This window comes from Rattus norvegicus, chromosome 9 (genome assembly GCF_036323735.1).
Source record: "Rattus norvegicus strain BN/NHsdMcwi chromosome 9, GRCr8, whole genome shotgun sequence".
NCBI classification, from domain to species: Eukaryota; Metazoa; Chordata; class Mammalia; order Rodentia; family Muridae; genus Rattus; species Rattus norvegicus.
In genome coordinates this window covers 2,591,277-2,663,365 of record NC_086027.1, presented here as the reverse complement: position 1 = coordinate 2,663,365, position 72,089 = coordinate 2,591,277, and the positions used below count along the sequence as shown (strand labels likewise).

The 72,089-nt window shown below is 38.3% G+C and overlaps 1 protein-coding gene across 2 annotated transcripts; it reads right to left on the bottom strand.

The window, feature by feature from the left end:
- Positions 1–22,990: 22,990 nt before the first annotated feature.
- Positions 22,991–70,512, bottom strand: Vom2r79 (vomeronasal 2 receptor, 79). Of its 2 annotated transcripts, none has more exons than NM_001099504.1 (6): positions 70,304–70,512; positions 61,321–61,612; positions 59,786–60,592; positions 58,577–58,804; positions 43,877–44,027; positions 22,991–23,898 (listed from the first exon to the last, which is right to left on the bottom strand). In NM_001099504.1, the coding sequence occupies exons 1-6, from the start codon at positions 70,510–70,512 to the stop codon at positions 22,991–22,993; spliced, it is 2,595 nt and encodes an 864-aa protein (NP_001092974.1). The 2 variants fall into 2 exon arrangements, with proteins under 2 accessions (NP_001092974.1, XP_063122901.1); XM_063266831.1 differs by having other exon boundaries at positions 43,898–44,027; positions 70,304–70,503.
- Positions 70,513–72,089: the final 1,577 nt, after the last annotated feature.

Here is a 72,089-nt window from a genome sequence, read left to right as displayed (position 1 = left end):
TGTGTGACCAGCACCTGAAAATCTTGGGTCTGCTGGAATTAGGGGTTGGAGTCTGGCAATAGGCCATGTGGTGGGGGTAAGGATGCGATAGATTCCAACCGTCTTCTTACAGGACCCTTGATGCTCTCTGAAATCTTCTGAGATTAACTTTCCAATGTTTCCATTGGTTTTGGCATTCTAATATGCTAAAGTCTACCCAAATTGAGAGTTAATTTCCTCTGATTTCATTTCAACTATTTCCTTGAAGTACTCACAAACATTCTTCCCAGAAACCAATCCAAATGCCTAACAGACACTTGTCCAGGTTTATCACTATGAAGTACTTCCTACCAACAGCCAATGTTTTGTATGAATTACTACTCTAATTGTCATTAATAAATACTTGACAAAAGCAAATTTAAGAATTTAACTGGGTATTTAATAACCAAGTGATGTGCTCCTTTCTGAAGACTATTTCTCCTACTCCTACATTCATATGTTGTCTGTAGTTAATTAAGTAGAGATGAACCCTCTTAGACTTTATCTAGTCTTCTTTTGCATGTCTATTATTGTTGCCCTTGTACAGCTCTTACTTAGACTGTCACACTGGGGGCGCTTGGATGTTCTAGTTCAGATTTTACTACAAGACATAATTAGAGCTCTCTGCTCCCAAACCCCGTGGGAGAGAGACCTCACCGCCTGGTCAGGTGGGCAGTCGTGAGGCTGCAGAGCAGAGGAGACCACCAAGACTGCCCACCCCTGCCCACATCCCTGGCCCAAGAGGAAACTGTATAAGGCCTCTGGGTTCCCGTAGGGGAGGGCCCAGGAGCGGCAGGACCCCTGCGCCTGAGACACCGCCGGAACCTGAAGGAAACAGACCGGATAAACAGTTCTCTGCACCCAAATCCCGTGGGAGGGAGAGCTAAACCTACAGAGAGGCAGACACGCCTGGGAAACCAGAGAGACTGCACTCTGCGCACAACCAGACGCCAGAGGAAAGCACCAAACGCCATATGGAACCCTGGTGCACGGAGGCTCCCGGAAAGAGCGGCTCAGATCTCCTCAGTTGCTGCCGCCGCGGAGAGGACTTAGGCAGTACCCCACGAGCACACTTGAGCCTCGGAACCTCAGGTAGGACCAACTTTTCCCCTGCAAGTGACCTGCCTGGTGAACTCAAGACACAAGCCCACAGGAACAGCTAAAGACCTGTAGAGAGGAAAAACTACAAGCCCGAAAGCAGAACACTCTGTCCCCATAACTGGCTGAAAGAAAACAGGAAAGCAGGTCTACAGCACTCCTGACACACAGGCTTATAGGACATTCTAGCTACTGTCAGAAATAGCAGAACAAAGTAACACTAGAGATAATCTGATGGCAGGAGGCAAGCGCAGGAACCCAAGCAACAGAAACCAAGACTACATGGCATCATCGGAGCCCAATTCTCCCACGAAAATAAACATGGAATATCCAAACACACCAGAAAATCAAGATCTAGTTTCAAAATCATATTTGATCATGATGCTGGAGGAATTCAAGAAAGACATGAAAAACTCCCTTAGAGAACAAGTAGAAGCCTACAGAGAAGAATCGCAAAAATGCCTGAAAGAATTCCAGGAAAACACAATCAAACAGTTGAAGGAATTAAAAATGGAAATAGCACGAGCGAACCTGAGCCTCGGGACCACAGGTAAGACCAAATTTTCTGCTGCAAGAAAGCTGCCTGGTGAGCTTGGGACACACGGAAGCAGAATTTCTCTAGGACCGGGCATGTTCTGTGTTTACCGGAAGTCCCACACCCGCGGATCCCGGCCCGCAGCAGCTCTCTGCTCCCAGACCCGGTGAGAGAGAGACCCAACCGCCTGGTCAGGTGGGCACTCCTGAGGCTGCAGAGCGGAAGAGACCACCAACACTGCTCACCCCTGCCCACATCCCTGGCCCAAGAGGAAACTGTATAAGGCCTCTGGGCTCCCGTGGGGGAGGGCCCAGGAGCGGCAGGACCCCTGCCAGAGACACCGCCGGACCCTGAAGGAAACAGACCGGATAAACAGTTCTCTGCACCCAAATCCCGTGGGAGGGAGAGCTAAACCTTCAGAGAGGCAGACAGGCCTGGGAAACCAGAAGAGACTGCTCCCTGCACACACATCTCGGACGCCAGAGGAAAAAGCCAAAGACCATCTGGAACCCTGGTGCACTGAAGCTCCCGGAAGGGGCGGCACAGGTCTTCCTGGTTGCTGCCGCTGCAGAGAGCCCCTGGACAGCACCCCACGAGCAAACCTGAGCCTCGGGACCACAGGTAAGACCAAATTTTCTGCTGCAAGAAAGCTGCCTGGTGAACTCAAGACACAGGCCCACAGGAACAGCTGAAGACCTGTAGAGAGGAAAAACTACACGCCCGAAAGCAGAACACTCTGTCCCCATAACTGACTGAAAGAGAGGAAAACAGGTCTACAGCACTCCTGACACACAGGCATATAGGACAGTCTAGCCACTGTCAGAAATAGCAGAACAAAGTAACACTAGAGATAATCTGATGGCGAGAGTCAAGCGCAGGAACCCAAGCAACAGAAACCAAGACTACATGCCATCATCGGAGCCCAATTCTCCCACCAAAACAAACATGGAATATCCAAACACACCAGAAAAGCAAGATCTAGTTTCAAAATCATATTTGATCATGATGCTGGAGGACTTCAAGAAAGACCTGAACACACTTAGGGAAGCACAGGAAAACATTAATAAACAAGTAAAAGCCTACAGAGAGGAATCGCAAAAATCCCTGAAAGAATTCCAGGAAAACACAATCAAACAGTTGAAGGAATTAAAAATGGAAATAGAAGCAATCAAGAAAGAACACATGGAAACAACCCTGGATATAGAAAACCAAAAGAAGAGACAAGGAGCTGTAGATACAAGCTTCACCAACAGAATACAAGAGATGGAAGAGAGAATCTCAGGAGCAGAAGATTCCATAGAAATCATTGACTCAACTGTCAAAGATAATGTAAAGCGGAAAAAGCTACTGGTCCAAAACATACAGGAAATCCAGGACTCAATGAGAAGATCAAACCTAAGGATAATAGGTATAGAAGAGAGTGAAGACTCCCAGCTCAAAGGACCAGTAAATATCTTCAACAAAATCATAGAAGAAAACTTCCCTAACCTAAAAAAAGAGATACCCATAGACATACAAGAAGCCTACAGAACTCCAAATAGATTGGACCAGAAAAGAAACACCTCCCGTCACATAATTGTCAAAACACCAAACGCAAAAAATAAAGAAAGAATATTAAAAGCAGTAAGGGAAAAAGGTCAAGTAACATATAAAGGGAGACCTATCAGAATCACACCAGACTTCTCGCCAGAAACTATGAAGGCCAGAAGATCCTGGACTGATGTTATACAGACCCTAAGAGAACACAAATGCCAGCCCAGATTACTGTATCCAGCAAAACTCTCAATTAACATTGATGGAGAAACCAAGATATTCCATGACAAAACCAAATTTACACAATATCTTTCTACAAATCCAGCACTACAAAGGATAATAAATGGGAAAGCCCAACATAAGGAGGCAAGCTATACCCTAGAAGAAGGAAGAAACTAATCGTCTTGGCAACAAAACAAAGAGAATGAAAGCACACAAACATAACCTCACATCCAAATATGAATATAACGGGAAGCAATAATCACTATTCCTTAATATCTCTCAATATCAATGGCCTCAACTCCCCAATAAAAAGACATAGATTAACAAACTGGATACGCAACGAGGACCCTGCATTCTGCTGCCTACAGGAAACACACCTCAGAGACAAAGACAGACACTACCTCAGAGTGAAAGGCTGGAAAACAACTTTCCAAGCAAATGGTCAGAAGAAGCAAGCTGGAGTAGCCATTCTAATATCAAATAAAATCAATTTCCAACTAAAAGTCATCAAAAAAGATAAGGAAGGACACTTCATATTCATCAAAGGAAAAATCAACCAAGATGAACTCTCAATCCTAAATATCTATGCCCCAAATACAAGGGCACCTACATACGTTAATGAAACCTTACTAAAGCTCAAAACACACATTGCACCTCACACAATAATAGTGGGAGATTTCAACACCCCACTCTCATCAATGGACAGATCATGGAAACAGAAATTAAACAGTGATATAGACAGACTAAGAGAAGTCATGAGCCAAATGGACTTAACGGATATTTATAGAACATTCTATCCTAAAGCAAAAGGATATACCTTCTTCTCAGCTCCTCATGGTACTTTCTCCAAAATTGACCATATAATTGGTCAAAAAACGGGCCTCAACAGGTACAGAAAGATAGAAATAATCCCATGCGTGCTATCGGACCACCATGGCCTAAAACTGGTCTTCAATAACAATAAGGGAAGAATGCCCACATATACGTGGAAATTGAACAATGCTCTACTAAATGATAACCTGGTCAAGGAAGAAATAAAGAAAGAAATTAAAAACTTTTTAGAATTTAATGAAAATGAAGATACAACATACTCAAACTTATGGGACACAATGAAAGCTGTGCTAAGAGGAAAACTCATAGCGCTGAGTGCCTGCAGAAAGAAACAGGAAAGAGCATATGTCAGCAGCTTGACAGCACACCTAAAAGCTCTAGAACAAAAAGAAGCAAATACACCCAGGAGGAGTAGAAGGCAGGAAATAATCAAACTCAGAGCTGAAATCAACCAAGTAGAAACAAAAAGGACCACAGAAAGAATCAACAGAACCAAAAGTTGGTTCTTTGAGAAAATCAACAAGATAGATAAACCCTTAGCCAGACTAATGAGAGGACACAGAGAGTGTGTCCAAATTAACAAACTCAGAAATGAAAAGGGAGACATAACTACAGATTCAGAGGAAATTCAAAAAATCATCAGATCTTACTATAAAAACCTATATTCAACAAAATTTGAAAATCTTCAGGAAATGGACAATTTCCTAGACAGATACCAGGTATCGAAGTTAAATCAGGAACAGATAAACCAGTTAAACATTCCCATAACTCCTAAGGAAATAGAAGCAGTCATTAAAGGTCTCCCAACCAAAAAGAGCCCAGGTCCAGACGGGTTTAGTGCAGAATTCTATCAAACCTTCATAGAAGACCTCATACCAATATTATCCAAACTATTCCACAAAATTGAAACAGATGGAGCCCTACCGAATTCCTTCTACGAAGCCACAATTACTCTTATACCTAAACCACACAAAGACACAACAAAGAAAGAGAACTTCAGACCAATTTCCCTTATGAATATCGACGCAAAAATACTCAATAAAATTCTGGCAAACCGAATTCAAGAGCACATCAAAACAATCATCCACCATGATCAAGTAGGCTTCATCCCAGGCATGCAGGGATGGTTTAATATACGGAAAACCATCAACGTGATCCATTATATAAACAAACTGAAAGAACAGAACCACATGATCATTTCATTAGATGCTGAGGAAGCATTTGACAAAATTCAACACCCCTTCATGATAAAAGTCCTGGAAAGAATAGGAATTCAAGGCCCATACCTAAACATAGCAAAAGCCATATACAGCAAACCAGTTGCTAACATTAAACTAAATGGAGAGAAACTGAAGCAATCCCACTACAATCAGGGACTAGACAAGGCTGCCCACTCTCTCCCTACTTATTCAATATAGTTCTTGAAGTTCTAGCCAGAGCAATCAGACAACAAAAGGAGATCAAAGGGATACAGATCGGAAAAGAAGAGGTCAAAATATCACTATTTGCAGATGACATGATAGTATATTTAAGTGATCCCAAAAGTTCCACCAGAGAACTACTAAAGCTGATAAACAACTTCAGCAAAGTGGCTGGGTATAAAATTAACTCAAATAAATCAGTTGCCTTCCTCTATACAAAAGAGAAACAAGCCGAGAAAGAAATTAGGGAAACGACACCCTTCATAATAGACCCAAATAATATAAAGTACCTCGGTGTGACTTTAACCAAGCAAGTAAAAGATCTGTACAATAAGAACTTCAAGACACTGAGGAAAGAAATTGAAGAAGACCTCAGAAGATGAAAAGATCTCCCATGCTCATGGATTGGCAGGATTAATATGGTAAAAATGGCCATTTTACCAAAAGCAATCTACAGATTCAATGCAATCCCCATCAAAATACCAATCCAATTCTTCAAAGAGTTAGACAGAACAATTTGCAAATTCATCTGGAATAACAAAAAACCCAGAATAGCTAAAGCTATCCTCAACAATAAAAGGACTTCAGGGGGAATCACTATCCCTGAACTCAAGCAGTATTACAGAGCAATAGTGATAAAAACTGCATGGTATTGGTACAGAGACAGACAGATAGACCAATGGAATAGAATTGAAGACCCAGAAATGAACCCACACACCTATGGTCACTTGATTTTTGACAAAGGAGCCAAAACCATCCAATGGAAAAAAGATAGCATTTTCAGCAAATGGTGCTGGTTCAACTGGAGGGCAACATGTAGAAGAATGCAGATCGATCCATCCTTATCACCCTGTACAAAGCTTAAGTCCAAGTGGATCAAGGACCTCCACATCAAACCAGACACACTCAAACTAATAGAAGAAAAACTAGGGAAGCATCTGGAACACATGGGCACTGGAAAAAATTTCCTGAAAAAAACACCAATGGCTTATGCTCTAAGATCAAGAATCGACAAATGGGATCTCATAAAACTGCAAAGCTTCTGTAAGGCAAAGGACACTGTGGTTAGGACAAAACAGCAACCAACAGATTGGGAAAAGATCTTTACCAATCCTACAACAGATAGAGGCCTTATTTCCAAAATATACAAAGAACTCAAGAAGTTAGACCGCAGGGAAACAAATAACCCTATTAAAAAATGGGGTTCAGAGCTAAACAAAGAATTCACAGCTGAGGAATGCCAAATGGCTGAGAAACACCTAAAGAAATGTTCAACATCTTTAGTCATAAGGGAAATGCAAATCAAAACAACCCTGAGATTTCACCTCACACCAGTGAGATTGGCTAAGATCAAAAACTCAGGTGACAGCAGATGCTGGCGAGGATGTGGAGAAAGAGGAACACTCCTCCATTGTTGGTGGGATTGCAGACTGGTAAAACCATTCTGGAAATCAGTGTGGAGGTTCCTCAGAAAATTGGACATTGAACTGCCTGAGGATCCAGCTATACCTCTCTTGGGCATATACCCAAAAGATGCCTCAACATATAAAAGAGACACGTGCTCCACTATGTTCATCGCAGCCTTATTTATAATAGCCAGAAAATGGAAAGAACCCAGATGCCCTTCAACAGAGGAATGGATACAGAAAATGTGGTACATCTACACAATGGAATATTACTCAGCTATCAAAAACAACGAGTTTATGAAATTCGTAGGCAAATGGTTGGAACTGGAAAATATCATCCTGAGTGAGCTAACCCAATCACAGAAAGACATACATGGTATGCACTCATTGATAAGTGGCTATTAGCCCAAATGCTTGAATTACCCTAGATCCCTAGAACAAACAAAACTCAAGACGGATGATCAAAATGTGAATGCTTCACTCCTTCTTTAAATGAGGAAAAAGAATACCCTTGGCAGGGAAGGGAGAGGCAAAGATTAAAACAGAGACTGAAGGAACACCCATTCAGAGCCTGCCCCACATGTGGCCCATACATATACAGCCACCCAATTAGACAAGATGGATGAAGCAAAGAAGTGCAGACCGACAGGAGCCGGATGTAGATCGCTCCTGAGAGACACAGCCAGAATACAGCAAATATAGAGGCGAATGCCAGCAGCAAACCACTGAACTGAGAATAGGTCCCCTATTGAAGAAATCAGAGAAAGAACTGGAAGAGCTTGAAGGGGCTCGAGACCCCAAAAGTACAACAATGCCAAGCAACCAGAGCTTCCAGGGACTAAGCCACTACCTAAAGACTATACATGGACTGACCCTGGACTCTGACCACATAGGTAGCAATGAATATCCTAGTAAGAGCACCAGTGGAAGGGGAAGCCCTGGGTCCTGCTAAGACTGAACCCCCAGTGAACTAGTCTATGGGGGGAGGGCGGCAATGGGGGGAGGGTTGGGAGGGGAACACCCATAAGGAAGGGGAGGGGGGAGGGGGATGTTTGCCCGGAAACCGGGAAAGGGAATAACACTCGAAATGTATATAAGAAATACTCAAGTTAATAAAAAAAAAAGAATATAAAAAAAAATAAAAAATAAAAATGGAAATAGAAGCAATCAAGAAAGAACACATGGAAACAACCCTGGATATAGAAAACCAAAAGAAGAGACAAGGAGCTGTAGATACAAGCTTCACCAACAGAATACAAGAGATGGAAGAGAGAATCTCAGGAGCAGAAGATTCCCTAGAAATCATTGACTCAACTGTCAAAGATAATGTAAAGCAGAAAAAGCTACTGGTCCAAAACATACAGGAAATCCAGGACTCAATGAGAAGATCAAACTTAAGGATAATATGTATAGAAGAGAGTGAAGACTCCCAGCTCAAAGGACCAGTAAATATCTTCAACAAAATCATAGAAGAAAACTTCCCTAACCTAAAAAAAGAGATACCCATAGACATACAAGAAGCCTACAGAACTCCAAATAGATTGGACCAGAAAAGAAACACCTCCCGTCACATAATAGTCAAAACACCAAACGCACAAAATAAAGAAAGAATATTAAAAGCAGTAAGGGAAAAAGGTCAAGTAACATATAAAGGCAGACCTATCAGAATCACACCAGACTTTTCGCCAGAAACTATGAAGGCCAGAAGATCCTGGACAGATGTCATACAGACCCTAAGAGAACACAAGTGCCAGCCCAGGTTACTGTATCCTGCAAAACTCTCAATTAACATAGATGGAGAAACCAAGATATTCCATGACAAAACCAAATTTACACAATATCTTTCTACAAATCCAGCACTACAAAGGATAATAAAGGGTAAAGCCCAACATAAGGAGGCAAGCTATACCCTAGAAGAAGCAAGAAACTAATCGTCTTGGCAACAAAACAAAGAGAAGAAAAGCACAAAAACATAACCTCACATCCAAATATGAATATAACGGGAAGCAATAATCACTATTCCTTAATATCTCTCAATATCAATGGCCTCAACTCCCCAATAAAAAGACATAGATTAACAAACTGGATACGCAACGAGGACCCTTCATTCTGCTGCCTACAGGAAACACACCTCAGAGACAAAGACAGACACTACCTCACAGTGAAAGGCTGGAAAACAACTTTCCAAGCAAATGGTCAGAAGAAGCAAGCTGGAGTAGCCATTCTAATATCAAATAAAATCAATTTTCAATTAAAAGTCATCAAAAAAGATAAGGAAGGACACTTCATATTCATCAAAGGAAAAATCAACCAAGATGAACTCTCAATCCTAAATATCTATGCCCCAAATACAAGGGCACCTTCATACGTAAAAGAAACCTTACTAAAGCTCAAAACACACATTGCACCTCACACAATAATAGTGGGAGATTTCAACACCCCACTCTCATCAATGGACAGATCATGGAAACAGAAATTACACAGAGACATAGACAGACTAAGAGAAGTCATGGGCCAAATGGACTTAACAGATATTTATAGAACATTCTATCCTAAAGCAAAAGGATATACCTTCTTCTCAGCTCCTCATGGTACTTTCTCCAAAATTGACCATATAGTTGGTCAAAAAACGGGCTTCAACAGGTACAGAAAGTTAGAAATAATCCAATGCGTGCTATCAGACCACCATGGCCTAAAACTGGTCTTCAATAACAATAAGGGAAGAATGCCCACATATACGTGGAAATTGAACAATGCTCTACTCAATGATAACCTAGTCAAGGAAGAAATAAAGAAAGAAATTAAAAACTTTTTAGAATTTAATGAAAATGAAGGTACAACATACCCAAACTTATGGGACACAATGAAAGCTGTGCTAAGAAGAAAACTCATAGTGCTGAGTGCCTGCAGAAAGAAACAGGAAAGAGCATATGTCAGCAGCTTGACAGCACACCTAAAAGCTCTAGAGCAAAAAGAAGCAAATACACCCAGGAGGAGTAGAAGGCAGGAAATAATCAAACTCAGAGCTGAAATCAACCAAGTAGAAACAAAAAGGACCATAGAAAGAATCAACAGAACCAAAAGTTGGTTCTTTGAGAAAATCAACAAGATAGATAAACCCTTAGCCAGACTAACGAGAGGACACAGAGAGTGTGTCCAAATTAACAAAATCAGAAATGAAAAGGGAGACATAACTACAGATTCAGAGGAAATTCAAAAAATCATCAGATCTTACTATAAAAGCCTATATTCAACAAAACTCGAAAATCTACAGGAAATGGACAATTTCCTAGACAAATATCAGGTACCGAAGTTAAATCAGGAACAGATAAACCAGTTAAACAACCCCATAACTCCTAAGGAAATAGAAGCAGTCATTAAAGGTCTCCCAACCAAAAAGAGCCCAGGTCCAGACGGGTTTAGTGCAGAATTCTATCAAACCTTCATAGAAGACCTCATACCAATATTATCCAAACTATTCCACAAAATTGAAACAGATGGATCACTCCAGAATTCCTTCCAAGAAGCCACAATTACTCTTATACCTAAACCACATTAACACCCAACAAAGAAAGAGAACTTCAGACCAATTTCCCTTATGAATATCGACGCAAAAATACTCATAAAATTCTGGCAAACCGAATCCAAGAGCACATCAAAACAATCATCCACCACGATCAAGTAGGCTTCATCCCACGCATGCAGGGATGGTTTAATATACGGAAAACCATCAACGTGATCCATTATATAAACAAACTGAAAGAACAGAACCACATGATCATTTCATTAGATGCTGAGAAAGCATTTGACAAAATTCAACACCCCTTCATGATAAAAGTCCTGGAAAGAATAGGAATTCAAGGCCCATACCTAAACATAGTAAAAGCCATATACAGCAAACCAGTTGCTAACATTAAACTAAATGGAGAGAAACTGAAGCAATCCCACTACAATCAGGGACTAGACAAGGCTGCCCACTCTCTCCCTACTTATTCAATATACTTCTTGAAGTTCTAGCCAGAGCAATCAGACAACAAAAGGAGGTCAAGGGGATACAGATCGGAAAAGAAGAAGTCAAAATATCACTATTTGCAGATGATATGATAATTTATTTAAGTGATCCCAAAAGTTCCACCAGAGAACTACTAAAGCTGATAAACAACTTCAGCAAAGTGGCTGGGTATAAAATTAACTCAAATAAATCAGTAGCCTTCCTCTACACAAAAGAACAACAAGCCGAGAAAGAAATTAGGGAAACGACACCCTTCATAAAAACCCAATAATATAAAGTACCTCGGTGTGACTTTAACCAAGCAAGTAAAAGATCTGTACAATAAGAACTTCAAGACACTGAAGAAAGAAACTGAAGAAGACCTCAGAAGATGGAAAGATCTCCCATGCTCATGGATTGGCAGGATTAATATAGTAAAAATGGCCATTTTACCAAAAGCCATCTATACATTCAATGCAATCCCCATCAAAATACCAAACCAATTCTTCAAAGAGTTAGACAGAACATTTTGAAAATTCATCTGGAATAACAAAAAACCCAGGATAGCTAAAACTATCCTCAACAATAAAAGGACTTCAGGGGGAATCACTATCCCTGAACTCAAGCAGTATTACAGAGCAATATTGATAAAAACTGCATGGTATTGGTACAGAGACAGACAGATAGACCAATGGAATAGAATTGAAGACCCTGAAATGAACCCACACACCTATGGTCACTTGATTTTTGACAAAGGAGCCAAAACCATCCAATGGAAAAAAAGATAGCATTTTCAGCAAATGTTGCTGGTTCAACTGGAGGTGAACATGTAGAAGAATGCAGATTGATCCATGCTTATCACCCTGTACATAGCTTAAGTCCAAGTGGATCAAGGACCTCCACATCAAACCTGATACACTCAAACTAATAGAAGAAAAACTAGGGAAGCATCTGGAACACATGGGCACTGGAAAAAATTTCCTGAACAAAACACCAATGGCTTATGCTCTAAGATCAAGAATCGACAAATGGGATCTCATAAAACTGCAAAGCTTCTGTAAGGCAAAGGACACCGTGGTTAGGACAAATCGGCAACCAACAGATTGGGGAAAGATCTTTACCAATCCTACAACAGATAGAGGCCTTATATCCAAAATATACAAAGAACTCACGAAGTTAGACTGCAGGGAGACAAATAGCCCTATTAAAAAAGGGGTTTCGGAGCTAAACAAAGAATTCACAGCTGAGGAATGCCGAATGGCTGAGAAACACCTAAAGAAATGTTCAACATCTTTAGTCATAAGGGAAAGGCAAATCAAAACAACCCTGAGATTTTACCTCACACCAGTGAGAATGGCTAAGATCAAAAACTCAGGTGACAGCAGATGCTGGCGAGGATGTGGAGAAAGAGGAACACTCCTCCATTGTTGGTGGGATTGCAGACTGGTACAACCATTCTGGAAATCAGTGTGGAGGTTCCTCAGAAAATTGGACATTGAACTGCCTGAGGATCCAGCTATACCTCTCTTGGGCATATACCCAAAAGATGCCCCAACATATAAAAAAGACACGTGCTCCACTACGTTCATCGCAGCCTTATTTATAATAGCCAGAAGCTGGAAAGAACCCAGATGCCCTTCAACAGAGGAATGGATACAGAAAATATGGTACATCTACACAATGGAATATTACTCAGCTATCAAAAACAACGGCTTTATGAAATTCGTAGGCAAATGGTTGGACCTGGAAAATATCATCCTGAGTGAGCTAACCCAATCACAGAAAGACATACATGGTATGCACTCACTGATAAGTGGCTATTAGCCCAAATGCTTGAATTACCCTAAATGCCTACAACAAATGAAACTCAAGACGGATGATCAAAATGTGAATGCTTCACTCCTTCTCTAAAAGGGGAACAAGAATACCCTTGGCAGGGAAGAGAGAGGCAAAGATTAAAACAGAGACTGAAGGAACTCCCATTCAGAGCCTGCCCCACATGTGGCCCATACATATACAGCCACCCCATTAGACAAGATGGATGAAGCAAAGAAGTGCAGACTGACAGGAGCCGGATGTAGATCGCTCCTGAGAGACACAGCCAGAATACAGCAAATACAGAGGCAAATGCCAGCAGCAAACCACTGAACTGAGAATAGGACCCCCGTTGAAGGAATCAGAGAAAGAACTGGAAGAGCTTGAAGGGGCTCAAGACCCCATATGTACAACAATGTCAAGCAACCAGAGCTTCCAGGGACTAAGCCACTACCTAAAGACTATACATGGACTGACCCTGGACTCTGACCCCATAGGTAGCAATGAATATCCTAGTAAGAGCACCAGTGGAAGGGGAATCCCTGGGTCCTGCTAAGACTTAACCCCCAGTGAACTAGACTGTTGGGGGGAGGGGGACAATGGGGGGATGGTTGGGAGGGGAACACCCATAAGGAAGGGGAGGGGGAGGGGGATGTTTGCCCGGAAACCAAAGAACTATTATTACGTATTAAATAAATTAAAAAAAAAGAAAAAAGAAAGAAACCTTTTCCTGGTGAACTGTTGTAAATGCAGGAACCCATGACTACACAAGAACCTGAGAATAAATGATGGCCGAGTATTTCCTCCTAAACAAGGCATTTATACCATCCCCTCCAAAAGTCAAGGAACATTATTGAAGATTGGTAGAAAGAATATAGAAACTAGAGGATAAGGTCAGAGTATGCTTTCTACTGGTCTATATAAAGCTATTGTGATCACAAGCTTTCACCAACTACAGATAACTGACTGGGGTTTACAAGGCTCATCAACAGTGAGACACAGATGGAGCGGAGGCCTAAGGAGTCCTAACCCTTATAACTGACCTATTTCCTATAGACAACTTCAGATGAGAGTCATTGCCTTCAGCTGTATACCCACCCACTGGCTACCCAAGCCAGTGATCACACAGATGGCCCAAGTTAAAATAAATAGGTCACAAAGCCAAGCTAAAAGTTATGAATCTGGGACAGGTATAGGTAAGAAACAGACAGTTGGTAAGGATAGGAAAGAGATAAAGTGTGAAGAAAGAGAGTTACAAAATGTATTATATAAATTGTATATAAATTATTAAATTGTAAAAGTATTTTATGCGATACATTATATAATATAAATATTAAATTGTATAAATATATTATACAATATATACAATATAAATATTATATGAATTGCATATATAAATGGAATGCAATTGTTAAAGAACTCGATGAGAAATAATTAGCTATGGTTCAAAACCTACTCAATGTTGATATTATTTTTTCAAGTACACAGAGAGAGAGGCAGAGAGACAGAGAGAAAGAAAAAGACATATGGGGAGAGAAAGGGATTTATTCTTGAGTAGAAAACATGCAGAAAGCATTCCAATGTAAAGAAGAATGTAATGAAGCAGACAGGTGTGACCAAGGTGATGCACATTGAAAGGCGACAGTCACTGTGATTTCTCAAGCAAGATGGAAGAGGGATTGTGTTGAACTCAAGCTCCACTTAGTCCTTGGGGAAGGTTATGAAAGTGACATATTTAGGGAAATAATCCATTGATGAGAATATCAAAGAGACAATGTCAAGACAAGTGAATTTTCTTATCACACATACAAAAACTGTCAAAAGCTAACCCTGGGAAATAAAGGTACAGAGTCCAAGGCAAGCTCTCTACAGACCATCAACCCACAGGGAAACACCACTGGGTAAACTTTGTGTCTGCTCTTAACCCTCCTCCACGTGTGGAGCCACTTATTATTACATCTGGGTGATGAAGCATCAAAGAGCCTTCTGGGCATATCGCAGCTCATGTTCATAGGCCGGCCATCCTAGACACAAGGCTTTCAAGTCAAAATAGCAAACAGATAAAGGACTATGAATCCTTTTCAACACCAGTGCTTGCATTCAACACTTCAAAGCCACATTTTCTATCACGTTGATGCCTTGCAAGAACACCACCTCCCAGCTTTGGACGAGGCTCCTGGTCTTACGCTGCGTCCATCAGATCACATTGTATTAGGTTACAGAGCAGGTCAGCACAAATGTCCATGTTCAGAGAAGGCCCTGACTTTTTGCCAAGTCGTTTGGCACCACTCAAGTTGTCATCAATTTCAATTACTTGTAGATCATTTCAGAAGATATTGAGATAATTATTGGCTGTTCTCAGAAGGGTAAGATGCCAGTAAAGCACTCATAGAACTGCCTACAACCATAAATTGTAGAATGGACACTTTATATCTCAAAACAATATAATTCATGCCATGCTAATGTATGGCCACTCCAGCTCCTTATCCTGCATTTAAGTTATAGACTTGGATAACATCTCCAGTGGATATTAGAACGCATGCAGTTTGTTTTATCTAAGATATTTTTCCACATAGTTTGTAGAAATCTTCCACTGAAAATTTTGTTAGAGGGTATCTTTCACCCAGTCTATGCTGTACTTAAGAAAAATACTAAAAGTGAAGCTTCACAATTTATGTTTTAAAAATGTATACATTACACAACTGATACATTGGAAGCACAACCCATTTATATCTCAAAGATTCTCTCTAAGGCTAGTGTCTAAAATGCAATTATGGACCCCCCCCAACTTAGTTAAGGCTGAATGTTGTATTAACAACAAAACAAAACAAAAAATGAGGGTTTGTGCTGAAAGAAGACACTGAAGAAAAAGCGGGGAGAACCAGCCTAAGAACCCCAGCTCTGAGTTGTGAGAGTGGGCATGACAGCCTTCCTGTAATATCAGCTGCCTATATTTGACTTCACTGAGGAGCTGACTGTGGCCAAAGTATCTGTGCTCAGAATAGAACTCCAGGTTAGAAGAAAAATTTCCGTGAGCATCTTACCTTTCCACATGTCTCACCAGCAGACATGCTTCTAGGCTTTGCTGGAGAATTTTTTTTCCAACGATTTTTATATTGTACACAACCTTGGAGATGGAGAAAGCCCAAGAATGTTTCTAGAATGGAAAGCATATGTATTTGCTCCCTAGTGAAATAAACACATATCCACACAGGATAGATGTTAGACAAAATTATATATAACCCATTAAAAATATAGTTTCCTAGGCTCCAGGCTAATCTTGGTTTCTTAGTTTTTCTATAGCAAGAAGCTATGGGCTCAACACTGAACAAAAGCTTGCTTCTTGCAATTTTGGGGAGTTGCTAACTCCAAGACTAAGGTCCAAGCCAGCATCTGGCATCTAGAAAGTGCTTTCTTACTAAATCTTTACATATTAGAAGAAAGGGGACAAGGGAGTTGAAGTTCTTCCTGAAGTCCCCATTTATTAACATCAAGTTATATTTATAAGAGACTGTGTGGCCTAACCAAGTCTTTAAAAACTCGTAGTTAACTAGCAGATAAAAACTTCTATCATATTGGTAATACCACTGCATGTATAACACTCACCTTTTATAATCCTCTGGAATTTGAAGGGCAAAGGTTAACCAATAAATACAAGGAAAATCAAAAAAAAAGACATAATTAGTTATTTTTTAATTTATTTTTTATAATTTATTCACCTAACAGCCTAATCCTTCCTCAACTTCCCTCCAGTTCTCCTCTGAGTAGGTGCCAACTTTGGGTATTCCCCGACCCTGGCATTTTAAATATCTGTTTGGCTAGGTACTTCATTTCACATTGAGGCTAGACAAGGCAGCCCAACCAGAACATATCCATCCCACTTATTAAAAACAGCTTTTTGTATTGCTGACATTTCAGTTGTTTGGGACCTACTGAAGACCAAACTACACACCTACCTATGTAGGGTAGGCCTAGGTCCAGCTGTGTACTTCCTTTGGCTGGTGGTTCAGATTCTGGCCCAGGTTAGTTTAGTCTACTGGTCTACATGTGAAATTCTTATCCCCTTTGGGGCCCACAAAGCTTCCAACTTTTCTATGAGTCCCTTACCTTTATCCACTTTTTGTTTGTGGGTATCTGTTTGTGTCTGAGTCAGCTACTATGTGGATCCTCTCCTGCCTATAAGCATAACAGAGTGACATTAATAGAGTTAGGGATTGATGATTGCAAATGAGATGGGTCTAAATTTGGGCCAGTTATTATTAGGCCATTCCCTCAGCTTCTGCTGTGTGCCCAGTGCCTGCCTGATGGTAGACAGGAAAAATTTTGGGTTAGAAGTTTTGTGACTGGGGAGATATAAAGGTGGACACTCAGGAAATTCAAAGAATTATTAGGTCTTACTACAAAAACATGTACTCCACAAAATTCGAAAATCTTAACATAAAGGAAAATTTCCAAGACAAGTGGAATCAAGATCAGGCGTACTATTTAAACAAGTCCATACCCCTAAAAGTAGCAGCAGTCAACGAAAGTATACCTACAATGAAAAGGCAACTTTCTTTAAGTGGTTTTAGAGCATTTGAGATTCCCCTGTTGATAATTTTCTTTAGTTTCGTACCCAACACTTTTTCTTGATTACTTTTGTCTAATTCCTCGAGTTCTTTGTAAAATTTGTATAAGTTGTAGGGTTGTTTAAGTTCCTTTCTCAATATATAGGCTACTGGTTTGTCCTATTGACAGTGCCCTATGCATTACCAAAGCTTTTCTGTTTGATGAGGTCCATTCTATCAACTGTTGTTTTTAAAGCCTGAGGCATGGGTTCTGTTCAGGAAATTGTCTCCCGTACCAGTGCATTTACGGTTATTTCCCAATTTCTTTTCTATGAGATTTAGTGTATTCAGTTTTTTTGTTGAGGTCCTTGATCCAGTTGGGCTTGAGTTTTGTGCAGAGCAGCAATTATGAATATATTTTCATACTTCTATATGTAGACATTTGGGTAGAAGAGCAGCATTTATTGAAGAAGGTTGCATTTCCCATTATATAGTTTTGGCTTCTTTATCAAAAAGCAAATGTTCATAGGTTTGTGGATTTGTTGTCGGGTCTTTGATTCAATTCCATTTATTAATGTCTTTGTTTCTATACCAATACCACTCAGATTTAACACTCTTTCTCATAGTACAGCTTGAGATCAGGGATGGTGATTCCTCCTGAAGTTTTTAATTGTTTAGGATGACTATCCTGTTTTTTCCCCCATGTAAACTATTCTTTTGAGGCCTATAAAATATGGTGTTAGAACTTTGATAGATTGCTTTTGGTAAGATATCCATTTTCACTATGTTAATCCTAGCTACTAATGTCACTCTTTCTATCTTCTGATATCTTCTTCAATTTCTTTCTTTGGGGCTTTAAATTCTTGTCATACAGATATTTTAATGCTCAGTTAGAGTTACAGAAAGGTATGTTTTATTATTCATGGCTATTAGAACGTGTGTTGTTTCTTGGCTCAATTATCATGTGGGTAATGGAGGGCTACTGATATTAGAATTAATTTTGTATCTAGCTATATTGATCAAGGTATATATCTGCTTAAGAGTTCTCTGCTAGAAGTTTTGGGGTCACTTATATAAACTATCATGCCACCAATAGATGTTGATATTTTGACTTACTCCTTTCCAAATTGTAACCCCTTTATCTCCTTTATTTTCTTATAGTTATTGCTAGAACTTCAAGTACTACATTGAATAGGTAGGGAGAGAGAGGCAACCCTGGTCTTGTCCTTGATTTTAGTGGAAATTCTTTAAGTTTCTCTTAGTTTTATGTTGGCTATTGACTTGGTGTATAATGATTTGACTATGTTTAGGTATGGACCCTCTATCCATGATTCCTTCAATACTTTTACCATGATGGGATTTTACCAAAAGATTTTTCAGCATCTAATGAGATAATCATGTAATTTTTTTTTCCTTCAGTTTGTTTATATGGTAAATAATGTTGATAGATTTTTGTCTATTGAATTAGCCCTACATTACTGGGATGAAGTCTGCTTGATCTTCGTGAATTAGGTCTTTGGTATGTACCTGGATTCAGTTTGCTAGTTTTTTATTGAGTATTTTCATCAATCTTCATAAGAGAAATTTGTCTGAGTTTCCTTCTTTGTTGAATCTTTATGTGTATTGCATATCAGTGTGACTCTGTCCTAACGAAAAGAATTTGGCAGTGTTCCTTCTGTTTCTATATTGGTGAATCATGTGAGAAATATTAAAATTAACTCTGTTTTGAAAGGTTGGTAGATTTCTGCACTAATATCATCTGACCCTGTGCCTTTTCTTTATTGGTAGATTTTTGTTGACTGCTGCTATTTTTTTATGGGTTAAGGAGCTGTTTAAATAGTATATCTGATCTTGATTCAACTTTGCTGTCTAGAAAATTGTCCTTTATGTTAAGATTTTACTGTTTTGTTGAATATATATTTGTGTAGTAAGACCTAATAATTCTTTGAATTTCTTGAGTGTCAGTTGTTATATATCCCTTTTCATTACTGATCTTGTTTATTCAGATACTACCTCTTTGTCTCTTGGTTAGTTTGGCTAATGGTTTTTCTATCTTGTTGATTTTCTGAAACTTAGTTTTATTGATTCTTTGTATAGTCTGTTCTGTCCCTCACTGATCTATTTCATGGCTGGTTTTGCTTCTTTCCTGTCTTCTACTTACTTTCTGTGTTTGCTTCTGTGTTTATTCTACAGCTGTCATGTGTAGTTTAAATTGCTGATATGAGGATTTTCTAATTTCTTCATGGAGGCACTCAGGACTGTGAACTTTTTCTCTTACACTGCTTTCATCGTATCCCATAAATTTTGTGTATTTAACTGAATTCTATGAAGTCTTTAACTTTTTTCTTTATTTCTTCCCTAGCTCAGTCATCAATGAATCCAGAATCATTCAATCTCCATGATTGTCTGGCATTTCTACTGTTTCTGTTATTATTGAAGTATAGCTTTATTGCATTGAGGTATGATAAGTTCCTGACATTTTTTAAAATTTCATGTATCTGTTGAGGCTTAATTTCTGATGGGCTACTTGACCAAATTTTGAAAAAAGATACATGAGGTACTGAGAAGGTTTTGTGTTTGCACAAAACATTCTATAAATGTCTGTTAGGTCCATTTTATTAATAATGCCTATTAATTTCATTGTTTCTCTGTTCAGTTTTTTACTGGATGTCCTGTCAATAGTGAAAGTGAGAGTTGAAATCTCTAACTATTAATGTGAAATCTCGCTTTTCAATAGTGTTGAAATCTCCCACTATTAATATGTGGGGTTCAATGTATGGTTTGGGATTCTACAATATTTTATTTACAAATGTAGTTGCCTTTGTATCTGGGCCATAGATATTCAGAATTGAGATATCGTCTTGGTAGATTTTTCCTTTTATGTGTATGAAGTGCTTTCCTGTCACTTTTGAATAATTTTGGTTCAAGATCTATTTTACTGGATATTAGGATTGCTACTTCAGCTTGCTTCTTGGATCCAATCTCTTGGAAAACTTTGTTCTTGCCCTTTACTCTGAGGCAACGGCTATATTTATGGCTGAGGTGTGTTTCTTTTAGGCAGCAAATGAGTCCTGTTTTCAAATCCATTGTGTTAACCTGTGTCTTTTTTATTGGAAAATTGAGTCCTTTGATGTTAAGAGACATTAATGATCAGTGATTGTTATTCCCTGTTGTTTTGATGTTGATGATTTTGTTACTTTAGTAGGTTGTTTTTTTTTTGTTCTGTAGATTTTGTGTTTTGATTATTATGTTCAGGGAGGATTTTATTTTGTGGTCAAATCTAGTGGTATTCTATATGCTTCTTATATGTTTATAAGCTTCTCTTCCTTTTGGTTGGGAAAATTTTCTTCTATGGTTTTGTTGTGAATATTTTGCGGGCCTTGTACCTGGGAATTGTTACTTTCTTCTATGCCTATTATTTTTAGTTTAGGATGTTTCATGGTATCCCAAATGTTTGGGATTTTTGTGTCAGGAATTTTTTTTAATTGAATATCTTCTTTGACTAATGTATAGGTTTCTTCTATTGTGTCATTTACATGTGAGATTCTCTCTTAAATATCCTGTATTCTGTTGGTGATGCTTGCACCTTTTGTTCACATTATCTACCCTAGGCTTTCCTTCTCCAGAATTTCCTCAGTTTATGTCTTCTTTCTTCATTTTATTTTTACTTCCTGGTCTTATACTGTTGTATTTGTTTCCTTCACCTATTTAATTGTACATTCCTCTAAGTCTTTAAAGGATTCATTTGATTCCTCTTTAAAGACCCCTCTCTGTTTGATTTTGTTTTTCTCTATTTCTTTAAGGCATTTATTCTTTTCCTCTTTAACAGCCTCTTCATTATTATAAGATTTGATTTAAGGTCATATTTTGGTTTTTTGATTGTTTTAGCATATCCAAGGATTTCTGTGTTACCACAACACACAACTACCACAGTTGTGATTTGTGTTGTCCTAGTGCCCAGGATCTTGTTGATTGTGTTCTTTCCAGAACGTTTGGCCTTCAGATAGCTTGATTCCTGGATATTCTTGTAGTAATTATAGAAAAGGGTAAACCTTGATAGTCCTGGTATGGGAGGCCTCTGATATATATCATTGGGCTGTATGATTCTGGACCCTCAGGTCTGATGAAGGGCAGAGAATTGTCAGGAGAATGGATGTCCAAAGGGGATGGAAGGCTGCTCAGGCAGCTTGGCATGGGCCAGAAGTCTCAGAGAGTAGGAAAGTTGGGATGGAGAATGGAAGTTTACCTGTATAGTTCAGGAGTCCAAAGGACATGGAGGAGAGTCAGTTGAAGAATAGAACCCACCAATGGGATTGCAGCCTGCTCAGGGCAGTTTTGGTTAGCCCAAAGGTCTCAGAGAGGAGGAGTCAAAGACATAAATTTACAGCAAAATTTCCAATTCCCTGCAGAATATTCCCTGAACTCTAGGTTCAAAAATTGCTTTGTAGATGTATTTGTTGGTACTATGCTCTAAAACTTTGGATATTGATTGGTTGTCTTTTTTGGAAATATATATATATGTTAAATATATATTTGTATATGAAAACAAATAATTAAAATAGAGCCCAAGTATTTAAAATATAACTGAACTTGAAATATATTTATATTATAATGTCAAATTTTAAAAAACATAATTTAAAAGAGAGGAATATTTTCAAGCACAATATGGGGATCAGTACATCACTATGGTAAAGTCATAGCAAGAAAAATCTGAATCATCTGGTCATGTTGCATCTATATTAGGAAAGAGAAATTTCCTGAATATTGTTGTTTTGGTTTTCTTCCCTTTATATTTTCCTCAGGACTTTGAATCCCTCAGTTCTAGAGCCCAGATTTAAGATAATTTAAGATAAATTATTCTAATTTCAGTTAATCTTGTATTACAAAGTAATCATAGATACAACAAATTGTTGAATTCCCCACAATGTTCCAGTCAGATTTACAGCCTTCCGTATTCATCATTCATGGTATAGTTACTTCATAAGATTGGAATAGAGAACCAGCTTTGCTGAATTCACAACCAACAAACAAGAATGCAAACACTCTATACCTCAAACATTGTGAGAAAGACTTTATACTGGTACCAAATATGAATGAATATGGCCTGAGACCACAGGTAACCTCAAATACTGCCCTCAATTATAATGATGTTTTATGTAGTTTTATAGTAACAGAACAAATGAGTCCATAATTTAAGACACTTTCAAATATATATTGTTTTTGAAAAATCATTTGGCCATGTTGTAGAAAGCCTGGGAATTATTTAAGTGTCTCATGTTGTCCTAAAATATCTTGACTTTTGGTTTGATTATAAAGAACATTTTTGTACATTGCAAAAGTAATAATCTGGAAGTCACAGAAAAAAAGAAATTACAACTGATTGATTAGAAGGCAAAATCAGCCATAGATTATTTTGTGCTAGACAATCAACATTTCAGTGTTACACAAAGCCTGGAAATGCAGTCAACCAGCCTTCTGAGATGCTTCATGGCAGTGTATCAGTTTAAGCAGAAAACTTCTGTTGCCACCACTAAAAACCCTAAAAATATATGATGAATTATTCTAAAGACTGCCTATTTCCACAGAATGTTATCTTTCATGACTTTCAATGAGTTCCTATCAGGCCTCAGGAGAATAATATAGCACTTGGGAAAAAAGATACAGCCTAGGAGCCCTGTACTGGAGGTCAAGATTGATAAGACCTCCAAAACCACCATGATCCTTCCCTTACTACTGTGGTAGACTGGGAGGAAGGTGATCCAGACACTGCAGAAAATGAGCATACTGAATGTCAGGAACTTGGCTTCATTGAACATGTCAGGTAAATTTCTGGCCAAAAAAGCTACTGTGAAGGTCACTATGGACAAAGACCCCAGGTATCCCAGGACACAGTAGAACGCTGTGACTGAGCCCTTGTTGCACAGTATGATGATCTTACCATGTTCAGATTTTGAATCCTTGTCCACAAAGGGCGGCGATGTTCCCAGCCAAATTCCACAAAAGAAAATTTGTATAAGAGTACAGATCAGAATGATGAATTTGGGTGCCAATAATATAAGCAACCCCTTCATTCTTCTTCCTGGACTTGAGATCTTAAAGGCCAGAACCACTGTAATGGTTTTAGCCAAGACAGTAGACACAGCTACTGTGAAAACAATTCCAAATACTGTCTGTTGCAAGATGCAGATAGGTGTGTTCGGCTCACCAATGAATAGAAATGAGCAAAGAAAACAGAAAATTAGGGAGATGAGCAGTATGTAGCTGAAAGTAATGTTATTGGCCTTCACAACAGGAGTCTTTTGGTGCTTCACAAAAATCCCAAGAACAAGTGTGGTTAGTAGAGATAAGCACAGGGCAATACCAGAAAATGTCATCCCCAAGGAATTTTTATAAGTTAGAAATATCACTGCTTTTCGGAGGCAGTGGGTTCTTACTGTGTTGGCATAATGATCCTCTGGACACTTCACACAATCGTCAATATCTGGCAAAAATGCAATATCAAGTCATGAAATTTTCAGTGAATTTCTCTTATTTTTATACCTCCAGCTGAAATTAGGACTTTCTGAAATGTACGTCAATTATTTTTCTGGCCACTAAATTAAATGAATAATAGGTTACTTCTTTCAAGATTTTGTCTAATTAATAACATATGTCTTCTTTATGATCTAGTAAATAAATAGTTTTTGTCTTTTTTATTCATGTCTTTTTTATTCCCATATTGACAACATATTTATTTTCATTACATATTTAACAGGCATGGGATTTTCAAAAAATAAACAATATACTCATATCTAGAACATTGATTGTTCATGGCCTCTGTCAAACAGAATGGTTGGTATTCATGAGACAATAGTACTGTACCTTCCCTTGGCAGAGGAAAACTTTGACTGTCAAACCCTGCTTAATACTGTGGGGTATGCATTGACCAATGTGAATGCATCATCAATTAACAGCCACCCAAAACTTATGTCTTAATATTTTTGTCTTTGTATTGGTGATGTTTTCAACTTAGCCAAACAAATCATTTTGAATAAGGAATGTCAATTGTGAAAATTTTACAATAAGACTGGCCAATGGGCAAATATGTGGAACACTTTATTAATTACCATTTGTTGTAGGAAAATCTAGGGGTTTGTGGAGAGTGCCAACCTCAATTTTTTCCTGGGTTGTGTTAACAAACTCAGGAAAATGAGCAATGAGAGCAAAATTGCAAACAACTCCTGTCTTTTTTTTTTTTTTTGCTCTAGTCACTGCATCAATATTTTTGTCCTGAATTATTTCTATTACTTCTCTTCATAATAGACTATAAGCCCCTTTCCTTCTGAAATGCTTTTGGTTCTGCTATTTACAAAAGCAATGAAAAAGATAACATAGCATCTTTGGTGGAAGACATAATCTAGCATCAATTTGCAAGGATACAAAGAACATTTTTATTACACTAAATCTGACCTTTGGACCCTATAACAATTTTTTCAGTGAAATAGTGTTCAGTCATCAATATTTTACCACAAAAGGTGACTTGCAAACTACAAAAACAAATGCAGATAATACATACTATGTTTTATTAGGAAGCATCACACACACACACACACACACACACATATGCTTGTAGTTGATGTGGTCCATAGTTATCATAGCTTGGTAGGGATGTTAGATAATTCTCTCCTTTGAAAACCTGCATCCTCTTTCCTGGCACCACATAAGTCCTCAGAGAGACACCATTTATATCTGTTATATTGCAGAAGTCTCTGGACCAAGTTTCTGAAGAGCTTGTCATTTTCAGAAATGGGGACTTAACCTCAGACCACTTGGGGGAAAATCTCTTGAACAGCCCTGAGCAACAACTCAAAAAAGCTTCTCAGGTTTACTATTGGGGTATTTGTTAGGTGATATTTGGCTTTTAGATGGACCACCCTCATATAAGATCAGAAAAGATTCACTAAAACACTGTATATTATCCTTTGCTGGCAAGTACCCACAAATGATTTGTCCAGTGCCAAATGGATAGTCCTGAAAATATACATACAAATAATATTTTATGCATGCAGTGTCTTGTGGTCATATTTCTTTGAATACTTCAACTCCTCTACATACTCTCATACTCTCATACCCAACAATATTCATATCCTCCATCTCTATGCCCCTTATTCCCTCCATCCCTCTACTCTTACCTAGTTCAGTTTATGCCAAGTATATTTGTATGGATCTTTCAGTAAAGTGTTATGGATACACTAGCAATCACAGCATTAAATAAAATTCAGTCTCCCTTTTCAAGTACCTAGCAAATATCATTTGCTTCCTAGATAAAGGTGGGCCTATCTAACCATCTTCCTTTCCACATACATGCTTGGATTTTAACTGCCTTTGATTATATTAATGTGTTAACTGGACCTGTTATTTCCAGAAAATGTTGTTCTTGAGGTCACCCATGACTTCACAATTTTCCCACTTCCTCTTCAATGAAGAAATCTTAATATTCAAAGAAGAGGTGTAACATAGGCATTCCATTATGATGCAGTACCTCACGGGTTATCACTTCTCTGCACAAAGACCAGTCGTGGTTCCCAATTAATTTCTATAGACCACAAAAAGAAACTTCTCTGAAGAGGGCTGAGAGATATTCTAATCATGATTATAGCAATAAGTGACTAAGACTTATTTCAATGTAATATCAGTTTATCAGAATAAGTGTTGTAGGTTTTTCTTTGAGTACCAGTAACCAATCTAGCTACAGGACCTTGGTGTAGTTAACAGTGCCAATTTTTGGTGCAATCTCATTAACAGAGCCTTAAATCCCATCAGAAAGTTTTTGGTTTAATTTATAATATTAGAACCACTATTGAATAGTGCCTCCATTCTCCCAGCCAGCAGAGTAGCTGCTCACAGCTAGGTGAAATAAATAATTATATTTCCCCACAAGTAGTATGCTCTTTACCTTTGAGCTTTGTGAAAGCTAGAAAAAAGAGGGTGAATTTTACATGTCAGTACCTACTTGAATTCTTCATGTTTATGATTCATGTATGTGGTGTCATCATCAAGAAGTTCTTAACATCAAACTTGGGAGTATATGTGAGTAATGACAACATGCCATAATATCTATAGTCAATCACAATGTTTAGTATTGCTCAAACATATAACCTATTCCACATACTAGAATTTTTATTTGGTAACATGATGTATCTGTGTGAGATGTTACAATATTATAGGATGACTCTACTTAAACTCCCTTTATATGTGTATATATTTTAGGACTTCTACTATAATGCACTTCTATCTATTTTCAAAAGGTTTTTGTTAGTTGTCCTTCCATTTTCCATTTCCTCTATCCTTCCACTTTATTCCTTTCTATACCATTTTGTTCTTTCCCTGATTAATTATATTGTATCTCCCATTACTTGAAAGATAATCTCCTCTACAGTATTCCATAATAGCTTCATAACTTCTGTGAGTGTCTCAAACAGAATGCATATCTAGAACTTAAGAGATATGCACATATGAGAAAAATGTGATGTCTATTTTATGGGTCTACATTATATTACTAAAGAGGTGTATAGCAATGAGAGATAAGGAACTGGGGGTAGCCACCAGCAAGTCCCAGATGCCAAGAAAGCAAGAGGCCCCCAGGACCTAATGGAGATGAGATTAGCCACTGATGCCCAACAAAGGCAAGGAGAACCTGTAGAGACCATATCCAGAGGTTAGGCATCCCCCAGTTGGGGGATGGGGCCACCAATTCGTCTCTAAATTTTAATCCAGAATTGCTCTGTCTAAAGGAAATATAGAGACAAAGTGTGGAGCAGACACTAAATGAAAAGCCATACAGAGATTGCCCCATGTGAGGATCAATTCTATATACAGACACCAAACCCAGACATTATTGTGGAAGCCAAGAAGTGCTTGATGACAGGAGCCTGAAATAGCTATCTCCTGAGAGGCTCTGCCAGAGTCTGACAAATAACAGTGGTGGATGCTGGCAGACAAACATTGTATTGAGCACAAGTTTCCCAATGGAGCAGTTAGAGAAAGGACTGAAGGTGCTGACAGCTTTACAAGCCCACAGGAAGAACAACAATATCAACCAACCAGATCCCTAGAGCTCCCAGGGACTAAACCACCAACCAAATAGTTCAAATGGAGGGGCCCATGACTCTAGTCACATATGTAGCAGAGAATGGCCTTGTTGGGCATCAATGGGAGAAGAGGCCCTTGGTATTCTGAAGGTTTGATGCCCCAGTTTAGGGGAATGTCAGGGCAGGGACACAGGAGTGGGTGGGGGGAGCACCCTCATAGAAGCAGGGAGAGAGGGGATGGGATAGGGGTTTTCTGGAGGGGAAACCAGGAAAGGGGATAACATTTGAAATGTAATAAAATATCCAATAAAAATAAAATAAAAATTAAGTTAAAAACGACTGTTTCCAGTTTCATACATTCATTTTTGAGTAAGAAAATTTTATTTCTCTTAAGAGATAAATAATTTTCACTGTGAAAATGCATTACATTTTCACTCTCAATTCCCATGTTAATGCATATGTAGGCTATTTCCATTTTCTGTCTATTGTGAGAAATGCTGCAATAAACCTGGATGGGTAAGAATCTCTATAGTGTACGTTCATGTTCTTTGGGGTATGTGCCCAAACTTATTTGCAGCTATATCATATGGTAGGCTAGTTTAGCAGGCAACATCGTGGAGAAGCTCTATACTGGCGTGCATAATGGTTACACCTGAACTAATTCCCAGCAGGAGTGGATGAGTGGGTCTTGCCCCAGTCATCACTGGAATTTGCTGACACTTGTACTAGTTAGTAATGATGTCTGAGGTGCTTTAAACATATATCTATATGTTCCTCAGTCAAATCTCTCACATTTTAAGAAATGTGTTTTTAGATCTTTGTTCCAATTTTTAGTTGTGCTGTTTGTTTCCTTGATGTTTAGTTTCTTCAGTTCTGTGTATATTCTAGACACTAACATTTGTCACACATATAACTCACAAGGATATTTAGTAGGCTTTCCCTTCAATAAAATAATGGTTTCATTTGCACCACATAAAACAATGCTGGCTTCTATAGGTCTGGACAGGTACTCTATCCTGTTGGCAGTAAATAAAGACTCCCCTTTGTGCAAATTTCCACAATGATTTGTTCTTTTTACTTTTTTGAATGACTGCCATCTTACTAGGTGTAAGACGGACTAAGAATCAAACTATTATCTACAGTCATCTGTCACCAAGGATTCATCTGTCACCAAGGATTCATCTGTCACCAAGGATTTATCTGTCACATACCAAGATTTTATTTTTTTGGATTTTTCAGATTTTGTCAGTAACTTCTATTTTATATTTTTGAGAAATGATTGCTTCTACAATGAACAGATTTCAGAGTATCAGAGAAAAATTATTGAAAAAACATCAGGATACATCACTTTGGATTCATCTATAGATATGCCTGTAGTTAAATTTCTGGACTAAAGGTTTTTGTTACTAGTCCCAGCCTAGCACTCCATAGTGTCTGCATCAATTTTAAAATGTCTTCCCTGGTTTCTCATCACAGTGGACTACAATTGTAACCCAAATAAAACTTTCCTTTTAGAATTGTTTTTGTTCATCGTATTTTATCCCAGCAATAGAAAAATCTAAGAAAGACATAAACATATGTCTTTGCAAACACAGGGCCTGAGCATTCCTGAGATAATCACGATGGCTAACAAGCAAAACTTCATGAAATTATAAGCACAGTGTCCAAGAAAGCAAACAGTGAATTTAGTGACGAAACAATCTATGGGGTGCAAGAAAACCTTTGCTTGATGTATATTTGAGACTTTAATACCTGAAATGTACAAAGAAATCAAAACAATAAATAAGAAATCAGAAAAAAATACTTCAGTCAATAAAATGGTATTTGTATGTGTCTATTTGTGTGTTTGTGTGTGTGTTTACATGTGTGTTTTAGTAATTCCTGACTGTTAATGTATGTGAAGGTGAACATGCCAAAAACTTGAATGACAAAGCATTTCTCCAAGAAAGCTTTCTCCCCATGCTGTATGTAATAGAGTTTTTAGTGTTTTTTTTCCTTACTGCGCTGTTTTAAAAACACATGTGTTTTTATAAATCCTACCTCCCATTTCTGCCAATCATCATGGCTTTTATTCCCTCCGAACTTTACTTTTCTAACTTTATTTGCTTTTTTAAGGTCCATTAAGTACATTTAATGCTTCCTTGTCATACATGAATGTAGCATCTTCCACTGGAGCATTGAAAGCTTCTTAGAAGATTTATGGCCAGAGAAAGCTAACTTTGCATTCAGTATCAATTACCCTGATGTAGAGATGAATTTTTATGATCTAACAGCTCATCCATCCAGGTAGTTTTTCCATCTTGATGTCTGTGGTGTTTGTGCACACAGCTACAGCTGGTTTAGCATGCAGTTACATGTGTGCATCACCATTCTCACAATTAATAAATAGTTTTTGGCCCAAGTTAGGGAGACTCCCAGCAGACCAAGATAAGGGTAATACTAAAATTTAAGTTGATAACACAGTGAGCTTCACTAAGGTCAGTCACAGAAGTGATTACTTGCACAAGAACATATGGCTTATGGTTGTTTGCCCTTAATAGGCTCATATATTTGAATGTTTGCTCTGCAGTTGAAGAAACTACTTTGGTTTAGAAAATGCCAAGGTGTAAACGATGTGTGATTAGGGTGGTCTTTCAGTTTCAAAATTGAACATTCTTTCTCAATCTGTTCTCCTCTCTCTCTCTCTCTCTCTCTCTCTCTCTCTCTCTCTCTCTCTCTCTCTCTCTCTCTCTCCTGTCTAACTACTAGATATATGCTCTCATAGACATGTTGACAGACTGTATACTCACCTGCTCCCCAGCATAATGTTCATGAACTCTATTTCCCTATCTACTCATGGAAATGGCATTGAAAATATTTAATCTTAATCTGGGATTTCTTTCTCCCATTGATCATTCAGTTCCCAGATAAAACATACACAACTTTTATTATGTACAATAAGCCTTAATTATCACAGGAGTTTGGCAGATATCTATTCTCAATGCTATTATGTCTATTCCCAGCCAATATTCCCATGAAATATTTCTCCCTGATTAATGTGGGCTGCTCTTAACTCCAATTACCCAACCCAAGTAGCCATTGTATTAAGCATTTTACTCCATGCAGCTTCTTTTTATTTTTTCCATAATCTCTTCTGAGCCCAAGTCCAGGAACATGAAGACATGCCTATCTCAATTCTGCCCAGCTATAGGATGTAGGCATCTTTATTCACCAATCAGAATAACTTGGGGACAATGCTATATAGCATCCCTTGTGTCTATGTGCAGACCCTCTCTTCTCTGGGCAACCATATGAATGAGAGAGAACTGTGGCAATATTATTTCTGGATCTCTATTACTGTGCTCAGAAATGTTATTTACCCAAGAATTTCATTATTTCATGGTAATTGCTCAATATCTTTCTGCTGCATGTATATAATATTTCATTATCCATTCATCAGTTGATGGATATGCCAATTACTTCCTTTGAGTGACTCTTGTGAGTTAAACAGCAATGAACATACATACACAAATATCCTTGTAGTAGAATATAGATTCATTTTGCTGGGTTGATTTGGTGAGATAACAGTGCTCATTGATTTTCTCAACTTGACACAGCCTAGAAAAACATCTAGAAAGTGAGAATTTTAATTAAGAAAAAGCCAGCATAAGGATATACTGCAGAAACGCCTATAGTATATATCCTTGATTAGTGTTTGATGTACAATAGGCCAATTCAGTGTGTCTGCCTCTCCTGTGCAGTTGGTGTTTAGCTGTTTCAGTGTTCATGGATGGCAATGTATGCAAGCAGCATTTTCCATGGATTCTTCATAAGCTCTGGTATCTAGAATTCTGCTTTCAATTTCTCCCTGAATTCACCCAGTGATGGAGGTTAACCTCAAATTTGTAACCTAAAGCAAACCACTTCCACACTTAGCTGCCGCTTTAGTGTTTTACCACAGCAATACAACCGCACCTAAAGCAGCAGACATTTTCAAAATGAAGGAGGTCACACTCTCCTTTTTTTTTTTCCAGAGCTGGGGACCGAACCCAGGGCCTTGTGCTTGCTAGGCAAGCGCTCTACCACTGAGCTAAATCCCCAACCCCCACACTCTCCTTCTTGTAATGCATTTTTCATTCATTTTTTTTACTGTTTAAAGGATTTAATTCTACTAGAGTTTCTCTTCCATGGTTTGATTTATTGTAATATTTTTGGAGATTTATTGTAATATTTTCTTCAGATTTGTTTCTTAGGGTTTTTGTTGTTGGTACATAAGACTTTTTTTCTGAGATACTTTTGTGTCTGATTATCTTGCTGAATGTGTTTTTCTGTAATACATGTATTTTGGTGGGGTCTTCGCAAATAATTCTGTTGTTTGCAAGTAAAGATACTTTTATTTCCTTCTTATAATTTCATATTGCCTCTATCTATGTATCTGTCTTGTTTTATAGGTAAAATGTTAAGCCCCATAGGATAAAAATGTAGGTAAAAGTCAGCCCCCTCTTGTCCCTGTGTTAGAGGAAATATTTCAAATGTAATGATGGCTGTGGGCTTATATTTTGCCTTTATTGATATGTGTCTACTTTATGTCCACATTCTCAAGAAATTTTATCATGAGGAAAACCTGAATTTTTCCAACATATTTCCTGTTTCTAATTAAATGATCATGCAGTTTCTACATTTAAATCTATTCATTTGATTGATTACAAATAGCAACAATGTATTTTGAAACATTCCTCTATCACTGAGGTTAGGCAAACATTATCATGATGGTTATTTTGTTTATGTTTTTCAATTTATCTTGTAAATTCACTCAGAACCATTGTTTATATATTAGCCTGGAATAATGAATTATTATCCTTCTGTAGGAGTTAGATTATTTGGTTTTGGTTAAATAACTCATTATTGTCAGGATATTACACAGTATGGTAATATCATACTGTGTAAGTTGGTATACTCATCAATCATAGTAATACAAAGAACAATTTGCCCAATTTTACTTCTCTTAATATTTGGAACACACCCATCTAAACTTACATAAATTTCTCTTAAAATGCATGTAGCATCGTTTACTTCATCCTACAGAACTTTGTGTACACAATTTTTCAGCTTTATGTCATAACCCTAAATGTTCATCTCTATAGATTTTCTTTCCTGCTTCTATGTTAAGTGGAGAGCAAACACCATGAATTTTCCACTAGATAAAACCTATGTGACATATTATTATATCTGAGACATATGAATTTCTTACTCTCCACGCATTTTGTTTGAGTATTTTGCCAGAATGTAGGTCTATACAACACATGAATATATTGCCCATGATAGTCAGAATATGGGTGACAGATTCCCTGGAAAAATAGTTGTAGATATTTGAAAATGAGCATATATGTGATAGGAGCCAAAGCCCTCTATTCTAAAGGGCATACAACGTTCATAACTAGTAAGCTCACCCTCTAGTCCATATTCCACATGTGAAATTCTCTAGAAGAAATGAATCTTAAACTTCTTTCACTTTATCAAATAGCATGTCCCAAATCATGCACACCTTGCAGTAATGTAAAGCCAACAAATATTGGACTGATGTTATTGATTATAACCATTAATCTTGAACCCCAAACTTTAAAAATATACTGTGTGTAAATATCTAGAGCATCATTCATACTTTGGTACATAGATGAAAAATAAAGATGGAGCCTAGTTTACACCTGTGCCTGGAGCTGACCCGTTCCCACATCTCTCTGCACCCAGATTCCCTGGGGAGGGAATGGGACTCTCAGAAGTGAAGACAATTCTGAGAGCACAAGGGAGACCACCACTTCTGCTCACATTCCTGGCAGAAGAGGAACCCGCCTGGAGCCCTCTGGACACAGGAACCTAGGAACAGTCAGAGACAGAATCCTTCCAGTCTCCACCTGTGCCCAGAGCTGAAAGTCACTCTCCAGGAGGGCTGACACACCTAAGAGCAGAGGTAAGGCCACCACTTCTGCTCTGAGGGAACCGGCTGGCACCCTCAGGACACAGGAATGGAAGAACAGTCTGGAAGAGGATCGTTCTGGTTTCTGCCTGTGCCCAGAGATGACCTGGTCCCAGTTTTTGTACACAGATTCCTCTAGGAGAAAGATGGCCTACAGGAGTGCTGACACACAGGATTACAAGAGGGTCAAGCTACTGTCAGAGACCACAAGACCAGACAAAAACAGAGATAAATAACCCTATGGTGAAAGACAAGTGTAGGAACCTAAGCAACAGAAACCAAGAATATTTGTCATTCTTAGAGCCCAGTTCTCCCACCACAGCACATTCTGGGTATCCTAGCACACCAGAAAAACAAGATTTGTATTTAAAATCACATCTTATGATGATGCTGATGGAGGACTTTAAAAGGTACATAAATAACTCACTTAAAAGCTACAGGAAAACACAGGTAAACAAGTAAAAGCCCTTAAAGAGAAAACACAAAATTCCCTATAAGAATTATAGGAAAACAAAAGAAAGGATTGAATGAAATATACTATCTAAAATGGAAACAAAAATAATTTAAAAATCAGAAAAGGAAGCAACCCTAGAGATAGAAAACCCAGGGAAGTGATTAGGAGTCATAGATGCAAGCACCACCAACAGAATATAAGACATAGAAGAGAGAATCTCAGGGGCGAAAGATACCATGGCAAACATTGACACAATCATCAAAGAAAAAGCAAACTGCAAAAGGCTCCTAAACCAAAACATTCAGGATATCCAGGACACAATGAGATCATACCTAAAGATAATAGGCATAGAAGAGAGCAAAGACTCTCAACTTAAAGGGCCAGTAAATATCTTCAACAAAATTATAGAAGAATACCTCCCTAACATAAAGAAAGAGATACCCATAAACATACAAAAGTCTACACAGAACTCCAAATAGATTGGACCAGAAATAAAATTTTCCCTGTCACATATAGTCAAAACACCAAATGCACAAAACAAAGAAAGAATATTAAAAGGAATAAGAGAAAAAGGTCAAGTAACACATAAAAGCAGACCTATCAGGAATACACCAGACTTCTCAACAGAGATTGTGAAAACCAGAAGATCTTGGACAAACATTATATAGACCCTAAGAGAAGACAAATGCCAACCCAGGCTTCTATATCCAGCAAAACTCTAAATTAACATAGACGAAGAAACCAAGATATTCCATGACAAAACCAAATTTACACAAGATCTTTCCACAAATCCAGCCCTAAAAAGGATAATAGATGGGAAACTCCAACACAAGGAGCAAAACTACACCCTAGAAATAGGAAAATAGTAGTCTTCTTGCAACAAACCCAAAAGAAGAGAGAAACAGAAACATAATTCCACATCTAACAACAAAAATAACAGGAAACAACAATCACTATTCCTTAATACCTTTTAACATCAATGGATTCAATTCCCCACTACAAAGACATAGACTAATAGACTGATACTTAAGGAAGACCTAACATTTTGCTGCATACACAAAACACACCTCAAAGTAAAAGACAGAGAACACCTTAGAGTAAATGGCTGGAAAATAATTTTTCAAACAAATGATCACAAGAAATAAACTGGAATAGCCATCCAAATATTGAATAAAATTTATTTTCTATGAAAAGTTATCAAAAAAGACAAGGAAAAACACTTCTTATTCATCAAAGAAAAAATCCACCAAGATGAACTCTCAATCCTGAATATTTATGCTCCAAATGAAAGGGCGCCTACATTCATAAAAGAAAACTTTCTAAGGTTCAAAGCACATATTGCACCTCACATAATAATAGTGGGAGACTTCAACACCCCACTTTCATCAATGTACAGATCACGGAAAGAGAAACTAAACAGAGACACAGAGAAACTAATAAAAGTGATGAAACAAATGGATTTAACAGGTAACTATAGACCATTTTATCCTAAAACAAAAGAATATATCTTCTCAGTTCCTCATGGTACCTTCTCAAAACTTGACCATATACTTGGTCACAAAACAGGACTCAACAGATACAAGACGACTGAAATGATCCCATGCAGCCTATCAGATCAACAGAAACTAAGGCTGGTCTTCAATGACAACAAAAAACCTGAAAGCCCACATACACATGGAAGTTGAACTCAATGATAACCTGGTCAAGGAAGAAATAAAGAAAGAAATTAAAGACCTTTTAGAGTTTAATGAAAATGAAGGCACAACATACCCAAATTTATGGGACAAAATGATAGCAGTGATAAGAGAAAAACTCATAAATTTGAGTGCCACCAAAAAGAAACTGGAGAAGGCATACACTAGCAGCTTGACAGCACACATAAAAGCTCTAGAACACAAAGAAGCAAATACAACAATGAGGAGTAGATGGCAGAAAATAATCAAACTCACAGCTGAAATCAACCAAGAAGAAACAAAAAGATGTATACACAGAATCACAAAAACAGGATGTGGTTCTTTGAGAAAATCAACAAGATAGATAAACCCTTAGCCAGACTAACCAGAGGGCTCTGAGAGAGTATTAAAATTAACAAAATCAGATATAAAAAGGTAGCCATAGTAACTAAATTTTACAAAATTGGAAAGCCTAGACTCAACGATACTAGAAAATCTGGATGAAATGGACAACATTCTAGACAGATACCAAGTGTCAAAATTAAATCAGGATCAGATAAAACATCTAAATAGTCCCATATACCTCATAAAGAAATAGAAGCAGTTATTAAAAGTCTCCCAATGAAAAAAGGCCCAGGACCTGATGGGTTTAGTGGAGAATTCTATCAGACATTCATAGAAGACCTAAAATCAAAACTGTCCAAGATATTCCATAAAACAGAAACAGAAGGAACATTACCCAATTCCTTCTACGAAGCAACAATTATGCTTATACCTAAACCACACAAAATCCAACAAAGAAATAGAACAGCAGACCAATTTCCCTTATGAAAATGGAGGCAAAATTACTCAATAAAGTTCTCACAAACCGAATCCAAGAACACATCAAAATAATCATCCAGCATGATCAAGTAGGCTTCATCATAGGGATTCAGGGGTGGTTCAATATACAGAAACCCATCAACATATTTCACTGTAAAAAATTTCAAAGGAAAAACATATAAACATCTCATTAGATGCTGATACATCATTTGATAAAAATTCAACACTCCCTCAGCTTAAAAGTCTTGGAAAGATCAAGAATTCAAAGCCCATACCTAAATATAGTAAAAGCAATAAACAACAAAACAGTAGGCAACATCAAACTAAACAGAGAGAAACTTGAAGCAATCCCACTAAAATCAGGGACTAGACAAGCCTAGCAACTATTTAAGTTGGTCAAAGGGATAGGAACTGGAAGGGAAGAAGTCAAAATATCACCATTTGCAGATAACATAATAGTATATTTAAGTGACTTCAACAGTTCCACAAGAGAATTCCTGATAACCAACTTCAGCAAAGTGGCTGGATATAAAATTAACTCAAACAAATCAGTAGCCTTCCTCTACTCAAAGAATAAACAGAGAAGAAAGAAATTAGGGAAATGACTCCCTTCACAATAGTCATAAATAATATAACACAACTTGGTGTGACTCTAACTGAGAAAGTAAAAGATCTGTATGACAAGAAATTGAAGTCTCTGAAGAAAGAATTGAAGAAGACCTCAGAAGATGAAAAGATCTCCAATGCTCATGGACTGGCAGGATTAATATAGTAAAAACGACAATCTTGTCAAAAGCTATCTACTGATTCAATCCATCTTCATGAAAATTCCAAATCGATTTTTCAGAGAATTAGAAAGAGCAATTTGCAAATTAATTTGGAATAACAAAAAACTCAGCATAGCAAAACTATCCTTAACAGTAAAATAACTTCTGGGGACACCACCAAGCCTGACCTCAAGCTGTATTACAGATCAATAGTGATAAAAAATGTATGGATTTGGTAAAGAGACAGGCAGGTATATCAACAGAATAGAATTGAAGACTCAGGACAGTCACCGGGAACTCCTACATACCTGAGAGCAGAGCTCCCTGCTCCCAAATCCCTTGGGGGAGACAGCAGAACACCCAGAAGTGCAGGCCATCCTGAGAACACAGGACAGATTACCACTTCTTCCACACTTTGCCCACATCCCTGACCAAGAGGAAAGTGCATAGTGCTACTGGACACAGGAATATAGGAGCAGTCAGCAGCAGGTACCTGTAGTTCTGGTCTGTGCGGGGATGTGAACTGGACCTGGCACACAACTTCCTGTACACAAATCCTGTGAAAGAGGAAGCTGGACCCTTAGAAGTATGGACACGCCTGAGAAATCAGAGGAGACTACCCTCTGGCCACATTCCCAACCCAAGAGGGAATAGACGAGTGCCATCTGTGTCCCCTGGGTGCACGGACCTAGAAGCACTCAGGGGTGGGACACTTCTTGTTCCTGCATGTGCAGAGAGCTGAAAGAGCTTCATCAGGAATGCCTACACACCTGAGAGCAGAATACTCTGTTCCCAGAACCAGTTGAAAGAAAACAGGAAAGCAGGTCCACAGGAGTGCTGACACAGCAGGCTGCAGTAGGCTCAAGTCACTGTCAGAAACAGCAAGACAAGCTGACACCAGAGACAACCGGATGGCAAGAGGTAAGCACAGGAACCTAAGTAACAGAAACCAAGATTACTTGGGATCATCAGAGCCCAGTTCTCCCACCAAAGCAAATACTGGATATACAAACATACTGGAAAGGCAAGATTTAGATAAAAATTATGGAGAGTAAGAACATAAATAACTCCCTTAAACAATTACAGGAAAACAAAACCAAGCAGGTAAAGAAATTGAACAAAACCATCCAAGATTTAAAAATGGAAATAGAAACAATAAAAAAGCACAAAGAAGGACAACCCTGGAGATAGAAAACCCAGGGAAGAGAGCAGGAGTCAAAGATGCAAGCATCACCAACACAATACAAGAGATAGAAGAGAGAACCTCTGGGGCAGAAGATACAATAGAAAACATAGACACAACTGTCAAAGATAATGTAAAATGCAAAAGGCTCCTAGCCCAAAACATGCAAGAAATCCAGGACACAATGAGAAAATCAAACATAAATATGATAGGTACAGAAGAGAGGGAAGACTCCCAAATTAAAGGGTAAGCAAATATCTTCAACAAAATTATACAAGAAAACTTTCCTAACCTAAAGAAAGAGATGCCCATAAGCATACAAGAAGCCTGTAAAAGTTCAGATAGGACCAGAAAAGAAATTCCCCCTGTCACATAATAGTCAAAACACCAAATGCACAAAACAAAGAAAGAATATGAAATGAGTAAAGGAAAAAGGTCAAGTAACATATAAAGGCAGACCTATAAAAATTACAAGAGACTTCTCACTATGAAAACCAGAAGATAAAGGGAAGATGTCATACAGACCCTAAGAGACCACAAATGCCAGCCAAGGATACCATATCCACCAAAACTCTCAATTAACATAGATGGAGAAACCAAGATATTTCATGAAGAAATCAAATTTAAACAATATCTTTCCACAAACCCAGCCCTAAAAAGGATAATATATGGAAAACTCCAGCACAAGGAGGGAAGCTACACCCTAGAAAAAGCAAGAAAGTAATTCCCCTTGCAATGAAACCAAAAGAAGAGAGACACAAAATCATAATTCCACCTCTAAATATGAAAAAACAGGAAGCAACAATCGCTATTACTTAATATCTCTCAACACAAATAGAGTCAATTCCCCAATAAAAAGAAATAGACTAACAGATTGGATACATAGAGAGGGCACAGCATTTTGCTGCATACAGGAAACATACCTCACAGACAAAGACAGACACTACCACAGAGCAAAAGGCTGGAAAACAAATTTCCAAGCAAATGGTCTGAAGAAACAAGATTGAGTATCCATTCTATTATTGAATGAAATCTACTTTCAACCAAAAGTCATCAAAAAGATAAGGAAGGACACTTCATATTCATCAAAGGAAAAACCCACCAAGATGAACTCCAATACATAAATATTTATGTTCCAAATACAAGGGCACCGATATTCATAAAAGAAACCTTAACAGAGATCAAATCACACATTGCACCTCACACGATAATAATAGGAGATTTCAACACCCCACTCTCATCAATGGACAGATCGTGGAAACAGAAATTTAACAGAGACACAGAGAAACTAACAGAAGCTATGAAACAAGTGGACCTAACAGATATTTATAGAACATTTCATCCTAAAACAAAAGCTATATATCTTCTTCTCATCATCTCATGGTACCTTCTCCAAAATTGACCATATACTCAGTCACAAAATAGGCCTCAACAGATACAGAAAGATATAAATAATCACATGCATTCTATCAGATCACCAGGTATTAAGGCTGGTCTTCAATAACAACAATAACAACAGAACGCCCACAAATACATGGAAGTTGAATAATGCTCTACTTAATGATACCTTGGATAAGGAAGAAATAAAGAAGGAAATTAATAACATTTTAGAATTTAGTGAAAATGAAGGCACAATATACCTGGACATGGGACATAGTAAAAGCAGTGCTAAGAGGAAATCTCAAAGCTCTGAGTGCATCCAAAAAGAAACAGAAGAGAGTGTATATCAGTAGCTTGATGGCACACCTAAAAGTTCTAGAAAAAAAAGAAACAAATACACTCAAGAGGAGTAGAAGGCAGGAAATAATCAACCTCAGGGCTAAAATCAACCAAGTAGAAACAAAAAGGATTGTATAATGAATCAACAAAACTAGGAGCTGGTTCCAAGAGAAAATCAACAAGATAGATAAACCCTTAGCCAGAATAAACTGACAGGAAAGAAAGTGTATCCAAATTAACAAAATCAGAAATGAAAAGGGAGACATATCAACAGAATCTGAGGAAATTCAAAAAATCATCAGATCCTACTATAAAAGCCTATATTCGGCAAAAGTGAAAATTTTTGAGGAAATGGACAATTTTCTAGAAAATTATCAGGTACAAAAGTTAAATCAGGAACAGATGAACCATCTAAACAACCCATAATTCCTAAAAAAAAAATAGAAGCAGTTATTAAAATTCTCCCAACCACAAAGAGCCAAGGACCAGATGGATTTAGTGCAAAATTCTACCAGGCCTTCGTAGAAGACCTCCTACCTGTACTGTCCAAACTATTCTACAAAATAGAAACAGATGAAACACTACCAAATCACTTCTATGAAGCTACAATTACTCTTATACCTAAACCAACAAAGACCCAACAAAGAAATAGAACTTCAGACCAATTTCCCTTATGAATATCGATGCAAAGATACTCAATAAAATTCCTACAAACCGAATCCAAGAAAACATCAAAATGATCATCCACCATGATCAAGTAGGCTTCATCCCAGGATGCAGAGATGGTTTAATATATGAAAATCCATCAATGTAATCCACTATATAAGCAAACTCAAAGATAAGAACCACATGATCATTTCATTAGATGCTGAGAAAGCATTTGACAAAATTCAATACCCCTTCATGATAAAAGTCCTGAAAAGATCAGGAATTCAAGGCCCATAGTTAAACATAGTAAAAGCAATATACAGCAAACCAGTAGCTAACATTGAACTAAATGGAGAGAAACTTGAAGCAATCCCACTAAAACCATGGAATAGACAAGGCTGCCTCTACCTACTAATTCAATATAGTATTGAAAGTTCTAGCCAGAGTAACCAGTTGAGGATAGCAGGTCAAAGGAATACGAATTGGAAAGGAGGAAGTCAAAATATCACTATTTGCAGATGATATGATAGTAAACATAAGTGACCCCAAAAGTTCCACCAAAACACTACTAAGCCTGATAAACAACTTCAGCAAAGTGACTGGGTATAAAATTAACTCAAACAAATCAGTAGCCTTCCTCTAATCAAAGGATAAACAGGCTAGGAAAGAAATTAGGGAAATGATACCCTTCATAATAGTCTCAAATAATATGAAACACCTCAGTGTGACTCTAACCAAGCAAGTGAAAGATTTGTATGATAAGAACTTCAAGTCTCTGAAAAAAGAAATTGAAGAAGATATCAGAAGATGGAAAGATCTCCCATGCTCATGGATTGGCAGGACTAATATAGTAAAAATAGTCATTTTGCCAAAAGCAATCTACAGATTCAATGCAATCCCCATCAAAATTCCAACTCAATTCTTCATAGAGATAGAAAGAGCAATTTGCAAATTTATTTGGAATAACAACAAAGACAGGATAGCAAAAACTATCCTCAACAATAAAACAACTTCTGGCAGAATCACCATCCCTGACGTCAAGCACTATTGCAGAGCAATAGTGATAAAAAAAAACTGTACGGTATTAGTACAGAAAGATAGATCAGTGGAATAGAATTGATAGTTGTAACCCCAGTGCAAGGGAATATTGGGGAGGCGGTAAGGGGGTGGATGGGGAGGGGAACACCCTTAATAGAAGTAGGGGAGTGTGAGGGGATAGGGTGCTTATGGACGGGAAACCAGAAAAGGGAATAACATTTGAAATGTTAATAAAGAAATATCCAATTAATACAAAAGAATTGAAGACCCAGAAAAGAACCCACATATTTATGGTCACTTGATTTTTGACAAAAGAGCTAATACCATGCAATGGATAAATGATAACATTTTTGACATATGGTGCTGCTTTACCTGGCAGCCAGCTTGTAGAAGAATGCAATTCAATCCATTCTTATTGCTCCATACAAAGCTCAAGTCCACTTGATGCAAGGGCCTCCACATAAAACCAAATATACTCAAACTAGTAGAAGAAAAAGTGGGGAAGAACTTCAACACATGGGCACTAAGGAAATTTTTCTGTATAGAACACCAATGGCTTATGCTTTAAGATCAAGAATAGACAAATGGGACTACATAAAATTGCAAAGCTTCTGTAAGGCAAAGGACACTGTCATTAGGACAAAACAGCAACCAACAGATTGAGAAAAGATCTTTATCAATCTTATATCCAATAGAAGGCTAATATCCAATATGTACAAAGTACTCAAGAAGCTAGACTCTATTAACCCTATTACTAGTTATAACCCTATTAAAATGTGATTCAGAGCTAAACAAAGAATTCTCAGCTAAGGAATTGGAATGGCTGAGAAGTATCTAAAGACATGTTCAACCTCCTTAGTCATCAGGAAAATGCCAATCAAAACCACCCTGTGATTTCACCTCACACCAGTTAGAATAGCTAAGATAAAAAAACTCAGGTGACAACAGATGCTGGTGTGTATGTGGAGAATAAAAGCACTTTTCAATTGTTGGTGGAATTGCAAGCTATTTCAACCACTGTGGAAATCGGTCTGGAAGTTCCTCAAAAAATTGGACATAGTACTTCCTTAGTACCATGCTATACCACTCCTGGGCATATACCCAAGCAATTCTCCAACATATAACAAGGATACATGTTCCACTATATTCATAGCAGCCTTATTTTTATAGCCAGAAGGTAGAAAGAACTCAGATGTCCTTCAAGAGAGGAATGGATACAGAAAATGTAATACATTTAAACAATGGAGTACTACTCAGTTCTTAAAAACAAGGACTTCATATAATTTTTAGGCAAATGTATGGAACTAGAAATTATCATCTTGTGTGTGGTAACACAATCACAAAAAACACACATGGTATGCACTCACTGATAAGTGGATATTAGCCCAAAAGTTCAAATTACCCAAGATACAATCCAAAGACCACATGAAGCTCAAAAAGAAGGATGACCAAAGTGAGGATGCTTCAGTTTTCCTTAGAAGAGGGAACAAAATATTCATAAGAGGCCATTCAGAGCCTACCCTACCTGGGGATCCAGCAATTAAACATACAGTCAACAAACCCAGACAATATTCCTGATGCCAAGAAGTGCATGCTGACAGGAACCTGATATAGCTATCTCCTGAGAGGCTGTGCCAGAGCATGATGAATGCAGAAGTGAATGTTTACAGCCAGTCATTGAACTGAGAACAGGGTCTTTATTGGAGGAGTCAGAAAGGATTTAAAGAGCAAACCCATTAGAACAACAATACCAACCAACCAGAGCTCCCAGTTACTAAACCACCATCCAAAGAGTACAGATGGATAGACCCATTACTCTGCCTGCATGTGTAGCACAGGATGGCCTTGTTGGGAAGCAATGGGAGAAGCCCTTGGTCCTGCCAAGGCTGGACTCCCCAATGGACTCCCCGAATTTCAGAGCAGGAAATCAGGAAGGAGTGGGGGGAAGGGTGGGAGAAGGGTGGGGGAGGGGTGGGGGACATCCTCATAGAAGAAGGGGGAGGGGGAATGGGATAGGAGTTTTATGGATGGTAAACTGGCAGAGGGGATAACATCTAAAATTTAAATTAAAAATTCAATATAAAAATGTTCAAAGCATGGCAAAAAAATAAAATAAAATAAAGTTTGGTAACACATCTTCCATGCATGCATGCACTTGCCTGTTCCATTTGAGATTTCATTTTCTGGGCAGAGGCTGCATTCAAAACAGCAGGCATACTTGCCTTCATGAAAAGATTTCCTAAATCCAGGACTACAATTTTCACTGCATACAGATGTGGGAATCTAAGGAAATCAGAGACGTGAAGAATTATTCTAGAAAACTCTTCTTGAAGCCTGTCAAGACCATTTAAACACACTCAAAAGTCATCAGCTGTACCCACACTCTAGCTTCCATTTTTAGTACAAGAATCTTCCTGCTTCTCCTGCTGCCAAACCTAGGAGCAGCCAACCCTAGGAGCTGCCAACTCTAGGAGCAGCCAACCCTAGGAGCAGCAGGAGAAGAGTCCTTAGTGACCTTCCTGCTACATCCCATTAAAAAATCCAACACTAGGAAACTGTACTCTAGCCCCTACATTCCATTTTCTGGCCCACATCACTTCCTGCTTTCTAGGAGGCCTCCAACCACCAACACCTCAGGCCATACTTATACTAGGGACTTCAAAGACCACACAGGCCAAAACCTAAAAGAGTAAGACCTCCTGAGCCTTAGCTATTTCTAGTCACCATAATCCCAGTCTCTGTGGGCCAGAATAGAACATGGAAATAGAAACCAAGGGGAAAAGACCTAAAATATATTCATTCACCAAAGATGAACATAGAAATTAGCATCTACAACTATACCTGCAAAGTTCTCATGGGGAAATGGCAGCTTAAGAACATGAGAAGCAGCAGGTACGGTACTATAACAACACTATAGCCCAGCTACAGTGCTACAGTAAGGCCTATAAAGTGACACAGCTGAATCACAGAACTTGTTTTTACATCCAATTTTATAAATATGAGAGTGGCCTTTAAAGAGGAAAATAATTCATCTCTTAAAGATATATGGGAAAATACAATCAAATAGTTGACAGAAATGAATAAAACTATTCAAAACATGAAAATGGAAATAGAAGTAATAAAGAAAGCACAAACTGTGGGAATCCTGAGATGGAAAACCTAGATAAGCAAATATAAACTATAAGCATTCTCGAACAAAATACGAGGTAAAAAAGAAAAGTTCGCAGCACTAAATGCCTTCATGAAAACTGATTAATATCTCATACTAACAACTTAACAGCAATCAGGAATGTTCTAGATCACCAAAGTGAAAACAAACATGATCAAGAGGAGTAGATGGTAGTTAATAATAAAATCAAATGCAGGTATGACATTAATAAAATTGAAACAAACTGAAAAAAAACAAAGAATCAATAAAACAAAGAGTTGGGTATTCAAGAAAATCAACAAGATTTAGTTTAGTATATGAGGAATGATTTAAGGAAGATGCCTGAAGATGGCGAGACTTTCCATAAAACAATAAACTTTTAGTCAAACTAAAAGCCACAGAAAGAATATCTAAATTATCAAATCAAAAATGAAAAGGAGGGCGTAATGGACACCAAGGAAATGCAAAGAGAAATTAAAACTTATCCCAAAATCTATATGCTACATAACAATAAAATCTAAATGAAATGGACAATTTACTTTGCAGATACCACTTACCTTTCCTAATGTCAAGCTATACTACAGAGAAATAACAATAAAAATACATTGTATTGTCCTAAAAACAGGTTGAAAATGGAATTGAATCTAAGACACAGAAATAAACAAAGACAACTGTAGAACTCATTTTTTTGTCAACGAAGACAATAGAATACAATGAAATAGACAGCATCTTCAACAAGTGGTGCTAGTATGTGGAAGAATGCAAATGGATCTATATCTATCACTCTCCCCAAACTTAAATCCAAGTGGATCAAATCATCTACATAAAACCAGATACAGAGACACACCTGGGAAACCAGAAGAGACTACACTCTGACCACATCTCTGACTCCAGAGGAAAACACCAAACGCCATCTGGGACTCTGGTGCACGGGGGCTCCTGGAAAGGGCAGTTCAGGTCCTCCTGGTTGCTGTCCCCGCGGAGAGCTCATAAGCAACACCCCACGAGCAAACTTGAGCCTCGGGACCACAAGTAAGACCAACTTTTCTGCTGCAAGCGACATGACTGGTGGTCTCAGGACACACAGAGGCAAAATTCCTCTAGAACCGGACACTTCCAGTTTTTAGCAGGATTCCCAAACTCGTGGATCCCTGCCCCCAGCTCACTGCTCCCAAACCCCATGGGAGAGAGAGCTCACCGCCCAGACAGGTGGGCACTCCTGAGACTGCAGAGTGGAAGAGACCACCAACACTGCCCACCCCTGCCCACATCCCTGGCCCAATAGGAAACTGTATACGGCCTCTGGGTTCCCGTAGATAAGGGCACAGAAGCAGCAGGTACCCTGCATCTGAGACACCGCCAGAACCTGAAGGGGCCGACCAGATAAACAGCTCTCTGCACCCAAATCCCGTGGGAGGGAGAATTAAACCTTCAGAGAGGCAGACACGCCTGGGAAAGCAGAAGAGACTACACTCTGCCCACTTTTCTGACTCCAGAGGAAAACACCAAATGCCATCTGGGACTCTGGTGCATGGGGGCTCCCGAAAAGGGCAGCACAGGTCCTCCTGGTTGCTGCCCCCGTAGAAAGGTCATAAGCAAAACCGCACGAGTAAAATTGAGCCTCAGGAACCACAGGTAAGACCAACTTTTCTGCTCCAAGCGACCTGTCTGGTAAACTCAGAACACAGGCCCACAGGAACAGCTGAAGACCTGTAGATAGGAAAAACTACACGCCCGAAAGCAGAACACTCTGTTCCCATAACTGGCTGAAAGAAAACAGGAAAACAGGTCTACAGCACTCCTGACACACAGGCTTATAGGACAGTCTAGCCACTGTCAGAAATAGCAGAACAAAGTAACACTAGAGATAATCTGATGGCGAGAGTCAAGCACAAGAACCCAAGCAACAGAAACCAAGACTACATGGCATCATCGGAGCCCAATTCTCCCACCAAAGCAAACATGGAATATCCAAACACACCAGAAAAGCAATATCTAGATTCAAAATCATGTTTGATCACGATGCTGGAGGAATTCAAGGAAAACATGAAGAACTCCCTTAGAGAAATGCAGGAAAACATAAATAAACAAGTAGAAGCCTATAGAGAGGAATCACAAAAATCCCTGAAAGAATTCCAGGAAAACACAATCAAACAATGGAAGGAATTAAAAATGGAAATAGAAACAATCAAGAAAGAAGACATGGAAACAACCCTGGATATAGAAAGCCAAAAGAAGAGACAAGGAACCATAGATACAAGCATCACCAACAGAATACAAGAGATAGAAGAGAGAATCTCAGGAGCAGAAGATTCCATAATCATTGACTCAACTGTCAAAGATAATGTAAAGCAGAAAAAGCTACTGGTCCAAAACATACAGGAAATCCAGGAATCAATGAGAAGATCAAACCTGAGGATAATAGGTAGAGAAGAAAGTGAAGACTCCCAGCTCAAAGGACCAGTAAATATCTTCAACAAAATCACAGAAGAAAACTGCTCTAACCTAAAGAAAGAGATACCCATAAGCATACAAGAAGCCTACAGAACTCCAAATAGATTGGACCAGAAAAGAAACTCCTCCCGTCACATAATAGTCGAAAGACCAAATGCACAAAATAAAGAAAGAATATTAAAAGCAGTAAGGGAAAAAGGTGAAGTAACATATAAAGGCAGACCTATCAGAATCACACCAGATTTTTCGCCAGAGACTATGAAAGCCAGAAGATCCTGGACAGATGTCATACAGACCCTAAGAGAACACAAATGCCAGCCCAGGTTACTGTATCCTGCAAAACTCTCAATTAACATACATGGAGAAACCAAGATATTCCATGACAAAACCAAATTTACACAATATCTTTCTACAAATCCAGCGCTACAAAGGATAATAAATGGTAAAGCCCAACATAAGAAGGCAAGCTACACCCTAGAAAAAGCAAGAAACTAATCGTCTTGGCAACAAAACAAAGAGAAGAAAAGCACACAAACATAACCTCATATCCAAGTATGAATATAACAGGAAGCAATAATCACTATTCCTTAATATCTCTCAACATCAATGGTCTCAACTCCACATTAAAAAGACATAGATTAACAAACTGGATACGCTACGAGGACCCTGCATTCTCCTGCCTACAGGAAACACACCTCAGAGACAAAGACAAACACTACCTCAGAGTGAAAGGCTGGAAAAAAACTTTCCAAGCAAATGGTCGAAAGAAACAAGCTGGAGTAGCCATTCTAATATCGAATAAAATCAATTTTAAACTAAAAGTCATCAAAAAAGATAAGGGAGGACACTTCATATTCATCAAAGGAAAAATCCACCAAGGTGAACTCTCAATCCAAAATACCTATGCCCCAAATACAAGGGCACCTACATACATAAAAGAAACCTTACTAAAGCTCAAAATACACATTGCACCTCACACAATAATAGTAGGAGATTTCAACGCCCCACTCTCATCAATGGACAGATCATGGAAACAGAAATTAAACAGAGACGTAGGCAGACTAAGAGAAGTCATGAGCCAAATGGACTTAACAGATATTTATAGAACATTCTACCCTAAAGCAAAAGGATATACTTTCTTCTCAGCTCCTCATGGTACTTTCTCCAAAATTGACCATATAATTGGTCAAAAAACGGGCCTCAACAGGTGCAGAAAGATAGAAATAATCCCATGCGTGCTATCGGACCACCACGGCCTAAAACTGGTCTTCAATAACAATAAGGGAAGAATGCCCACATATACGTGGAAATTGAACAATGCTCTACTCAACGATAAACTGGTCAAGGAAGAAATAAAGAAAGAAATTAAAAACTTTTTAGAATTTAATGAAAATGAAGCTACAACATACCCAAACTTATGGGACAAAATGAAAGCTGTGCTAAGAGGAAAACTCATAGCGCTGAATGCTTGCAGAAAGAAACAGGAAAGAGCATATGTCAGCAGCTTGACAGCACACCTAAAAGCTCTAGAACAAAAAGAAGCAAATACACCCAGGAGGAGTAGAAGGCAGGAAATAATCAAACTCAGAGCTGAAATCAACCAAGTAGAAACAGAAAGGAGCATAGAAAGAATCAACAGAACCAAAAGTTGGTTCTTTGAGAAAATCAACAAAATAGATAAACTCTTAGCCAGACTAACGAGAGGACACAGAGAGTGTGTCCAAATTAACAAAATCAGAAATGAAAAGGGAGACATAACTACAGATTCAGAGGAAATTCAAAAAATCATCAGATCTTACTATAAAAACCTATATTCAACAAAACTTGAAAATCTTCAGGAAATGGACAATTTCCTAGACAGATACCAGGTATCGAAGTTAAATCAGGAACAGATAAACCAGTTAAACAACCCCATAACTCCTAAGGAAATAGAAGCAGTCATTAAAGGTCTCCCAACCAAAAAGAGCCCAGGTTCAGACGGGTTTAGTGCAGAATTCTATCAAACCTTCATAGAAGACCTTATACCAATATTATCCAAACTATTCCACAAAATTGAAACAGATGGAGCCCTACCGAATTCCTTCTATGAAGCCACAATTACTCTTATACCTAAACCAGACAAAGACCCAACAAAGAAAGAGAACTTCAGACCAATTTCCCTTATGAATATCGACGCAAAAATACTCAATAAAATTCTGGCAAACCGAATTCAAGAGCACATCAAAACAATCATCCACCATGATCAAGTAGGCTTCATCCCAGGCATGCAGGGATGGTTTAATATAAGGAAAACCATCAACATGATCCATCATATAAACAAACTGAAAGAACAGAACCACATGATCATTTCATTAGATGCTGAGAAAGCATTTGACAAAATTCAACACCCCTTCATGATAAAAGTCCTGGAAAGAATAGGTATTGAAGGCCCATACCTAAACATAGTAAAAGCCATATACAGCAAACCAGTTGCTAACATTAAACTAAATGGAGAGAAACTTGAAACAATCCCACTAAAATCAGGGACTAGACAAGGCTGCCCACTCTCTCCCTACTTATTCAATATAGTTCTTGAAGTTCTAGCCAGAGCAATCAGACAACAAAAGGAGATCAAGGGGATACAGATCGGAAAAGAAGAGGTCAAAATATCACTATTTGCAGACGACATGATAGTATATTTAAGTGATCCCAAAAGTTCCACCAGAGAACTACTAAAGCTGATAAACAACTTCAGCAAAGTGGCTGGGTATAAAATTAACTCAAATAAATCAGTTGCCTTCCTCTATACAAAAGAGAAACAAGCCGAGAAAGAAATTAGGGAAACGACACCCTTCATAATAGACCCAAATAATATAAAGTACCTCGGTGTGACTTTAACCAAGCAAGTAAAAGATCGGTACAATAAGAACTTCAAGACACTGAGGAAAGAAATTGAAGAAGACCTCAGAAGATGGAAAGATGCTCATGGATTGGCAGGATTAATATAGTAAAAATGGCCATTTTACCAAAAGCAATCTACAGATTCAATGCAATCCCCATCAAAATACCAATCCAATTCTTCAAAGAGTTAGACAGAACAATTTGCAAATTCATCTGGAATAACAAAAAACCCAGGATAGCTAAAGCTATCCTCAACAATAAGAGGACTTCAGGGGGAATCACTATCCCTGAACTCAAGCAGTATTACAGAGCAATAGTGATAAAAACTGCATGGTATTGGTACAGAGACAGACAGATAGACCAATGGAATAGAATTGAAGACCCAGAAATGAACCCACACACCTATGGTCACTTGATTTTTGACAAAGGAGCCAAAACCATCCAATGGAAAAAAGACAGCATTTTCAGCAAATGGTGCTGGTTCAACTGGAGGGCAACATGTAGAAGAATGCAGATCGATCCATGCTTATCACCCTGTACAAAGCTTAAGTCCAAGTGGATCAAGGACCTCCACATCAAACCAGACACACTCACACTAATAGAAGAAAAACTAGAGAAGCATCTGGAACACATGGGCACTGGAAAAAATTTCCTGAACAAAACACCAATGGCTTATGCTCTAAGATCAAGAATCGACAAATGGGATCTCATAAAACTGCAAAGCTTCTGTAAGGCAAAGGACACTGTGGTTAGGACAAAACGACAACCAACAGATTGGGAAAAGATCTTTACCAATCCTACAACAGATAGAGGCCTTATATCCAAAATATACAAAGAACTCAAGAAGTTAGACCGCAGGGAAACAAATAACCCTATTAAAAAATGGGGTTCAGAGCTGAACAAAGAATTCACAGCTGAGGAATGCCGAATGGCTGAGAAACACCTAAAGAAATGTTCAACATCTTTAGTCATAAGGGAAATGCAAATCAAAACAACCCTGAGATTTCACCTCCCACCAGTGAGAATGGCTAAGATCAAAAACTCAGGTGACAGCAGATGCTGGCGAGGATGTGGAGAAAGAGGAACACTCCTCCATTGTTGGTGGGATTGCAGACTGGTAAAACCATTCTGGAAATCAGTCTGGAGGTTCCTCAGAAAATTGGACATTGAACTGCCTGAGGATCCAGCCATACCTCTCTTGGGCATATACCCAAAAGATGCCTCAACATATAAAAGAGACACGTGCTCCACTATGTTCATCGCAGCCTTATTTATAATAGCCAGAAACTGGAAAGAACCCAGATGCCCTTCAAAAGAGGAATGGATACAGAAAATGTGGTACATCTACACAATGGAATATTACTCAGCTATCAAAAACAACGAGTTTATGAAATTCGTAGGCAAATGGTTGGAACTGGAAAATATCATCCTGAGTGAGCTAACCCACTCACAGAAAGACATACATGGTATGCACTCATTGATAAGTGGCTATTAGCCCAAATGCTTGAATTACCCTAGATCCCTAGAACAAAGGAAACTCAAGACGGATGATCAAAATGTGAATGCTTCACTCCTTCTTTAAATGAGGAAAAAGAATACCCTTGGCAGGGAAGGGAGAGGCAAAGATTAAAACAGAGACTGAAGGAACACCCATTCAGAGCCTGCCCCACAGGTGGCCCATACATATACAGCCACCCAATTAGACAAGATGGATGAAGCAAAGAAGTGCAGACCGACAGGAGCCGGATGTAGATCGCTCCTGAGAGACACAGCCAGAATACAGCAAATACAGAGGCGAATGCCAGCAGCAAACCACTGAACTGAGAATAGGTCCCCCGTTGAAGGAATCAGAGAAAGAACTGGAAGAGCTTGAAGGTGCTCGAGACCCCAAAAGTACAACAATGTCAAGCAACCAGAGCTTCCAGGGACTAAGCCACTACCTAAAGACTATACATGGACTGACCCTGGACTCTGTCCCCATAGGTAGCAATGAATATCCTAGTAAGAGCACCAGTGGAAGGGGAAGCCCTGGGTCCTGCTAAGACTGAACCCCCAGTGAACTAGACTATGCGGGGAGGGTGGCAATGGGGGGAGGTTTGGGAGGGGAACACCCACAAGGAAGGGGAGGGGGGAGGGTGATGTCTGTCCGGAAACCGGGAAAGGGAATAACACTTGAAATGTATATAAGAAATACTCAAGATAATAAAAAAAATAAAATAAAATAAAATAAAATAAAATAAAATAAAATAAAATAAAAAAAAGAAGGCAAGCTACACCCTAGAAAAAGCAAGAAACTAATCGTCTTGGCAACAAAACAAAGAGAAGAAAAGCACACAAATATAACCTCATATCCAAGTATGAATATAACAGGAAGCAATAATCACTATTCCTTAATATCTCTCAACATCAATGGTCTCAACTCCACATTAAAAAGACATAGATTAACAAACTGGATACGCTACGAGGACCCTGCATTCTCCTGCCTACAGGAAACACACCTCAGAGACAAAGACAGACACTACCTCAGAGTGAAAGGCTGGAAAAAAACTTTCCAAGCAAATGGTCGAAAGAAACAAGCTGGAGTAGCCATTCTAATATCGAATAAAATCAATTTTAAACTAAAAGTCATCAAAAAAGATAAGGGAGGACACTTCATATTCATCAAAGGAAAAATCCACCAAGGTGAACTCTCAATCCAAAATACCTATGCCCCAAATACAAGGGCACCTACATACATAAAAGAAACCTTACTAAAGCTCAAAATACACATTGCACCTCACACAATAATAGTAGGAGATTTCAACGCCCCACTCTCATCAATGGACAGATCATGGAAACAGAAATTAAACAGAGACGTAGGCAGACTAAGAGAAGTCATGAGCCAAATGGACTTAACAGATATTTATAGAACATTCTACCCTAAAGCAAAAGGATATACTTTCTTCTCAGCTCCTCATGGTACTTTCTCCAAAATTGACCATATAATTGGTCAAAAAACGGGCCTCAACAGGTGCAGAAAGATAGAAATAATCCCATGCGTGCTATCGGACCACCACGGCCTAAAACTGGTCTTCAATAACAATAAGGGAAGAATGCCCACATATACGTGGAAATTGAACAATGCTCTACTCAACGATAAACTGGTCAAGGAAGAAATAAAGAAAGAAATTAAAAACTTTTTAGAATTTAATGAAAATGAAGCTACAACATACCCAAACTTATGGGACAAAATGAAAGCTGTGCTAAGAGGAAAACTCATAGCGCTGAATGCTTGCAGAAAGAAACAGGAAAGAGCATATGTCAGCAGCTTGACAGCACACCTAAAAGCTCTAGAACAAAAAGAAGCAAATACACCCAGGAGGAGTAGAAGGCAGGAAATAATCAAACTCAGAGCTGAAATCAACCAAGTAGAAACAGAAAGGAGCATAGAAAGAATCAACAGAACCAAAAGTTGGTTCTTTGAGAAAATCAACAAGATAGATAAACCCTTAGCCAGACTAAGGAGAGGACACAGAGAGTGTGTCCAAATTAACAAAATCAGAAATGAAAAGGGAGACATAACTACAGATTCAGAGGAAATTCAAAAAATCATCAGATCTTACTATAAAAACCTATATTCAACAAAACTTGAAAATCTTCAGGAAATGGACAATTTCCTAGACAGATACCAGGATTCGAAGTTAAATCAGGAACAGATAAACCAGTTAAACAACCCCATAAGCCCTAAGGAAATAGAAGCAGTCATTAAAGGTCTCCCAACTAAAAAGAGCCCAGGTCCAGACGGGTTTAGTGCAGAATTCTATCAAACCTTCATAGAAGACCTCATACCAATATTATCCAAACTATTCCACAAAATTGAAACGGATGGAGCACTACCGAATTCCTTCTACGAAGCCACAATTACTCTTATACCTAAACCACACAAAGGCACAACAAAGAAAGAGAACTTCAGACCAATTTCCCTTATGAATATCGACGCAAAAATACTCAATAAAATTCTGGCAAACCGAATTCAAGAGCACATCAAAACAATCATCCACCATGATCAAGTAGGCTTCATCCCAGGCATGCAGGGATGGTTTAATATACGGAAAACCATCAACGTGATCCATTATATAAACAAACTGAAAGAACAGAACCACATGATCATTTCATTAGATGCTGAGAAAGCATTTGACAAAATTCAACACCCCTTCATGATAAAAGTCCTGGAAAGAATAGGAATTCAAGGCCCATACCTAAACATAGTAAAAGCCATATACAGCAAACCAGTTGCTAACATTAAACTAAATGGAGAGAAACTTGAAGCAATCCCACTAAAATCAGGGACTAGACAAGACTGCCCACTCTCTCCCTACTTATTCAATATAGTTCTTGAAGTTCTAGCCAGAGCAATCAGACAACAAAAGGAGATCAAGGGGATACAGATCGGAAAAGAAGAGGTCAAAATATCACTATTTGCAGATGACATGATAGTATATTTAAGTGATCCCAAAAGTTCCACCAGAGAACTACTAAAGCTGATAAACAACTTCAGCAAAGTGGCTTGCTATATAATTAACTCACATAAATCAGTTGCCTTCCTCTATACAAAAGAGAAACAAGCCGAGAAAGAAATTAGGGAAACGACACCCTTCATAATAGACCCAAATAATATAAAGTACCTCGGTGTGACTTTAACCAAGCAAGTAAAAGATCGGTACAATAAGAACTTCAAGACACTGAGGAAAGAAATTGAAGAAGACCTCAGAAGATGGAAAGATGCTCATGGATTGGCAGGATTAATATAGTAAAAATGGCCATTTTACCAAAAACAATCTACAGATTCAATGCAATCCCCATCAAAATACCAATCCAATTCTTCAAAGAGTTAGACAGAACAATTTGCAAATTCATCTGGAATAACAAAAAACCCAGGATAGCTAAAGCTATCCTCAACAATAAAAGGACTTCAGGGGGAATCACTATCCCTGAACTCAAGCAGTATTACAGAGCAATAGTGATAAAAACTGCATGGTATTGGTACAGAGACAGACAGATAGACCAATGGAACAGAATTGAAGACCCAGAAATGAACCCACACACCTATGGGCACTTGATTTTGACAAAGGAGCCAAAACCATCAAATGGAAAAAAGATAGCATTTCAGCAAATGGTGCTGGTTCAATTGGAGGTCTACATGTAGAAGAATGCAGATCGATCCATGCTTATCACCCACATGTCGCCCATACATATACAGCCACCCAATAAGATGGATGAAGCAAAGAAGTGCAGACCGACAGGAACCAGATGCACATCTCTCCTGAGAGACACAGCCAGAATATAGCAAATACTTAGGCGAATGCCAGCAGCAAACCACTGAACTGAGAACGGGACTCCCATTGAAGGAATCAGAGAAAGGCCTGGAAGAGCTTAAAGAGGCTTGAGACCCCATATGTACAACAATGCCAAGCAACCAGAGCTTCCAGGGACTAAGCCACTACCTAAAGACTATACATGGACTGACCCTGGACTCTGACCTCATAGGTAGCAATGAATATCCTAGTAAGATCACCAGTGGAAGGGGAAGCCCTTGGTCCTGCTAAGACTGAACCCCCAGTGAACATGATTGTTGGGGGGAGGGTGGCAATGGGGGAGGATGGGGAGGGGAACACCAATAAACGAGGGGAGGGGGAAGCGTTAGAGGAATGTTGGCCCGTAAACCGGGAAAGGGAATAACATTCAAAATGTAAATAAGAAATACTCAAGTTAATAAAAAAAAAGAAAAGTTAAAAAAATACAAAAAATCAGACTGAAAAAGTGAGGAAGAGCTTTGAATGCATTGGCATGTGCGTCAATATCCTGAGCAGAAAGCAACAGCTCACACAATAAGATCAGCAATTAGTAAATGAGCAATCATAAAACTGGAATCCTCAATAAGGAAAAGTACACCAAAAAAGAACAAAATTACACCCTACAGACTGATAAAGAATTTTGATCATATTCATATCTGAGAGAGTGTTGACTTCCAAAATACATAAGGGTCACAAAGAACTAGACATAAATAAACAAAATAATCCAATTAGAAATGGAGGGCAGATCTAAACAAAGAATTCTAAATTTAGAAATATCTAATGTCTGAGAATCAAACAAGCAAATGTACAAAATCTTTAGTCATCAATGAAATGCAAATTAAAATGACACTGAGGTTCCATTTTACACCGATTAGAATAGCTAAGATAAAAAAAATTCTAGGAAGCTCAAGGTGGCTAGGAGATTGCGAAAGGGGAATACTCCTCCATTTACCGTGGGAGTGCCAACTTCTACAAACGCTTTGGAAAGTAAAATTGGGAATGGTAATAACAAGACAGAGCTACTCCAAATAGCTTGATCACACACCTGGACATACACATAAAATATGCTTCATCATAACAAAAGGACATTTGCTCAACAATATTGACAGCTTTATTTATAAACCCAGAAACAGGAAACAACATAGATGGCCCTAATCCCAGGAATGAATAAAGGAAGTGTGGTACATTTATACAATGGAGTATTACTCAGCCATTAAAATCAATGACACTATACAATCTGCAGGCAAATGGATAAAACCAAAAAAATCTTCTAAAGAGAAAACACAGACCCAGAAAAACAAACATAGTATGTATCGGATATAAGTGAATAGTCATAAAACATAGGCTTAGCATACTACAAATCATAGATCTGAAGAAGCTGAAGAAAAAACTGTGAGCCTATGGGGAACACTAGATTTTCATGGAGAAAAAAATAAATTAGAAATTGGGGGTGGATGGAGCATGGAGACTGGGTATGGAGTGGTCTAGGGTGGGAATTACAGAAAGCCTTAGGAAAGAAAACTGGAAAAAAGGAGGCATATCAGGGATGAGCTAAAATGTAGAAAAAAAAGGAAAGTCCCAGAAATCTGAAGGCAGCACTTGCTAATACACATAGCAATGGCAAATACAAAGTTTTAACTGATCATCTCCATTAACCAGGCAAGACTTCCAATGGAGCAATTTGGACAACATAACAGCCATAGAAACTTAAATCCCAAAATTGGCCCTGTTCACAGTATGTGTAGGGGTAAAAAGATGAAGCAGAATTCGAGGTATTGGCCAACCAATGAATGACCAACTTGAGACCCATGTCATAAGAAGGATGCTACCCTTGACATTATTAATAACATCCTATTATATCTACAGAAAGCAGCCTAGATTAACTGTCTTCTGAGTGGCTTCACCCAGCAACTTATTGAAACAGACACAGAGACCCAGAGCCAAACATTTAATGAACCTCAGGAAATTCTATAGATGAGGGAGGGAGTGGAAGTATTGAAAAAGATTGAAGGGTCCAGAGTTTGTCCGTGTGCTCGCATGCATGCATATAAATACATACACACACACACACACACACACACGCATGCACGCACGCACGCACACACGCACGCACACACACACACACACACACACACACACACACATGTATAGAATCTACTAACCTGGTTTCATATGGGCTCATAGAGACTAAACTACCAACCCTAGAACATGAATGAGAAAGGTCTAGCCTCTCTGTCTGTATACCATGTGAAGTGCACATATGAAAATTGTAAAGCTTGGCCTTCATGTGGGAGTAATAAAGCAGAAAAAAGAGGCATCTTTCCTTACATTTATTGGCTGTCTTTTCCCCTAAGTGGTCTGACTTGCTTTGCCTCAAAAGAAGATGTACCTAGTATTACTGCAATTTGATATGTTTAGGCTGGTGCATATCCAATGGAGGCCTCCCCTATTCTGAGAAGAGGAGTAAATGAGGGTATAGAGAGGTGATAGAGTAGGATTAGGAAGAGAGGTGGGAGGGGAAGCTTTGGTCAATAGGGATGTAATGTAATAAATTAAAAACAAAAATTATACTAAAAATTAAGTGTTTATTAAAAATTAATCTGGTAACTAAATTTACTGAGAATACTGGGTCACATATGAATTTAACTTTAAAGTCAAACTCAGATAATTGATAAGACTATAAATATATCCTATAATATGATGTTTGGATAATATATATGTACATGTGTAATGGTGACATGTATGACATATACGATATAATAAAATCAAATATGATACAACATAATGTAGCATAACAATGCAATATATAATAGTGAAAATCGCGTACGTATATTGGTGAAGAATGTGTTAATTTCTGTCAAAAAAAATCTTATGCGGAAAATAGAAAAATGTGAAAAGTGAGCTTTTAAATTCCTTAGAGTAGTTATCTTTTAATTTTGATGTGGCATGAGACTCACCAAAGTCAGTTTTTTCAACTTTTCTGTGTTCTATAAAGCATAATATGAGATTCCACTCACCTGTTCATCTCCTGTGTTCCACTGTATCCTGTCTTCTGACAATGACAATTGTTGACCAGGTGGAAAATATGTGGAAAATGTTCCTACTTTTTCTTTATATCCGAGGCCTTGTGGAAAATTCCAGAAGTTCAGAATGTCATAGTCTTCATGCAATTTTTCTGAAGGATTCAATGTTACTGCATCTCCACCAGGATTTGTGAATTGAATATTCTTCAGGATGGGGTTCAGCTAAAGAGATGCATGATTCGTGATTGGTATGCTAATTGTCACTATAAAAACTGTGCCCTGCTCACATTTTCATTAATATATTCCTCAAAAATAAACGTTATTATGGATATAAAATGACAACATCAACAAAGAATGCTTATGGTGAAATAACATAACTATTCTAATAGTACTGGGAGAGAATATATGCATAAATTACAGGTTAGGAATTCTAATGATTTTCAGCATTCATCAGTGAGGTTTGAGATGTGAGCCTGACAAAATTTCCAATTTCCTGGGCATGAGGTCTCAATGAAGAATTGTCTAGATTAATCTGGACTCTGAGCTTCTTTATAAGAAATTTTTGTATCATGGTTTAACTTAGTTGTGAAGACACATCCTAACTAAGGAGAACAATTTAATGAACTGGGCTAGTTAAGCAATAGCATTCATCCAATAACTCATTGATCCTTCCTATTGATGCTGGATGTTGATGTGGCAAGATATTTCAAATTCTTACAACACTGAGTTCCTCCTTATTGGGTCCAATACTAAAAACTGTTGCCGAAATACTACCTTTCTCACTCAAGTGGGCTTTGTCCACATATGTTATAACAAAGAAAAGGAAACAAACATGAAAGAGTGTCTAGAGTAGATATGATTTTATGATATGTGTTGAGATTATTGAATTTGGTGGACCTTTATAGTGTTTGGGATCTTGAAATGTCATATCATTTTTGTTTATATTTAGAAGGGCAGAAGTCTAGTAACTTCTTTACTATAAACCTTTGTTCTCAGTTCTTAGGGGTTTTTTTCTTTACCTCTATGTTGTTGTCCGATATATTTTGATTTCCTCATGGGTCTATAGTTTCCTTTCATCTGTAAAACAGTCTAAGAATTCTTTTCTTTGAAAAAAGATCACAAGGGTTTTGTTTACAACACCTGAAGAGGAGTTTTAAAGGTTACCTTGGAGTAACTTACTAGATCCAAATGAAAAGACATTACCTTCCAGGGGGAAATTTTCATTCTTCCTCCATTTCTCATTTCTTCCATGTCTATTTGTTGCATAACTATCTTGTGCAGGCTGTGGGCCACAGCATACACAGCATTGTACACATGGTAACTGACAGGACTCATGGCCATGTCAAAGTGGTACCAAGGTAACCATTCCAGAGAACCTCTAGATGAACAATTTTTTGACGATTTACAGGTACCATTAGAGAGTGCACAATCAAAATAAATCTCCCACAACCTTGCAAGGAAAATGTCATTTGAGTATTTAGCAGGGGTGACTGTCTTTACAAAGTCTTTAAAAGTAATAATTTCACCATGGTGTTGTGAAAATATTAGAGTCCCATGGAATGAGTCAAGCATAAAATGTCTCATAGCAGTAGTGACTTCCCATTGTGAAGTGGTGACCCAGATTCTCCATGGAAGTATATGTTCCCATCTTCTAAAAAACACACCTAAGGAGGAATCACTGTCACCATAAATGATGATAACTTTGGCTGATTTTCTCACAATTGGGCTATTGTAGACATCATTGACATTCATGAAGAACATATGGGTGACTGAGATCATTTCTATAAAGGCCACACAGACTGTGTTTCTTTCCAACTCTGGTATTAAGTCTGAGACAAAGTGAACAGCTTTGTCATCATCTGAAGTGATCAGCCCCACCCAGTTCCACCTGAAATGAACAATCAATGAGACCATGCCTAAGGCCAGAGAAGATTCCTTTGTGGCCATCTGATACAGAGAAGGAAACTTCACAGGGTCATTCATTTTTGGTTCAAAAGGTCCAATGGTCAGCTAAAGAAAAGAGAATAGGGAGTGACAAAGAAAGAGGATCAAGAACTTGTAGACTCAGTGACTATGAAACAGTACCATAAAGTTGTATAAGGTAAAATTTTAAGGTCAACTCAAACATCTAGGGGTTATTCTATAAAATGAGTTGAAATATTCACTTCTATCATAAACATGTATATGTATCTCATGCCCTTCATGTATATTTCAAACAAAAGAAATGTGGACGCACCAACAAATCTCAGAGTACATATCCTTAAAGATTGTGCATTTCAAATAATAAATTGGCTCTGTGTGTGTGTGTGTGTGTGCATGCACACACATGTGTATGCATCCACACAAATGTGTATGTACATATGTCCATTTCAATACAGGTATATACAGATATGTGTAATATGAAGGCTAGAGGAGGGTATCTAGTGTCTAGTGTCCTCTTCTTAAGGACAGTCTCTCTAGACACATATCTATTTTGGTCTGCATTAAATACAGGAAGCCACAGTGATCATTCTCTCTCCACAGTGCTGTCATGAAGACATGGGTGATAATGGCACCCAAATTCCTGTCCTCGTGATTGCAGTGAAAGCATTATTAACTCCTGAGCCCATCATCTAGCCCAAAACTATGCAATTTGAATTATCCACAAAGAAAGACTTCTCCCATTATGGTTTTCCTAGGTACTCAAATATTGGCATCAAATGGGAATCTTTCACTACTTCCCACCCATATAATCTTACCTGTGGATATTTATAAAGTCCCAAAACTGTGCCAATTAGTAAAGAGATTTCCCATGTTTGTCCTGTTATTGCTGCCACAGATTTTTCTTCTTTTTTGCAGTTGTAGTTTGGGAGGAAATTTTCCTGCCCTGTGAGCCAAGTGAGGAGATTGTGCACTGTATCTTTTTGAGTTGGCCCAGCAATGTAGATACTGTATCCCAAAGACATGTTAGGTAAAAGAAGGGAATTCTTATTGATCTCCTCAGTGGCAAATAACAAAGCCATCACAAATTGATAATTATTGAGACTGATCCTGTGTAGAGAACATAGGAATTATAGCTGAACAAACCTCAATCACCATAGTCTTCAAACAGAGGTCAGTATCTGCAATGCAGTAAATGAAACCTTTCCATCACAGCTTCTATGTTGAAACCACAACTTGTTATTTGATGCTGTTACAACATGCAGTCTTGTAGAAGTAGGTGGGTCCAATGTGTGTTTTGGGTTTTTTCCTTTTTCATCATTTTTTAACCTAACATTTTGGGTTGAAATTTTTTCAGATGTTGGGGGACATCCCCATTAAAAGGTTCTTGTGCTTGCCTTCTGAGGTGGCAGTACCCAGCACTGCATCCATGCATCTATTGGATGCAAACTGCACCCTCCTCCCGTAGCCTTCACTCTTGGGTTGTTGTGTATGTTTCCCTTTACTTTACTAATTTCATAGTTAAATTGGTTCTACTTGAATGATTCATGTTTAAGGGAGAGAAAAAAAACCCTTAAATTTTTGTTTCAACTCCTCCTGCAAATAAAAACAATAAATGAAGTGGCAGATGAAAAAATGTTCAGGGCATAATGATTCTTTTATAATTAGAGCACTTCCTTTATCTATTCCATGTATGATGATAGAGCAAAAGACTATCTTCCACTCAAGAAGCAGGCAGTCACTACATGATGGTTACATTTCCTTAACTTGGAACGCTTAACGTGAAAAAAATATATTGTGTGTTGTTCTAAGTAGGGCAATTACATGTATCATGGGCAGCCAAACTGAAACTATGCTTTCTAAAAGACCCTGATGGAAGGACAAACGGAAATTTAGGTCTATGTCTCTGTCAAAGTTTATACTTGGCATAGTTGCCAGGTACCACAGCAACAAGGGAGTCAAAGTTGATGTTTTTGACTCGCTTATTCTTGATGCCTTGTGGTTATCATTCATAAGGCAGCTTGTTTGAAGAAATCCTGTGTTCTAGTATACAACATGTTCTGAATTAGTTCTCCAGAGATCTTGACTTTTAAACCCACCACTTACATTATATAGGATATTATACTTCTCCATAAACTTGCTGAAACACATAAAAGAGACAGTCCTGCAGAACTGAAACAGCAGGCTCTCTATGACAAAGAGCATCAAGAGAATATATGAAAGAACTACCAGCTTTCATCCAGTATTGAAAGGTTGAGAGAATACTAAGATCTCAAATCAGAACAGTGGCTCATTTCAATTAACATTTTCAATGAAACTGTTTATACAAAAATGCATATTGTGTGACATGCCTTCATACAACATAGCTTCTAAGGCATGATATTTATTTTTTATTTTATTTTGTTTTTGTTTTCTTTGTGTGTGTGAGATTGCAAATGCAGATGGCAGATATTGAGGTAGAAAGAGTTAAGTGGGGTTGGGGATCATAATATGAAATTCAAATGAATCAATAAAAAGGTAGAAAAATAAATAAAGGAAAATTAACTAAAATGATAAATAATATTTATAATATATGAAGCTCACACAAGTTTGTGACCAATATTCAAAAGGTAATTTGGAGCTGGGAGACAGCTTAACTAGTAATGTGCTTGTATAAAACTTAAGTCCAACACTCACGAGTGCCTAAACATGAAGAAATGATTATACAAATGTATAGGGTAATATGGAAGGGTGAATGTTCATGAGGTCTAACTACAGAATATGAGCTGTAGAAAACAAACATATGCTGAAAAGAAAATTTATTTTCTTTCCTTAGGGGAGAGCATTTCAATTGATTATGGAGTAAAATATAATCAGCCCTGAAAACACACATGCATGTAATATTATACAGGCAGAAGGCATTGAATTTATATGCACACATACACACCTGTGTATGTGAAAGAATTTTAGAAAAACAACATGGTATATGAGAGTGTTTGAACACAGATATGAATTAAAGAATAATAGATGGCTTGGGACACAGGGTAGTGTACTTGCAATACAAGTGCGAAGAGTGGAGTCTTGAGTCCCTGGAATGATTAGTAACTGGGATATTGTTAGTTATCAGTTAGTGGTTCTTCTAACCCATCATCTACTTGTGGGGTGGATGGAGAAGAACCAAATTGACTAACTACCCCTGCATGTACTTCAGAGAATAAACAACATCAAAAGTACCTCAAAAAGGTGGAAGTCAGGGAAGTATACTAAGTGTGTCTTCAGGTGTGATGTGTTACGCATATGTTCACATTTATACACAGACACACCTATTTAATTTTCATAAGAAAGATAAAACCCTACTCAGTTTATGTAATTTAAGTTAAACATAAATAGTTTAGACATACATTTCAGTGTATGTGTAAGAAATTAATTATGCCTGACTTAGAAAACCAGTCAACTTTCCAATCCTAGTAAAGCCAAGACATTATAGAAGAACCCACAACTATCACTTTATTAAAACCACTCACTTTCTACTTTGACACACCACAAGGAATAAACAAAATCATTTACAACTTTGAAACAATTTGAAACACATTAAAATATAAAAGACAAATATAATGAATAGAAATTAAAGGAGTTTGTGATAATACATTCTTGATAATATATATGTGTGTATATATGTATATATATATATATATATACACATATATTCAGCTGAAATTTTAATAAAATATTAAAGGCATAATCAACAAAGCCAGAAAAATGTAGACAAAGCACAAAGGTGTATTCCTCTGCATGTTTAGTAATTTTGCACTAAGGACATGTCATGGGGCTAACAGAAAGTGTGACTGATATTAAGTCTAGTCACAGATTTTTCCAAAGGATTTATTACTTAAGGTGATAAATTTTATGAAGTATGATATCCTTACTGCTCACACAACACTTTTCACTCCCTGAAAGTATAAAATTGTGATTGGCCCATGCACAACAATAGAAAAAAATGCCAATCACTTTAGACCTGTGTTTATTACGTCTCAGCTTCAGAGCAATGAGGAAAGGTTTCTGTGGGCTGTATCCATTGAAAAGCCACTTTTTTACCAAATCCAACATGAGACTAATGACTGCTGTATTAAAATGCCAAAGGGACTCAAATAATAAATTATGAAAATCAACCTTAAAGTTGTAGAGAGCTGTGTTCCTCAAAAGACTCACAATAAGCAGGGAACGTGAGAGTCAAAGCAACAGGTACCACAGTAAAACAACATGCACATGTTGCTAGCAGGGTTATAGAAAGATAAATAGAGAAAAACAGAAGAAAGTGGTACAAAATACAAATATCTTAGGGAACAGGTAGGTGCTATGATAGAAGCAATATATCAAAAGACAACTGATTAAATTGTGTGTAAGACTGTCTCATATTTTTATTAAGCAGTTTTATGATTGCAGTAGTTACATTGTTCATAATAAAAGTGATTTTCTCTATCTGAATAAGTCAAAAAAAAGAGGTAACATAACTATCGGAGCTGTCTGAGTATACTCCCTGACATGATTTGTCAACAAGGAGAATGGCAATCTGGCAGAAAATAGTGATCTCAAAAGCACTTCAAATAACTAATTACAGAAAATGATTTTCCAAGGAATGTGGTACAGATGGCACCACCCGTACTGTAAAAATATTATAAAGTACACTGAGGAAGCATTCAGTAGACCTTGCTGTTGGAGTGAAATTGTGTTGTTAGAATTCAGTACTGAACTGTACATATATGCCTCAAGTTATGTTTGTAATTGACATCAATTTTCTCTCTGTATGGCAGCTGTCAGATGGACATGTGTGTGTTGAAACAATGTTTTTATGTTCAGTGATCACCTATAAGTAATAGAAGACAAATGATAAATTTTTTTTAAAAATGTTCCTGAAGCTGAGCCTGTGCTACAGCTATCTGCACCATAATCCTGCACAGAGAGAAGTTGACTGCTAAGAGTGCTGACACAACTAAGATCACAGAGGAGACCATCACTACTGTTCCAATACCTGGCCTGAGTGGGATCTATCTGTAGTCCACAGGAACCAGGAACTGTAGAACAGCCAGAGACACAAAAGCTTCCAGTTTCCATCTTCCCACAGAACTGACCCTGTGCCACAAATCTCAACAACCAAATCAAGCCCAGAGGGAACTTGTCTCCTAGAAGTGCTGACACATATAAGACCACAGACTCATAGGCTCAAAGGCTCGGAGGAGAAACAAGCTCCATTCAGATACACCAAGACCAGCTAACACCAGAGATAACCATATGGTGAGGGGCAAATGAAAGAATATAAGCGACAGAAACCAAGGCTACTTGGCATCATCAGAACCCAGCTCTCTCACCGCAGAAAGTCCTGGATACCCCAACACACCTGAAAAGCAAGAGTCAGATTTAAAATCGCATCTCATAATGATGATAGGGGTCTTTAAGAAGGAAATAAATGACTTCCTTAGAGAAATCCAGGAGAACAAAGTTAAACAGGTAAAAAGGTAAACAGATATCATACAAACACTAAGAGAACAGAAATGCCAGGCCAGGCTACAATACCCAGCAAAACTCTCAACTACAATAGATGGAGAGACCAAGATATTCCGTGACAAAACCAAATTTACACAGTATCTTTCCACAAACATATACAAAGGATAACATATAGTAAACCCAACACAAGCAGGGAAAGTGCACCCTAGAAAAAGAAAGAAACTAATCTTCTAGTAACAAACCCAAAATAATATAGCCATACAAACGTAATTCCACCACTAACAACAAAAATAACAGCAATAACTTGCCCTAATACCTTTTAACATCAATGGATTCAATTCACCAATAAAAAGACCTAGACTAACAGACTGTATACATAAACATGATCCAATACTTGCTACATACATGATATGCAGCTCAGTAACAAGGAGAGAAACTGCTCCAGGGTCAAAATCTGGGGGAAAATTTTTCAAGCAAATGGTCCCAAGTACAAAGCTGGAATAGTCATTCTAATATTGAATAAAATGAACTTTCAACCAAATGTTACCAAAAGTGTGAGAAAGGACACTTTATACTCATCAAAGAAAAAAATTACAAAGATGAACATTTATGCCCCAAATTGCAGTGCACCCATATTCATTAAAAGAAATGTTACTAAGGCTCAAAGCACACATTGCACCTCACACAATAATAGTGGGACACTTTAACACCCCACTCTCGGCAATGGACAGATCATGGAAACAGAAACTAAACAGAGACACAGTGAAACTAACAGAAGTTATGAAACAAATGGATTTAACATATATCTATAGAACATTTTATCCTAAAACAAAAAGAATATACCTTCTTCTCAGCAACTCATGGTACCTTCTGAAAAACTGATCACAAAACAGGCCTCAAAAGATTCAAGGAGATTAAAATAAACTCATGCATCCTATCAGATCACCATAGACTATAGACTAAGACTGGTCTTCAATAACAACAAAAAGAAAGGAAAACCCACATACATATGGAAACTGAACAATGCTCTACTCAATAACAACTCAGTTAAAGAAGAAAGAAAGAAAGAAATTAAAGACTTTTCAGAATTTAATGGAAATGAAGGCACAACATACCCAAACTTATGGGATACAAAGAAAGCATCTCTATAGAAAGAACAACAATATCAACCCACCAGATCCCCCAGAGCTCTCAGGGATTAACTACAAATGAAAGAGTACACATGGAGGGAACCATGACTCCAGCTGCATATGTAGCAGAGGAGAGCCTTGATAGGCACCAATGGAAGGAGCCTCTGAAGGACCAATGCCCCATGTAGAGAACGGCAGAATGAGTGGGTATGTTGGTGGAGGAGCACCCTCATAGAAGCAGGGAGATGCAGGATGGAATAGTGTTTACAGAGGGGAAACTAGGATAGGGGATAATATTTGAAGTATAAGAAAATATCCAATGAAAAAATGCAAAAAAAGGACCTCTTTCAGAATCACCATCCTTGACCTCAAGCTATACTACAGTGCAATAGTGATTTAAAAAATGCTTGGTATTTGTACAGAGATAGACAGATAGATCAATGGATTAGAAATGAAGACCCAGATATGACCCCACATGCCTATGTCACTTGATCTTTGACAAAGAAGATAAAACCATCCAGTGAGGGGAAAATATCCAATAAATGGTACAGGCTTATTTGGCAGTCAGCATGTAGAAGAATGCAAATTGACCCATTCTTATCTCCTTTTACAAAGCTGAAGTTCAAGCAGATCAAAGACCTCCACAAAAAAAATCTATTAGAAGAGAAATTGGAAAAGAGCCTCGAACACATCTGTACGAGGAGGGAAATTTTCCTGAACAGAAAACCAATGGCCAAGGCTCTAAGATCAACTATTGAGAAATGGGATCTCAAAAAATTGAAAAGTTTCTGTAAGGCTAAGGACACTGTCATCTGGACAAAATGACAAACTACAGATTGAGAAAAGATCTTTACCAATACTACATTCAATAGAAAGCTAATATCCAATATATGCAATGAACTCAAAAAAGTTAGACTTGAGAGACCCAAATAACCCTATAAAAATGGGTTTCAGAGGTAAACAAAGAATTCTCAACTAAGCAGTCTCAGAGGACTGAGAAGTACATAAGAAATTTCAACATCCTAAGTCATCAGGAAAATGCAAATCAAAACACTTAGATTCCGCCTCACACCAGTCAGAATAGTAAGATCAAAAACTCGGGTGACACGGGTGAAGAAGGGGAGGGAGGGGGAAAGGAAGAGAGACAGAGAGAAAGACAGAGAGAGAGAGAGAGAGAGAGAGAGAGAGAGAGAGAGAGAGAGAGAAGGTATACAAAAATATTCTGGGTTTTTAACAGTTGACAGTAACACTTAGACCAACAACCTGTGCAGTCATTCAACTTAAATGAAAATCACATGATATATATACTTGGTTCTTTAATTTTCCTCTGGTTTCTATGTCAGGGTTGATAATGAGTGTATCTGATACTCAAACTTTAAGTTGCCAAGCTTCTGATATGTCTCCAGGTTCGTCATATCATAACTGAAACAATCCCTTTCTTCCCTGTGTCAATTTTGGATTTCTTACTTGCTAATGAGTGTTTGCATGTGTTTGACTTGTGCTTGATTCCATGTCAAATTGTAGTAAGTCCTGAATAAAATGCCTCAGTCTGCTTCCATTTAAAAAAAAAAACTCGGGTGACAGCAAATGCTGGTGAGGATGTGCAGAAAGAGGAACACTCCTTCACTGCTGTTGCTTCCACAACCACTGTGGAAATTAGTCGGGCAGTTCCACATAAATTTGAACATAGTTCTACCTGAGGACTCAGCTATACCACTCCTGAGCATATACCCAAAAGATACTCCAATATATAACAAGGATACATGCTCCACTATGTTCATTGAGCCTTATTTATAATAGCCAGAAGCTGGAAACAACCCAGATGTCCTTCAACAGAGGAATGGATACAGAAAATGTAGTAAATTTCGCAATGGAGTACTACTTAGCTATTATAAACAATGACTTCATGAAATTTGCAGGTAAGTCAAAGAAAGTAGAAAATATCATTCTGAGTGATGTAACCTAGTCACAAAAGAATACACATGGTATATACTCACTGATAAATGGATATTAGAAAAAAGCTTGGAATACCCATGATACAATTCACAGATTATATGAAGCTCAAGAAGAAAGAAAACCAACATGTCAATTCTTCAGTAGTACTTAGAGTGGTTTACAAAATAATCATGAGAAGTAAAGGGTTGGAGCAAATTGGGAGGAAGAGATGCAGGAGAGAAGAAAAAGAGGGGCATGATTGGGTCTGAAGGAGACAGGGTAGAGACAGGTCAGGAAATTGAACAGTGGTATGTAGCAATAGGGGATCAGGAACTGAGGGTAGCCACCAGAAAGTCCCAGATGCTAGGAAACAAGTGGTTTCCAGGACCCAACATGCATGACATTAGCTGAAATATCCAATAGAGGAGATAGAGAACCTCTACAGACCATACTCAGAGGTTAGGCCTAACCCCAGGTTGAGTGATGGAGCCACCCACCCGTCTCAAATATATTAACCCAGAATTGCTCATGTCCAAAGGAAATTCAGGAAGAAAGAGTGGAGCAGAGACTGGAAGAGAGGCCATGTAGAGATTGCCCCACCTGGGGATCCATCCAATATGCACCCACCAAACCCAGACACTATTGCTGTTTGCAAGAAGTGTTTGCTGACAGGAACCTGATATAGCAGTCTCCTGAAAGGCTCATTCTTACCACTATAGATGGGATGCTTGCAGCCCTCCATCCAACTGAGCATGGAAGTCCAAGGGCGGTATTAGGGAAAGGACTGAAGGAGCAGAAAAGATTTGCAACCTCATAGAAAGAGCAATATCAACCAACCAGATGCCCCAGAGTTCCCAGGAACTAATGCACAACAAAAGAACACACATGGGGAGACTCATGGCTCCAGCTTCATAAGTAGCAGAGAATTGCCTTACCTGGCATAAATGGGAAAGGTGCCTTGGTCCTGTTAAGGCTTGATGTCCCAGCACAGGGGAATGCTAGGGCAGTGAGGTGAGTGTGGGTGGTGGGTGGGAGAGCACCATAATAGAAGCAGATGGGAACGTGATTGGATAGGCAGTTTGCAGAGGCAAAATTGGGAAAGGGGATAACTCTGAAATGTAAATAAATAAAGTAACCAATAAAAAATGAAAAACATTTACCATGTAGAAGGAGAGCACAGTTAAGAGAAAGATGAAATACATTAAAGGTGGGCCCTGCAGGATAGGACTAAGAAGAACAGGAAGGAAACACTTACCGTGGATAAATGTGTGTACTCTCTGCACCTTCAGTATGTTGGGAGGTTTGATAAACATAAAGTGGTAAGAAAAAATTGAGCACCATATCGCCTTCTTTGTATACATTCTCTGTCAATGAGATCGAACACTTTGGCAAAACCAAGTTGCATAGGAGCATAGCGAGTGTCAGGGTCAAGAAGTAAGGAATCAAAGTATACATTGTGAGCATAGGTGTAACCTGAATAGATGACCTCAGCACTTCTGCAGCAGGTGAATATGTGTGCCTGCCTGTTGGTTTAAAAGCGTTGCAGACAGTGGAGTGCTCTAAATGACCTATTCATTCTATTTCATATTACTCCATCTCCCTGGAGGAGTATTCTACCCTTTCGAACCTCAGGCTTTACATCTGAGGTCTTCTGTCCAAGTGACAAACATGTTGGAAAAGTATTTTTGAAGTTCGTCCTCTCAAGGCCTTAGTATCATTATGTCATACAAGTCCAAGAAAAGCAAAGCCACAGGGACCAACTCAAATAGGGAATAGTGTCTATAAGCCATTGGCACAAACACAATTTAACATGATGCAATTGGATTCAAAGTTAATTGTTCAGAGAAAGGAACAATCCTGGAAATGTCCCTCTACATACATAGATCAAACTATTCCAACATTGCTCAATATAGTGAGGCCAGCTCACATAACCAGAGTAGAGTAGAGACACAAGCCATTCACAGATTCCCATTGTCACCTGCACATACATCACCGGTGAATATTCACATTGCCTGATGATGCAAAAATAGGTAATATATTCTAACTCCTCAGAAAATATTCAGATGCTTTTCTTTCTTCTTTTATTAATCATTCCATTGGTTTGCATCTCAAACAATATCCCACATCCTGGTTGCCCCCTAATACACAAACCCCACATCCCATATCTGCCCTCTACTCCCTCCCCTTTGCCTTTATGAAGGTGCTCCCCCACCCACCCAACTTCTGCCCACCCACCACTCCAGCATCCCAAAACACTGAGGCATGAAACTTCCACAGGACCAAGGGCCCCCCCTCTCATTTATATGTCAAGGCCATCCTCCGCTACATATGTATCTGGAGCCAAAGATCCTTCCCTTTACACTCCTTGTAGGCTGTCTAATCTCTGGGAGTACTGGGTAGTACAGCCAGCCCAAGTTGTTCCTCCTGTAGGGTTACAATCCCCCTCTGCTCTTCTGCCCTTACACCAGCTCCCACACTGGGTTCCCTAAGCTCAGTGTGATGGTTGGCTCCAAGCATTCACATCTGCATTGGTCAGTTGCTGGCTGAACCTCACAAGAAACAGTCATACTATGATGTCCATTAGCATCTTCATATACATCACAGATTGTTTGATATTGTTGTTATTCCTATGGTGGTGCAAACCCCTTCAGATTCTTCGGTCTTTTCTATAACTCCTACATTAGGGTCCCCTAGTTCAGTACAATGATTAGCTGCCACCATCCTCCTCTGTAGCAGTATGGCTTTGGCAAATCCTCTCAGGTAATTCCCATATCTGGCTCCTATCAGCAAGCATTTCTTTGCATCAGCAACAGTAACTGGGTTTGGTGGCACTGTATGAGATGGATCCCCAGGTGGGACAGCCTCTGGATGCCCTTTTCTTCAGTCCCTACTATACTCTTTGTCCCTGTATTGCCTCTGGTGCGTATTTTGCTCTCCCTTCTAAGGAGGAATGAAGCATCCACATTTTAGTCTTCCTTCTTCTTGGGCTTCAAATAATCTGTGAATTATTTTTTGGTATTCCAAGCTTTGGGCTAAAACCA

What these genes read in the sequence shown, in the direction of transcription:
- Vom2r79 (NM_001099504.1), bottom strand. Translation starts at nt 70,512, where the DNA reads ATGCTCACAATGTATACTTTGATTCCTTACTTCTTGACCCTGACACTC. An exon ending in AGTACACACATTTATCCACG is followed by an intron (nt 61,613 to 70,303) that starts GTAAGTGTTTCC and finishes TTCTCTACACAG; the next exon opens with GATCAGTCTCAATAATTATC. An exon ending in GGAACACAGGAGATGAACAG is followed by an intron (nt 44,028 to 58,576) that starts GTGAGTGGAATC and finishes TGATTTCCTTAG; the next exon opens with ATTCCCACATCTGTATGCAG.